The following is a 72,089-nucleotide window of genomic DNA, read 5'->3' as shown; positions in this document are numbered from 1 at the left end:
CTCTTCTGGCACAGAATTACAGTGGCATCAAAATGTAACTCCAGCAATGAAGAACAGTCTAACTTCAGTATTGAGATGCACAGCTGATCACTCCAAGGCAATTAAAATGAATTGGCTAAATTTGTTTATTTGAAGCAAGCAGGAGGGGGAGTTCTCCTTTTTAGGAATTCAGGTAATGCTTGCCTCTGCCTGGGAAAAGTGGGGGGACTGATTTGACAGATAGAATATATTATAGTTTACTGTTTCAAGGGTATTGATATGTTGGAGCAGACTACGTAACCTGGAGCTACACAGATTATTTTTTTCCTGAACTGTCTTCTGAGTAGGACATGAGAAAAGCATCAAGTTATTTGAGTGTCAATAAGCTAGACTACATATTTATGGGTAGTGGGCAAAATATGTCATGAAGTGCTAGCTCCCTGTGGCCTTATGAAGCCCAATGATAAAAACTTTTCCCAGATAACTAAAGCTTAAATTCTGAAAAACAAAAAGTTTTCTTTGCTTCTTAACTGTCGTTTAATTATGGTTGAAAAGAGCAAAGTAATTTGTAAAGGTGCAGAGCACTTTTTTTTTGGAGGAACTGGCAAATTTAAGACTCTACTGTACAGCAGCACAGGAAAAAGAGCAATGCAATCTCCTCTATTTAGAATGGCCACGATTTAATTGGCTCCTACTGATCCCTTATTAATTAAAAAATATTGTAGACTCTTTGAAGCCTGCATTGCTTCCTGTCTGAAAACATGCATGTCAATCTTGCCCCCTTTCTGCATTATCATACAGTGAGTTTACAGATTTTAAGAAGTCTTTGTGTTTCTTCCCTCCTGTGCTTATCCTAGGATTGAAAGGGCAGCTAGGAATTAGAAGAAGCAGTACTTCCCAGGTCGCACATGATTTTTCCAACAGCACCATAGGACTACAGGCTTCCCTAGTGTCTGTTCTTGAGTATAAAATCCCAGTTTTGTGTATGCAGCTTCAATTGGGATGATTTCACTTACCAGAACTTAACAGACAAAAAAAAAAAAAGAAAAAAAAAGAAAAAAAGAAAAAAAAAAAAAGAGCCCTCTGCTGTTCCTAATGAGACCCAATTAAAAACAAAATTCAAATGCACAGCTCTATTTCCTTGTGTGACCTTCGTGTCAGGCTACTGCAAATGGTCATGGTCCCTGGGAAAAATGACAGACTGAGGAAAGTGACTGAACAAAAGAGACACATCTGTCTACTGTTGGTAGGAAGAAGGCACACAGCCCATCCCCTGCTGATGGTCCTAATGGTGCACCACAGCTTCTCTCAGAGGAAGACAGAAGCAGCATAAACAAGCCTGACTTTCCCTGAACTGCTTCCTAAGTCAGAATGCCCTCTCCTCTGGGAGGAGCTCTGATATGGCTGTGTGCCAACTAAACCATTTGGCTCATACAGTGATGTTGGTACCTCAGTACCTGCATTATGATGGCAGGGTTGGTTTGGTTTGGGTTTTTTTACGCTCTTAATATTCTTTTGAGTTTACACAAAATCTCTGCTATGAGCGTCCCTTTTCTGGAAAATATGGATAAGTGAGATATATATCTGTACAGACAGTTTTTATTTTAATTCCCCTGCTACTGGTAAATTTGATTAGGCGAAAAAAAGATGCTGAACAAATATTTTAAAAATCTGCCAGCTGATTAAATCAAACTTTCTCCCTATCTTCTTGGCAGATGAGGTTGACTTGGGCATCATTTTAAACCTTCTAGTTTAGATTAAGATCTTTCAAATGGCATTAGGCTTGCTTTGATGTTCTGTGTGAGTACAGGACAAAAGCCCAGGAATTAAATGATTGCTCACATTGCAGCATCATAATAAAATAGCTTCAGACTCCAACCAAAAGGCAACAAATGGGTCTTTCCCAGAAATGCTCACATTTCTTCATTGAATCATGTCACTCACTCTCCCAGAAAAAAAAAGTGAAAGTGCTCAATGCCTCAAATTAATTTTTTTTTTTAACAGGGCTGGGAGTGGTGTCTGGGGTCTGGTTTTCTTATCAGTTTCTGGCACTGTTTTAAATTACTATTTTGAGATACATGTGAAGGCTTTGCTTTAAGAAGTTGAAATTTTACCCTTTTTTCTATAGTTGTATCATTCTGGAGTCCTGTAGGAACAAACTTCAGGTATGTAAACCATTAATGGTCCAACATTCCTCACTAAAAATTTTTCCATCACACAGGTTTCCTTGGTCTGGTGGAAGATAGCTGCTGTGTGAAGTCATGATATTTGTCGGGCCAGATATATTTGTGAACAAAATGAAATTAAGAGGGTTTACTAAGCTATTGCCCATCTGCTGAGCTACAGTAATTTTCCATTCTTGGCCCATTCCAGTTGTGAGATAATATGGTTTAGCATTAACCCTTTTCCATTAACTTTAAATTGAAAGTTTAATTAAGTCTCTTCACTTTACACTTGGGATGGGCTAACTGTACACTCACAGCGATCCACCAGTGATTATAGCTCAGCCTATAAACAACGGGCTGACAAACTCCTCAAACATGGGCCTGCACTCAGTACCCTAGGTCGCTTTCATAAATGACCCTGAATACTCTGTTTCTTTAATGAAGGAGTCACAGTGTCCCGTTTGGAGCCAGGGATAAGGACGAGGTATAAAGGTGGCACGTTGTCGCTGCTGCTGAGCTTCCAGGGAGCACCTTTCTGACCCAGCTGTGGGATTACTGTGGTCTGGAGCACCTAGTCCCTGACTGTTTCTATAGCAGCTCTAGAGATCTCAGAGCCTGGCTAAATTAATCTGAGAGGAGAGATGCAAAATCTGATCAACTTGATGAGCAAATCTAAGCTTTTCACAGCCCCTTATGCAGAACCCCAGAGAATCCATATTGTTTGTGACTGTCCTAATCAGGCTGCTTTAGAGGCTGTAAAAGTGTTACAGTTCCATTCTCTGATTTTCTCCACATTAAGATAAACTTATGTGTAAACTTTCATGCCCGTGGTTCATTGATTGCAAGCTGATAAAACCGAATTAATATAATCTGTAAATGACAGTAAATATCTCAGTAAGACATTTTATCTTTAGCAAGATATTTTTTCCCCCTTAAATACATTTCTGTGTCATTCTGAAAGGCTCTAGTTATTGATTCATACTTTGACTGGAAGAAATTGCTGTAGATAAGGTGAAGAATAGAATAAAACTGAAGAAGGAATATAAGAAAATTAGAGGAGGAAAGTAAGGGAGGCAATTTAGGGAATCAGGATACTTACAGGAAGAATTTAAGAAAAAAGTAAATAACATATTTTTACTAGCTGCCAAATATGAATTTAATCCAGAAAAAAAAATCTTGTTAGAAACAAAAAAATATGTATTTTAGTTTGGTTTTTTTTCCCTTGTTAACCACCGCAATATGCTTTGAATATGACTGCAGTCCTGGCTTATGTGAAGTATACAGTGATAAATTCTCTTGGAAGTGATTCAAACCCATGAGAATACAATTGATAATGTTGGAGTTCAGCACCTTAAAGTAACAGAAATCCTAAGAACCTGAACCTTGCGAAAGCAGGTTATAGATCTTATAAGCTTGTCCAGAGAAAGAGATTTCATTTCGAGTCACACATTAAAGCTGTTTTAAGATATGTTGTAGGTAAACATAAGCTTGTGTTTCAGCTGGTGTTATGTGTTTCAGCTTATGAACTGGTGGTGGTGGTGATGGTCTCTGCAGCACCTGGAGACGGGGAGCCCACGGAAATGCCTTAACAAGCGCCATCCAGGGGAGGGCAGCGAGGCACAGAAACGCTGGTGTGCACATTGCTGTGTGCTGTGCTGCAGTTTGCTGGCTGCTTGCTTGATAACTGGCAGGGAATTCAGTCCAAAATTGACAAGATTCATGTCTTCTGCAATGCTTGGACAGCAGGGTCCTGTCCGTTCCTTTCCTCTGCCAAGCAGCCTGGCACAGGGAGCAGAGTGCAGATGGAGCAGCACAGCTCACCTGGGTGCTCCAGACACTTATATCTGCAGTCTTACTGAACTCTATTTGTCTTTTTGCTGGTATTTTCCCAAACTAAAAGCTGGAATTTAAAGCACTTCAGCCTTTACTTCAGTCTCCTTGACAGCATAAAACAAAAGAGGATAAGTATCACTTTGCAAGAGACAATTGAATTTTATAAGAACAGGATATAAGTGTCACATAGTAATAGCTTTAATTTATCACAACATTGTCTTAAGAAAAAGAACACAATTTATGCACCAAAACCAGTCTAACATTTTGAAACATTATACCTATATAGATATTCTTTATATTGTGTGGATCTACTTTTTCACTGTTTCTTACTTCTTCTGTATTTGGCCCTGTATGTGGTCAAATTAAAAAAAATAATAATAATTAAGGACTAGTACCAAAGAGAGTAACAAAGTTAAAGACAGAAAGAAGTTGGCACGGGATAACTTAGTGAATTGGCAATGGGACTTGGAGTCTTTCAGTCTGTCTGAACCTTGTTGAAGGGAACTGCACAAATGGCTAATAGGGATAAATGGTTTGTGCTCCTCATGAAGAAGTGGAAAAACTGCAGAGTGCTGGAATATGTGGTGTTTTCTGAGGAAGAGCTGGAAGCAGGAAAAAAAGGACAGGTTTGTGGAAATAAAGTAAAGAGAGAGGTGGTTAAAATGAGATCATCAATGATGATACAAAGAACCATTGTTGTTTCTGCTCTCTTCTTCACTGAACAAAAGATTATTTCAAATAAAAATATTGATTTAAATGTCAATTTTCTTTTGATCAGTGCAATAATTCTCAGCACAGGGTGGGTTAATGGTTAAATATGAATAGATTCCATGGACAATTAGAAGGTGAGAGTGTTTAGAGCTACTTGTCAAAATATTTTGTGACCAATAAAATCCTATGGAATAATTTTGTTTAAATAGGCAATACAGACTGCTACATTTTCCACACTTCAAGGTAACTTCAATTTGTATTTGCTGTAAGCTCTGATTCAGGCCTATCTTTTGTGATCACATTTCATTTGTCCTTCTTCTGAATGTTTTACTTGTTGATAATTTGAATTTTAGGCTTCATGACATTCATATTGTAGACATGACAGGTAAATAATTTAGAACCTGTAATTATCAATATTGTGACTTATTTTAGTGTTTTGGAGACATGCACTTTTCAGAGGCTAAAGCAGAAAAAAAAAGATATTGCTTTGCAACGTATATTGATCATAAGTATGTAATAACACCTCTGACTCTGAGGATATCGCTGCTTGTAGTCAAAACCACAGTTTGCTTTTAGCCTTATCCAAGCAGCCTATTATGCTGGCAGGTGAACTGGTCACTGCCCTTCTTTTTCTTCCTCAGCCTCTCAGTGCAGTATATTAACCTCATGAACATGTTAAAACAATGTTGATTTCAATTTAAACCAGTAAAAGCAGCAGGGAAAAAATTCCAGCTTGGTATCTTCTTACCTAAGCTGACCAGAAGATTCCACTAAGTTTGGGGAGACTGGAAAAGAAAATTACCTGTCCTAAGGGAAAAAATAGTCATAATTCCTGGTGCAGACACTGCTCCTAGAGCCTAAAGTCAGCTCTATTTCCCCTGTGCCGGTTTCTAAGGGAAATAAAAATCATGCAGTAGAGCACAAATGTGCCCTGAAATTTTAAGGACACTATGCATTGACCTTTAAGCAACAGGCACACTGTGGAAGAACCTATGTACCAACAGGCAATTATAAACCGCCTGCGATCCGTGGGGAATTGGGCTGTGGTTTCCTGCCTGCCCCTTTCCTCTCTTGGAAGCAGCCATATTTTGCAGCATGACCCTGACAGGGAACGCTGTAGGGAGGTGCAGAGGGGCTGAGCTGAATTGCTGCTGTGGTGCCACAAACAAGAAATCTGCAGCTCAGTTGCTGCCTTTGCCTGGTGCTTTGTCACTGCACATAGTAAAGAGAATTTTCTTTTGCTCTCAGTGAATTGCTCACTGAAGCTCTGACTCTTCCTGGATTTTGTTGACACTGATGTGTCTAATCCTTCTGAAGCTGGTTATACCACAGTCTAGGAGAATACACGTTTCCAGCATGCCCACTCCAGCAGGTCGTGTGTGGAAGAGAAGGGCAGCAGAGCAGCACTGCAACCTCTTGGGAGCAAATGGAGTGATGGCAGGGGTGAGGGCTTCCTGAGAAGGTGGCTTGGGCAGGCTATCCTGTGAGGACTTTTCTGCACTTATCTGGGGGCTGCTTAGTGATGCATCTTGCCAGCCAGTCCCTGTCCTTGTCCCAGTTCTCGGCACCCTGCTGGCAATGTCTGAGTGCAAGGGTCATGTCTGCCTTCCTGCACTCAGAGAGGTGAGATCTGAGCACACATCACATCCAGGTGACTTGATTTAACCTTTATGTGTTCCACAACACTTTGTTGGCGGGGGGACACCTGGCAACACCTTTCTTGCATTTTATCCTGGGACAAATGCAACCTTGCAATGTGTGCTTCATGTTGCCTTTTTTTTCTACAGATTACAAATAAGTTCATCAGTTATACACACAGTCAAAAAATTTCAGAATAATTTTGGTGTCTTCCTCTGTAAGGTTGTATCCTGTAATTATTTTTAGAATTCTCTTTCTTGTGCATTACAAATCCGAGATTATATGCAGTGTTTGCATTAATTTACTTTTATTCCTCTTATTTTTTCCCTGTAAAACTGAATTTTAAATTATATTCCCTTTAATGTCATTGTTATTGCATTTCTTTAGCAGTCACACCCATACTGTATCCATTCAAATCTTTTACCTGCGCCACTCTGGGCAAAAAAGAAGGCAAGAGATTTAACAAGGACAGCTGTAATTTTCCTAACAGGGTAGAAATCAGCCAATTGGAAGCCCTTTCTCAGCAGACACTAACAAGACACCAGAATACTCTCTCCTCAGGTGAACGCAGCAATCACATCCCTCGCTAGCGCTACGGCGTGTCAGTGCAGTGGAAGATGGCGAGCCGGAGGCTGCCAGCCTCCTCTATTTATAGCATCAAGAGCTTTGGGGTGTGAGGCAAGCTGTTTTTAACACAGTGGCATTTTCTTCTGTTTAATCATGGAGTGGTATAATTTTTAGAAAGTCATTGGTTCTTGGTAAAATAATTAAGCTTCTTTGCCTAGTTAAATAAATAGGTGTTTGTGGATTAAAAAAAAAATAAAATCACTTCTTCAAGACTTTAGATGTTTTAAAGGCCATTATGTTGTCTGGCAAATGTAGAAAGGAAAATCAATATATAGCATCGAAGACAAAGAGGAAAAATGTAATGAGACATATCAGTTCAGCTCCTGCTCTCTTTCCCTTTTTTGGTCACATCCCTGTGCTTCTAAGCAGAGTAGAAGAGATCCCATTCCTAGAGAAATGCAAAGAAACTTCCTTAGACTGAAGCAACACTTGCAAGACCTGAGTCTTGCAAGCAAAGTTGTAGCCTGATTTGTTATAGCAGGTTGGCTTACAATTCACAAGAAGTTCTTCCTCTTCTACCTTTCCCCTCATACTTTCTCATGTAATTCTTACAGAGATAGCCAAGCACTCAGACAGAAGTATAGCAGGCCTTTGTCTATTCAAAATAGAATTTAAATAATTCCCACTGAGCCACACAGTTATACAGAGATGCCTGTTACATAGACCATACATGTAATTCATCAATCATTAGGGAAGAAGGGCAGTGAGGACTTCTCATGTTTTGACAATGTCACCTTTTCTGGTAGATGCCATGACCTTCTAGAACTAGTTTATCTTTGTGTCACACAGAAAGGTAATTGGAAGACATTGAAAATGCATCAACCCAAAATTAACTTGAAAGGAGGCATTATTTGTGCATATTTTAGTATTCTGAGCATCCACAGCTTATTTTAATTCTTGCTGCTTAATAGAATTCATACAAGTAAAATAAAAAATTGTTAAAATGAAAGAAGCTTCTGCACTGTTTAAGCAATAATTTGTACATTTCGAATTGTTCATACATTTTTTTCCCTTCTTGCCCACAGAAAGCAATAAAAAAGCAACAGACATAGAGAAAACAAGTGAAAGAACATGGTTTGACCTTAAGGGTAGAACATGAGTGACATGAAAGGAGGAAGGAATGACTCACATGGGCGTGAAGATGGATGAGTTTGCTACTGGTTTAATATTACCTGTACAGCCCTAGCGCAGGTATAGGACAGACCTCCAATGTATCAGATCAACTTCACAGACAGCTGGAAAAAATATGCTGACTTTCAGAAAGGTACTGGACTCAGTGAGAATATGACTAGACCATGTGGGACTGGCAGAAAGAGCCAGAGGCCATGTGGGCTGCCAAAAAGTTGGAAGAACCAGACTTAGTTTTCTGTTTTCAGGAGCTGCATCTGCTAAAGCCTTCCCTTGTGACCTTGAACTTAGACTATGTCTGAGCTTTGAGACCCAGGAAGACTGCAAGATTTTTAGCTTGTATGTTGGATATGGTCATGCCTCATCTCCATATCTGGGTTAGTCCTTGATGTGCACCAACCTCCTTCCATTTAAGCTCTGGGGAAAAACATGTTCTCCTACCAGGTCCCATTTCCAAAAACTGGAGGACGGGTCTAGCCATATTGTGGATTCACAGATCACTTTGGTGGCAGCCTAAATCAGCTTTTTTTTGCTTTCGTTCTTAATATACAAAATAGAAATGACAATTTTCAACTTTGGATAGGCCAGTCCCTTTCCTTAATAATTAAGCAGTAAACACAACCGCTTCATAATCCCAAAGTGCTAATCTTAATAATTTTATGTAAATACATAAATAGGTAAGGGAGTCATGAAATCCCACTATGTTGAAGCCAAGATATGGACAGCATATCTTACCTCAGCAAAACCCAGACATATATTAGAGTCTACCTTCCTCCAAAATCTTTTTCTCCCTCCAGCCTGCCCCAAGAAGAGGTCTGTGAAGTCAATAGCACCTTTAAGTACTTGGATCTGTGTGACTACGAGCAGCAGTTTTGTCATGAACTGGGCTGTGAAATATGGACTGTAAGATACAAATTATTGGCCAAATCATAAGGACTTATCAATGTTTGTTTTCAACATAGGCTGTCTGAACTGAGAAAAATATCTCTGAAGTCCCTAGCAGTCCTCCTCTGTAAAGACTTCCTTGTTTTAGCTCCTTGCATTTCTTTGCAGAAACATCTTCCATTCCTGATAGAACTTCTCATCCATTAATGAAAAAAGTAATGCATCTTTAGGTTGCTGCTGTGACTTGGCCTTAGGCCCCTTAATTATAATGTACCCAAGGCCTTAATTAATTTGTAGGACTGTACAGAAGATGATGTTCCAAAAACCTTCAGAGAGTCAAGTCAAAATCCTGTACTTATCAAAGCAGAAATATTGAATCAGGGCCAGGTGTAATATATTTGCATCCTTCCCAGAAAATGAAATGTTTTTGAGGAGAACAAAGTGTTCTTAGGTGTGCTACAGGTTTATGTGGTGATGTTGTGCTTAAATTTCAAAATTATCACTTGCATAAGTCAGTTGGAATAAGAAGAAAAATGAAATTTAATACTTGAGGGATAACACAGACCTTTTCTCTCAGGGCCTTTTGCTAATGCTAAGTCTAAAAACATCTGCCATTGACTTCAGCTGGAACACGATGGCATGTGCTCCCCATTGCAAAGGAACTTCGGTAGCTATTTGGGGTTTCACCAACAGAGGGCTCTATTGGTTTGAATTAAGCCACAAAGAAGGGGGAGCTAGACTTTTTTTGGAGAGGGTGGTGAGGTTGCTATAGTAAATCCTATAACCTATATAAAAGTGGAGTCAGCTGAAGTGCATTGAAAGAAATGCCTAAAGGGACATCGTTTAGGTGTTACTCTATCTGTTTTGTTGTTGGTTTGTTTTGGTGTTTCGAAATACTGATGCTGGCGGACTTGCTTATCTGCTTTCGGAAAGGCACGCTCCAGAGCACTGTGAGGTATTTTAGGAATAGGACTATATTAGCAGTGTGATAATTTTAAGTGACCTGCAATGTTTAAAACCTACCAAAAATAAAATTTTATGGCTGTAACTCCTTTACCAAATATTTTTTAGTCGTATTTGCTCTTACAACATATATTTTAAGCATAACATACAAAGATAGATGTGCATGCTAATGAAAAAATGAAAATCTGTGTTAAACATGAAAGTGACTTAAAGGAAAATATTTGCTTTTCTAGCTAGTTAGGGTTTTTATTGTATCCCACTTAAGACTGAGCATATTACTGGCTCAGCTGTAGGAGGCCATACAATAAAGCAAAAAATAACCTAGAGTCTTTTGGGGTGTTTAACTGCTATCCAGTAGTGCCTGACCTCTCTCACTAAACAAGGTCTTGATGCTCTGACTCACCTCTTCACTGCCACAATAGGCCTTCCCATTCCATTTTTTAGGTATTGTTCCCCATTTCCCAGTGACTGAAATGATGCTGGTCTCCCAGCCTATCTTGCTTTCACAGGACAGCTAGACTGCAGTGTATATGTTCTACAAAGCACGGCAGATGAAATTCACCGTTATTTTAATGTGGACGGTGCTGGAATGAAAAAATGAAAACAGTGCTAACAAACATACTTGTAGATGCATGATGGCAAGCACACACATCTGCATATAAATATTATATATGCATATCTTTTTAATGGGAGACAGTGATTGTTAGGCGCGCTTGCTGAAACACGAACTCTACAGCTAACCAAGCAAAAAGCCCTCTCCACCCAAACGTGTGTTTACATACATACATGCATAAGAAAAATATATATCTGGTGTTTAATTTCAATGTGTATGAAAACAGTGCACTGAAGTTCATTTTATTGTCAAGCATAGCTTAAATTCCATTTTTATGCAATGGTGCAGTGACAAGCTTCCTATAAAACAAATATGGGCCTCAAATGAAAATAGTTTACCTTGCTGGTCTTACTTTTTTTTTGTAGTAATGAATACAGACTTCAACTTGCGAAAATATAAAATGATCCTGCTTTCAGTATAAATGTCCCTCAAAAAATCAATTCCAATTTCATCTTTGTTTTAGTAAAAAAAATGAAAGAACAAAAAGATCAGGACTATAAATAATGACTACCTGTGGTTTTCATAAATAAATATCTCTAAAGGAGTGGAAAGCTGTAGAAATGCATGGATATTTTATTTTCTCTTCCCTCATGAATTCGTTGTGTTGCAGGAATGTATATAAATAGATGCTCAGATATGGTGCAGATTCAGATTCAGCCATTTTCTTCAAATAAAAACCTATGTTTCCCTCTTGATGTTGTTTTTTGTCCTTTGGAATCCATTAACACATTAATAATGGAAAGTCTGCAGTAATGTATGGTCTACCTATGATGTTTTTAAAAAAATCTCATAAATATGAATCTATAGGTATGAGAAAGCTGTATACGCTCATGCCCATGTCATAAATCATCCATCCTTTGTTTAAAAAAATAAAAGAGAGGTGGGGGAGGAGCAGGGAGTGATGATTTTCTCACTGGAACCATTTCATCTTATCTAGGGAGGGTTAAGAAATACTGCTGTTGACACTTACCTAGATATTTTTGCAATGCCATGTCCCATTCACTGTTCCTCAGTAGGAAGGATGTTTTCCTTCTCTATAATTTTCAGGAAGGGAAAATCTTGTTCTGCTTTCTAGCATTGTAAGAGAGAAATGACTGCCTTTCCCCACCTCCAGATTACAGCTTTAACTCCTAATCCCCCCATCCCAAGGAAATAAGTAGATAACATGATAGGTGCAATATGAACTGATTTGGGACACTTTTAGTTTAGTGTCTCCACTCAGGAGAAATGGATACAGCCCAATTGTTACCATAACTGCATATGTGTTTTTCTTCTGGGCTCCATGCTATGTTTGCTTAGAGAAAGACAAATGTACTAACCAACCTTGCATATGAACCAATGAACAGAGTGGAAACTACATTATTGCATTAACTGCATCTCATAGAGGTAACATTATCTAAAAGTAATGTAAAAGAAAAACAGCTTAGAAACCAATAGCTTAAGCTGATGGTGCCTATCTTGAGTATCTGGCTTTTAATAGTACCACACTGGAAATACTGGTGTGCTACAGCATTTTATTCTTCTCTTTCTTCAGGGCATGTTGGTACAGCCAGCACTTTATTCCTGAGAAAATATTAATATTAAATGGATTGCTAGATTTAAATGTACTACCCAGTACTGATGACTAATATACTGTTATTCTGTCCCTCCCTCACCCCTCTATAATCAACAAAGCATGCACAACAGTGGAGTGTTTCACAGTAATTTTTGGTGATGTTTTGCCTTGTTTGATTGGAAAGTATTTCTGAGGGGGATAAATAAGCTTGCCACCAAACTCTCCCCTCTATTTGCCTGGCTGATGTTACAGAGAGTAGTTCATTTCAAGATGTGAAACAAGGAATGCAGTAGATTGGGATGCTTCAATGGGAAAAAATTTGCTGCTCACTGGTTTCATCTCCCATCTGTATTATTAGCACCATATAGATTTAATAATTAGGTGATTGAAGACATTTTGATGATGGAGCGGTTTCTATGATCTGCAGAAGAAAGCATCTGTTTTCCTCATGTACCAATTAATTATTTATACAGCAGAAAATACAGTAGTCTACCTTGAGGACGAGCAGGTTGGATGTTTGTGTAAAAACAGCAAGGCCTGGCCTGGAAATTATGTCATTCTGACCTTCAAAGTCTCTAAAATGATTATTTTTCAGACATGCAGTAAACAAACAGCACTCTCTTCTGTCTTCACTCCCACCTTACTGTTTGCCCTCCTGTCCTCACAGAGTGCCTGTCAGCTTAAACATCACCTTTCCTTTTATTTTCCATTCTCCTGTCTATGTGTTTTATTAGCACCTTTTTCTGTTTTACAATCCACACTGATTCGACATCAGCTTCATCCCTCATAAGCTCTACTGTTGAGACTAGGCAGAGTTATGCATTGTGGGAAATATGCAAAAGCACCCAAACCTTTTTTTTTCATGATTGTCAGGCGTGGATTCATTTTGGGAAATACATATTTCCAGAGGCTAGGACTTACTAAAGTTTGCAAATCAAAGAAAAGCAGATCCTTGGATCTCACAAAATGTGTTCCTTTGTATTATGACAATGGTGTTCACATGCCTGACATCCTCATAATAATATTAAGCCCTTTTTTTTCTAGCATTATGTACTTTATACATTTGTATAAATGTCACAGCTTGTAATCACTTCCTTTGTCATCGACGATTAATCTAAAAAAATCGAATAATTCACTGCCCCTTGCCATTTACATATCGCCTGCTACCATCTGTTCTTCTCAGCAGCAGTAAATGATGGGTAATTAACTCAGTGCCTTTGTCTTTCCCTTGCTGAATGTCTGACACATATAGATTTTCCTCTGTGTGTGTGTGTGTGTCTGTGCGCGTGTCTGCGTGCGTGTGCGCGCGCGTGCATGTGTGTAGGAAAAAGAGAGGGGGATAGGAACAACAGAGAGAAAAAAAAAAAAGCAAAAGATGCTGTAAGCCTGACCTGAGGGAAAAAAAAGTAGTACAAAAACATTTGCAAAGGAGAAACAGGACAGAAATGTTGGGGCTGTGAAGGGACTCTGTCACGTGGCCTTTTACTCGTTTAATGTCAAAAGAAAGTGGGACCCGGCTGCAGACAATAACAGCCCTGCACATGCAAGTACCCTTTTCTAAAGCTGTAAGGTCAAGGTCAAGATGCAGCAGCGAGACAAAGCTTCATATGCTCCTCTTGTCAGCCTGGGTGCAAAGGGGGAAGATGAAAATGAGGCCAAATGGAGGGAATACACAATGCCATTTGGCTCCTGGACTGGAAGCCAGAAGGTTCACAATGTGTCATACTGAAACTATGATATAGTGGCTCTGCATATTGCATCCTTAGACAAGTGAGCATGAGGCAATATGCAGTGTAAAATTAAAAAAAAAAAAAAGAAAAGCAATATTCAATGAGCTTTTTGCCCTTCCTGCTAAACCCTGCAAGCCACCCTGCCCCCAGCTGTGGAAAGGCCAGAAAAGAAAGCATTCCCTTGGCATAATTGGAAATATGACATGAGAGCCTAAGCAGCCTCTTCTGGCATGTCTCTTTGATATTGTTTATAAGGAAAGAGAGAAAAAAAAACCCTGAAAATGGTTCAAAATACTTTTTAGTGAAGGTTTTTAAGATGGAGAAAGCATAACAATGTGTCTCGACTACCGTTAAATGATGGTTTATTTACATGTATTTGTTATAATTTATTTGTCCTTAGGTCATATCTGGAAGCCTCCTTCAGAGTTGAGGGGCACATTGTGCTAGGCACTGTAAACCATGTAATATGACATAGTATTGTCACTCACAACATCCTCTGGGGCTGGCCAATGCTGAGTGTGATGTGCAGTGTCTTCCATTAAAAAACAACAGCAACAACAACAACAAAAATGCAAATTAAAAAAGAAGTTATTTTTTAATGGGATCCTGTTAATCCTAAGGGAGTTACATTGCCTAGATGGAGCTTCATGCCAACTCAGTCATTCTACTTATGTTATCTCTATGCCACATGTTACTGTGTGTGAAGCTTTGGATTTTTGAACATGAGAGAAACAACAACTGGAGATAATTTTCCTATGATTCAAGACTTGATCTTCCCAGTACTCTGCCCCAAAACTGTCTCCCAGGGCTTTTTTTCAAGCCTTTTTTAAGCAAGTCATGACATGGGTAACATCTCTTGCTGATTTCACACAAACTTTTTTGACTAGTTTTACATCTCTTCAGTTTCATTACATTCCAAATAACTATATAACTTTACTTAAATCTGATTCCCATGTTATTGCATACTCCTCAAATGAAATTCCCTGTTTATATGATGATATTGAAAGTGACTCACTCTTGTTCAGATATCTTAGTTCGTATAAGTTTAATTATATTTAACCTGAATGAAAGATAATTATTTGATCCATCAGCTTCAAAGTTGAGTAGTGGCAACTGATGTAATGGAATGTGAATAGTAGTACTTGTGAAAAGTCCAAGCAACACCTACACTGCTAGTCCAGCTAGAGTTTCTTTCACGAAAGTTTCCCTGACCTAATAGAAAATATTACTTACATCTGACACTGGTCACTTCCAGATTCTCTGGGAGAAGTAGTGGTGCTGCTATTAATGCCTCTCATTAGATTTCCTTTCAGGCTGGGTGGAAAAAGTGTTGCTACAAACTACTGATAATATCTAATATTTTATCTTCTGAGTTTCCTCTAGTTAAACCAGGGGGATGTTCAGGTTAGACAACTGAATGTAGTTAATGTGGAACCAAAAGGAACTGGCAAATCACCACAAAAGGTCTACAGGAATGCATATAAGGACAACAAAAGTAAAAGAAGATAACTAACAAGGTTCTACCTCATTAGATTAGGTATGAAGATTATAATTTAAGATGATTAGAAATATCCTATTACCATCAGTGGGATGAGACTTTTTGTCTTGCTTATAGTGCATGGTAAGCATGACTTGTACTCATAAGTTTCCAAATATATGAGGTCAATGAATATTAATAATTTGTATTTCTATTTTGTATTGAAATGGTGTCCAGCAGCCCTGATCACTGCCCAGGAAATCAGTGAGGAAAACACCAAAAAATTTTACCTTTTCTCCAAAATCCTTAATGGCTAAGAGGCAACAGGGGCCATAGGTTGTCAAAAAGTGGTGTGACAGAGAGGAACATGGGGATAGAGGATAATAAAGACAGTAGTGGCACAAAAGGCAATTATATCAATCAGCACAGCCCTTTTCCCTGCTACCTTTTATGTGTGGCAATAAAATAGTGCTTAAAAGAGGGAAATTATGAGGATTTTCTGTTTGTGTGAAGCACATTCCAAGTGAGCTAAAAAGAGGGAGAATACAGGAAGACAGAAAGCATGAAAAAATTAAAAAAAATATTAATGTGGTGCTGAAGACCATCACCATGTGTTGATTGGAAGAAAGTGTATCCACTTTCATTGAATGAAAAATGACAGGATGGCCAGGGCACAGACTGTAAAAGACTTGAAAGGGAATAGAAGAAAGGCATGAATGATGACACAGATAAAGGGAAACTGGTGGAGGGATAAGGAAAAAAGCTAGAAAGAAAGAAAAGAAAGAAGGATACAGCATCTCTGTTACTGAAGATGAGATCGAGTAGCACTAAAGAATAAAGTGAGAGTTGAGGATGACTTAAAGCATAGGAAGCTTTTGGATGTAAAGTTAAAAGCTGAGTGATGTCCATTAGGAAGTGTTATAATCTGTAGCACACGGTGGAAGGATATTTTGGTAGACTTAGACGAACAAGAAAAAACATGATGCAGGCAATAATCTTGTATCATCTGGAAGATGCACTGGATGGCTGAGATCTTTTCCGTCTCTTAATATCTCTGCTACTTGTACAATCTCTCTACCTTAAGGCAGTGTATTTATACTGTGAAAGTGCAGAAGTACGCATTGACTTGTCAAGAGACTAGGTAATATAGAGAAATACTTTTAAAATCTTTGCATATGAGAGGAATTTCCAAAACCTTTGTGTGTGTGTATGTACATATATATTTCTTTATACAGTCATATATGCATCACTGAATTCCTCTGTTGTGTAAGAAGCAGATGTTTCCAGTGTATTCAAATCAGGCTTCATTTGCAATATTAGTGTGAAACAAGATAAACTTAAAATCCAACAGTTTTATATATACTATGTCATTAAAAGGCAATGATTGTAAAAAAACTTAATGGAAAACCATCTTTGCTAATATATGTATTTACCATTGTGTACTTAGCAGATTTAAATCTTAGTTCCAAAGCTTCTATCAAGTGAAAGTATAGAGTATGTTTATGTTTTAAAATAAATGATATGTAGAACTAATGAAGACAGCGTTTCTCCTTCCATTTTTAGTACAGATTCTTTATCTGCAGTGCAGATTTCTAATGCATAGTTTGTATTCCACTAGCAACAGAGATCTGCTTTTTAGCTCAAAGATGACAGTTCTGACTCGAGTCTTGTGATATGTTCAAATTTTTGGAGGGCTTACTTCCTGAGGGTGTACAATTATTGTTGATGTAAGTACACTGTGTACATATGGAAAAATGAATGGATGGCTGAGCACAGGGACTTGGACATATGCACATTCTTGATATTGCCTGAATTAGGCAGAGTATGACTTCATTGAGCTGATGTCTGGCTTTTGTTGAGTACTAAAACAGAAGCTTTTTTACTTGTATCACTCACATTGTACTGTGTCATCACATTGGGAACTCCCTCTGTGATGGCTTTCTAAAGCTGATATATTCATAGTGATGTAACATTCAGTGAATTGCTATTCAAGTATATTTGTGAACATCACATTTTTGCTGAAAAATGGGGACGCTATATTGTATTATAGGATATAATTGTTAAAGATTCTGAAGTTGGGAAATAAATTAGAGGAAGAAAAAATCCTTCCCTTGAAGGGAACAATACTTTACACTACACAGTAGGTCACTGTGTAGGGAAGAAAGATTTTTGATGACCTAAAACTTTTAATTGAAAGAAAGAGTTGATGAACAAGACCAATGGGCTTCAGCCCAAGACTTACAAGTCCAGGTGTCCCCTAGGTTCTTTGTATACCGGCAGATAACTTGGTCTTATTGTGCACAGGTTGGGTCATTACACAAAAGTTAGAGGTAATTTTTCTCAAGCATTATACTGCCCCAGCCAAAAAAATTTCTTGGTTAACAGAATTGTGAGGGGATCTTCACAAGCCTATTTTCTGTGTACTATGGATAGATGTTTTCAAGAATGTTTCTGAAAATCTCTCATTAAAAAAAAATTGCAAGGTACACCCAGTAAAAAAAAAAAAAATTAAAATCAAGTATAAATAGTAAAAGAATGAGAAAAGCACTGATGTCTTGCCACCATTTGATTTAAAAAAAAACATTTTAATTGATATGTTCACTGTATCATTCACTCTTGTGGCGCTCTTTGACATTTCAAACATAGCTATTTGAACCTCTAGCATTTAATGGACCTGGCCTACTGTTTTGTATTGATCCACCACACTGCAAATCACTGGTGATGCTCTTTACTCCCTCCCTGTAAAATGAAAAGAAATCAAATAAAAGTGTCCTAAACTTGTTGATTCAAAGCTGTTTCATCTATCAGTATAGAAAAATTCTATCAGTATAGAAAAATAGGTTAATAGTCTTTTTCACAGTCTTTCTTCTGCAATCTGAATTGAAATGGCCTGGCTTAAAGTAACCTGGATCTCAGTCATAAAGCAATATGCTGCCAGAGTGGCAAATCCAGAATTTATCACTCATGTATATTTCATCTGCACTTGCCTTTATTATCCTTTACTGCTCAGGGATAAGAACCCATGGCAGTGCTAGGATATCTGAGAACTGTTTGGCCAGTAAATTTGTGTCAAGTCAACTTCAGGATTTAGGAGCCAAATTTTTGATACCCTATAATTAGAAAAAAAAAAAAAAAGTGGCCTCTGAAGAAAAGAAATGTTATCCATTTTTTTTCCTGTATTCCCTTTTGCTGAATAGTTTGAGCTTTAATTTTAGGTTTTCCCCTTTGATTCCTCAAAAAAATGGAGATGTATTGTCTTAGTCTAAAGAGAATCTTCTAAAGATCTGAAGTAATTTAGGTCCTTCTGCATGTATGAAGAGATATTGTGATATCATGATGCAGTCTGTCCAGGATCTGAAGCCCCATGAGAGATTGTTTACCTGATCTTTTCTGCTTGGCTAGGACAGTGAGTTCATAAATAGTCTCAGTCCTTATCTAATTCAGGATTGTCATTTATATCCTCATTTGACTTTACAATCCTATAGTCTATGTGAGATATTACTTTAATCTCAGGAGGGGAAAAAAGGAACTGCAGCATTCCACTACCAATTATTTTTGAAAGACCTGTAGGTTGCCACAATCTTGAGGTTGAACATCTTGAAACATTTACAGAGAAATCTTACCTAAAAATAATTTAAGTACAAAACTGAATCTAGCTGGACGCAATGAGAAGTCTAACAAAAACACTAATTCTTGTAAGATAAAGGAAGGTAAGACATAAGAATTAAGCTTCACCTAAGATTGCTTATTCCTAGCTATTTTTTCCTGTTACAGTAATGTTTAAAAATATGTTTTAATTGTCTAAATAGTGTATTTAATATGTAATGAGGAGTGCTAGCAAATGACAAAGCACTTCTGAAAGTCAAAATAATCTGAAAGAACAGAGAGAAAAATCAGAGCACACTGCAGGAAAAGTTGGACCCCAGTCAGTGTCAGACTGCCAACTGTTAATAAATTTTGTCTTTGGTCTGTCATATTTGAGATGTTGAACTAAAATGTCAGTAAGAGTGTTCATATGCTGCTATTTGATGCTGAAGACTCATTATTAAAGACAGGTTGTCTATTCAAAATTTTCTTCTCTTCTTGTCTTACTTCATGCTTAACCAAATGGATGCATGTCTTTCAACACAGTTGTCCTAGGCCACTCACATGAATTAGTCAGGATCTCTATAAACTTGTTGTGTGTCTGTGGATATCACATTTATAAGAAACATGGCTAAGAAGTGTGGGAAGTAACTAGAAGAACTGATGAAATTTATTTCAACACTTATTGAAAGAATAGCTTGGATTTTATAACCCACATGTGACTATGTGACTGCATTATTAAGTTCTTTGACAGTCTCATGAGAATTCAAAGATGCATCTACTGATTTAATCAGAGTAGTAAATATGTAGAGGAAAATCACAAAATAATTTTTTTGCTTGTTGATGTGGAGAAAATCTTTGCTTCTATAATCTTAACTGAACACATTGTTAAGAAATTTTTGGCAGGCAGACAGTGTGGCAATAGAAAAGGTAAAGATTATTGTCATTATATTTTTCAGCATCATAAAGCAATAGGAAAATAGTCAAGAATGAAATCAGTGTCTTTCCATAGAGTTGGCGAGAGGACTACAAGAAAATGTTAGTCAGAAAACACTGAGCCATAAAATCAACCTGAAAGTTGAATAGAAGTTGAGCTAGAAGTTATAAAAATTTCCAGATGTTGTCATGGTTAGAGTCATAGAACATGGTGGTATTCCTAATGTTTTGGTTTCAAGTAACAATTTGCAAGGTCTCAGTTTCCTGCTTCTCCATATCCAATCAAAGATGCCCCAGGGAACTTAAGGATATTAATGAGTGTAAGTTTCAGGTTATTCCCTGCAAAGAGTCTTGTATTAAATCTCCTGAAAGCTTGAGCTGGCATCTGTTGAGTACTTATAACTCTTCTCTTACACAACAGAATTTTTTCTTTCCCTCTATGCCTTTCAGTGCAGTTTGGACCATCAGCACTCAGTTTTAGGCATTACTCTCTTCCTGTTGGATCTCACATCAGAACACCTGAAGTGACCAGTCTATCTGCAAGGGAGGAAGTTAGATACTGAAGAAAAAAAAAATTACTAGCAAAAGTATTTTAATATAGTTTTATAAAGCAATAAGACAAGAATCAAAATATCAAAAAATTGTTGTATCCACTGGCTTGCAGGAGCTGGCACTCTTGCAGTGTAATCTGTGGTATTATTTGCTTTGTCCAGCACTGAATATAAGGCACTGACTACCTTCTGTGTTTCTGTATCATGATCCATTTTATTTGAATAAGTTGATCAGCCCTTATTTCTCAGTTTGAAAGATCTTGACAATAGAGATTTTTTAAATCAGTGAATAATATTTTTTCCTAAAGTGGCTTATGGTAAAATTGCTTTTAAGACTGCGAGGAGGGATTGTTACTGGTGGAACCCAGACCTCGATTCTGTGGCTGCCATGGAGATAGAAAGTGGGTAGCTGGACCTTGCTTTCATGTTTGGAGCCAATATTCTTTGAAAGAAATATTGACTTTCAAATGAGTTTTATCCCTTGTGGTTTTTGACACTTTTATTTGAGAAATTTGCAACTACCTCATATGTTAGGTTTGTACCTGAAATACCAATTAAACCATGCACACATGTCAAGCAATAGCTTTTTGCTTGTCCTTAAATATGGGAAGATGTTTAGCTTTGGATAAGGCACTAAAAAACTTCCCTGGAACAGAATTAAAAGGAATCCCTGTTTTAGGGCAAGTACAGTCCAATTAATAAACTCTGTCAATACTCAGTATGCCTTTAAGACTTGCTTCAATTGAATTAGGTTATCTGTTTTCTTGCAATTTGTAGTCGATATTATCCATAAGTCTACAGTGTTACGTTGCAAGGTACACCTTGGGTCTCCTACAATTCTGACACTTTTTAGTTGTCCAACAATACTTAAATCTTAAAAGTGAAGAAAAAAGACGACAACCTTGTGTGACAGCGTCTGATGTAAAATACAGCACATTTTGTGCTGCAGCCATGTCCTTAAAAATTTATCATATACTGTCCCACCAGGAGATGCCTGATTACTGGGGCAATAGCTTCATTTGTAAGCATCTCCTTTGGCAGCCCAGGAAAGGACAGCCAACTAACTGACAGCAGCATAGCATTTAAGTCATGGCTCTGGTGCAGAATTGAATATAGAAGAGAAGGAATGACTAGCTATTGAACTGCAGTTGAGAAATGATTTGTGCTGCCTGCTGTTATATAAAGCCTTCTATGCACAATAAGAGTTGTTTCGTTCCCCTAGATTTTAGGTTTACAGCTCACCACAGTGTTGGTAGATCATAACATACTGGAAAGCTTTTTCTTTCTTATGGCTTGGGCAATTATTTGGCATTGATTTTCTTAAAGTTTTGTCTTGCATGTCAGCTTTTTGTTGGCAAACTTTGCAGAAGAGTTTGAGCGAGTCAGTAAGATTTGAGAATACAGATGAGATCAGTACTTGGCTCATGCTTTCCTTTTATGAGATGGAAATAATAAAAATGGAGCTTTGAACCCTCCCCTCCAGACACACATCCACAGAGGGAACGATGGACATGTACTTGATTTATTTGAATTGATTTTTTTCCCTGATGAAAATCTCACACTTCTTAACCTTTCCATCTACTCTGCTTATTACAACCAAAATACTCTGAATTGGCTCCACATGATGGGACTTTCTCATTTGCATTTTTTAAGCAGTGACTCTGCTCTTACAGAAAATCAGATGACCAGTTATGCTGAAGTGATATAATAGCATTATGTTGTGCTGAATTCAACAACGAAGCCTAATTATCTGTGATTTAGCTGAGTACTTCATGAGGTATTTTCAACCACACAGAAAAAGTGTGAAGTACCACTGCACAGATTTGGTAGCAGTCTCCAGGTTTTTTTTTGTCTAGGTGAGAGTGACATAATACACAAAACTGTGAGGAATCCTAAACTATGGCCTGCACACTTTTTTATTGTGTGATGATTGTAATTGGAGCCATTTTCTGGTTATCCTGTTCTCTATTTTGAACAGTTCAGGAAGTGCTATTCATGATATTATGCAAATCAAGAAGACACTTTACTAAATTGGCGTTAGTAGAAAATAAAGATCACCCCCTTAAATTCTGATAATGTTATTCTTACCAGATAGTCTTATTCATATGCAAGTAGGAAGAATATTTCCATGGCATTTTATAATGATTTAAAAAGTATTTCTAAGGAGTCAAAAGTACTCTAAGTGAGCATTTTTGTCTTCTCTTGGATATGTACTGCCCTCTTTCATCATTGCCCTAAGTTCATCTTTAAAACTAGGGTGTCTAAATTTAGACACATGACACATAAATCTATGTTTAATGTAGTATTTAAAGTTGGCAGAGACACAGACACCTGAGTTTCAAGCAGTGCATTTGAAAATTGTTCCTTCTATCTATAGATGCAATCACTGCTGAGGGTGTTAACAGAGCTGTACCTGGGCCTATCAAGAGAACCACACTGCCCTTCTTTATTGTGGTCCATTCTTGGCTTCTCAGGTGAATTCAGAAAGCTGTAGGTTCAACTTGCTTTTTGTAATGAGCTTAGTGGGCAAAGTAGTGTAGTTTGAGCTCACAGGGAGCATTCCTGACAGAGTTCAAATCTCTTACAGTGACCCTTCTTTAAAGTCAATTGGAAAACTGAACAGACCACATGAAAGGTGGCCTTTATAGTTCAAGTATACAATGCTACACCAAACAGAGGCCCCGTGAGAAGAAGAGAGAAGCTGAAGTGATGCACCCACTCGCCTGAGGAGAGAGTTTCAAACACTTGCTCATGAAAATAGTCCATTCCTGTAATGACACTTACCTTAGTGCTTAACAATCACTCACGTGAATATGACTGCAGGAATGACACAGATTTCTATTTTAAGGCAATTTTCATAGGATATTTGGGTCTGTGTCATAATAAAAGTCCTTTGAGCTGGGTCAGCCTCTGAGTTGACATGTGGTATAGGTGAATGGACTGTTTAAAGACCCATTTGCAAGTCAGCTCTTTGGAAATTCCCAGTAGGACGGCCAAGCAAGGTGGCACTAGTAGCTCACAAACCAGATTTGCAGTAAGGGGTCCCAGTTTGGCCATAAGCTCTGTGTGGATCACCTTGCACAGATATGTCAGCCTCCTTCTGTGCTTTTGGCATGATCTTAGAAACTTTGGTATTGTGTCGTGCTGTGGTCATATACAATAATCCACTGAGAACCTGGAGACAAAAAGAATGATCAGGACGAAACATCCTGATCCATTAGGAGTTGAACTCAGGACCAGTTTTAAGCACAGACCAGCTCAACAGACACCCAGATGACTTCCTTCAACTTAATGAGTTAAGGCCAAACCTCGGAGCTCAGATGGCTTGACCTCCCTCTGTGGCTTTTGCCAAAGTCAGACACAAGAGTCTTGTGACCTATTTACATGATATAGAAAGAGTAGAAAGTATAGAAGTTCTTTCAGAATTCAAAAACAAAACCAGGAGATGCTGACAGGTAATTGTGCCTCTTTCCCAAAGCATTTTCCCTTGTGAAAATTTTTGTGGATTTTTCCTTACCTTTCCCCTTCTCTGTGTATATGAGATTCCTCGGAGAGGTAGTGGGGAGAAGGTATATCCTTAGAGGGATGCAGAACATTTTCAGAGTTTTCAGAGCATAAAAATGTACTCAAATCCCACAGCTTTTCTCTGTGGAAAACAGTTGTGCAATTCTCTTGGTATATTTGGAAAGCATGTCTGTCTTCTTTTAGCAATAGACTCATAGCTTTCCAGTGTAGATGTTCTCTTTAACAAGCCTAATTTATAGTCTTATCTCAGTGTTTCCAAAAAAACCAATTTCTGGTTGAAAAGCATGATTCAAAGATCAGACTGAACACTCATTTATCAATAATAAATTTAGATTTGGAAGGAAAAAATATTCTAGTGGACTTCCAAATAGTATACCCCAGGCAACAAAAGCAAATTGTTTTAAGATAGATTTTAAAAAGTTTATGAAACTGCATGACCATGCGGTCATGCAGACAAAGGCAAAACAAGAACAAATATAAACAAAATCCCAAGGGCATAATTTACCTGGATTCCAGATGACACTTCACTGGCATTGGTGAATGACTAGAAAATTATCAAGAGCAAGATGGACTTCCATTCATTTTCATACTATCCATATGTTTTGTATACTATTTTGTGTTAAGAATCTATATGATTTGTTCTTATTCCCCTTTGTCTGCTAAAAAATATGTCTAAAAGTCAATCCAAATGCAAGTATGGAACTAAGAGGTTTTTTAAGAGGTTTTTGTGCTTTTTTTTCTTTCCCAGTGATTTTCTTCATTCTGACCTTTTACTTGATAGCAATTTGGTCCATTGCTTCTTCAGGGCATTGTTGATCTTCCAGACATCATAGATCTGCCGTTCTTTTTTTTCTGACACCATTCAAATTCTTTGCTCACCTCTCTGCACACAATCCCACTGAACTAAGCCATATTTGTCCAATTATCTTGTCTTCTCCCAGGTCATTATAGGGTAAATCCATGTTTATGAGGAGCCCACTGCTCTCTTCACACTGGCAAGACCTTGCTGTTTATAGCTGATCAAGTTTTGGTGCAGACACTTCATATCAAAACCGAGGCAGCTGCAGCTACTTATGAAATCTAGCAAATGTTAATTGGATGGATACTATTGTTAACAAAGATACAGGATAATTTTCAAACTTTTGGTTTTGAATTATTAAAGAGGGTATGTCAGAAAAAATCCCAGTGATAATAATTTCAACTATAGGCCTCAAGCCTATTCATTTATCCAATATGGAGTGACTGCAGTGAGCAGCTGGGGCAGAAATGGCAACTCACTTGCTCTGAAGGTTTATCTGGCACTCTGCTGTTTCACTGAAGCACAATAGTTTTAGAAAGTAGATAAAGTTCAGCTGTGCAATTTAAAGATCACACGTACTAATAGCTTCCCTTTGAGACAACTAAAACAAACAAGAACATAAAAATTTCAGTGACTTATCTGCTGTTTAAATAATAACTGTCTTCTATACAAGACATAAATAAATGTACATTTGTGCACATTGTGTCTGAATACACTTTTGTACCAGTTGCTGAATGCTTTGGTTCTTTCCAGCTGGTGGGTAATGGGCAATATCTCACATGTCTGTTAAACTAATCCTGGACTTCTGTTGAAAAATCAGCAGAGAAAACACAACAGAAAAGAGATTAATTGTATTTTGTCCAACTCATGGTTTTTCTACAAGGTAGTAAACTGTTGCCTCTGACAACCACTTTTTTCCTGTCTAAATACATTGCATAGTATGAGCACAGGGACTTATTTAAAAAGAGACTATAAGCAGGCAGTGAGCACTGGTATTCTGATACTCTGTCTTGCTGCAGGTGTTCTTGTAATGTGTGATTGCACAAGCACAACACATTCACTGGGATTTACACTGCTCTGCTGTCTCAGTCGTGCAGAACTGGTGCATGTTTGGTCCCAGACCTGGCTTGGGCGGCTCAGGTGCTGCTGAGTGAAGGAAGGAGTCTGGTGGCTGCCTGCCCTTGCTGCCTGGGTTCAGGGTCTGCTCTGTCTCTCCCATGCACAGTTTGATGGCAGAAGTGAGCCATCAGAGTACAGCACTGTACTGGAAGAGAGCCTGGGAAAGGGGGGCAGACCACCAAAAGGACTTGTCTGTGTTGTCTGTCTTCAAAATGGAAAGAGAGGATAGTTAGTCTCTGTCTGAGCTGACAGAAAGTCCCATATCCAACCCAGTGAAAAGTACATTTCATGTTGTAGGCGCTTGCAGGCCTTGCTGCCAACAGCATTGGCAGTGTTGGGGTTTCCATTACATGCACATCCTGGCTCCTGGCTGTGTCTTCAGCTGACATTTCATAGAATCATAGACCATTTTGGGTTGGAAGTGACCTTAAAATTTATCTAGTTCTAAACCCCCACCATGGGCAAGGACACTTTCCACTAGACCAGGTTTGTCAAGGCCCCATCCAACCTGGCCTTAAACGCTAAAGGGGGTGGGACACCATCAGCCTCTCTGGGAAACTTTTTCCAATATTTCACCACCCTCACAGGGAAAAATTTCTTCCTAATACATAACCCAAATCTATCGTCCTTCAGTTCAAAGTCATTGCCCTTTCACCTATCACTGCATGCCTTGTAAACAGTCCCTCTCCAGGTCTCTTGTAGCCTCTTTTGGTACTGGAGAGATGCTATATGGTCTCCCCAGCGCCTTCTCCTTTCCATACTGAGACCCCAACTCTCTGAGCCCTCCCTCGAAGGTGAGGTGCTCCAGACATCTGATCATCATTGGGGCCTTCCTCTGGACTCATTCCAATGGGTCCACATCCCTCTTATGTTTGAGATCCCTCCAGAGCTGGATGCAGCTCTCCAGGTGGGGTGTCACCAAAGCAGAGTAGATGGGGAGAATCACCTCCCTTGAAACCCTCACTGTGAATCACACCCCTCAAATTTACTACAAAGCAAGTGTTCTGGGGCACTCTGGGCACTGTGGTCTTCCTGGGGAGCACTCTGGGGGTCTCTGGGGTGGCATGGCAGGCCCTGGCAGCCCATCCCATATCATTCCAGTCAGGAGCAGGAAAACTGGAAGGCACCAGGGAAGCCCAGCCCTGGGCATCTCCCTGGGGATGGGCTGAGGCCGGGACAGGGTGGTTGGTCTGTGGGTTGGGGTATGGATCAGGCCCAGTGAGGATAACCAGGGATGCCATAATGCCCATGACATGCCCATGATGTGCAGGCAGGGCCCTGGGGAAGAGGAAGGTGCTCACAAGCTGAGGTTCCCATGGATGTGCCCCTGTTACATGTCAGGGATATGTGTGTGTGTGGGAAATTAGGCTCAACAAAATTGCCTTGGGGTGCAGGGCAGAGATTTTTTGGGGTTTTGACAGCTGCAGTTTTGATGCTGAACTCTTGTTGCAGGGGGCTGACTGGCTGCCAAGGGCCCTGACAACAATTCTACCCTGCTTCAGGAAGTAAATGTGGCACTCCAAGCTCAGAGACATCCAGATATCCTGTGCCCTCATTGTGGGTGGGAAAAAAATGTATGTGGAGAATAAAAATCCACCTATCGTAAATACCATGTCTTTTGATAGGATCATCTGCCATTCCTTTAATTCCTCTATTTCTATGTAGACTGTTCTTGGAAATGAGGATAAATATATAAAATAATTTTCTTTTGTTTGCAATGAAATACTTGTAATATGTGTCATTGCAATGTTAGGAAGGATAGTGTAACAGCTCTAGTAATATCAGATAAAGTGATACAAGAGTAAACATACATCTTTTTTTAAAAAAAGAGCATTCTAGATTTAAAAAAAAATTCAAGTTATTTCTCATTTCCTTCAAACCACTGTGACCCCTTTATTACTCTCACTGAATTTCAGCCCATTATAGATTTATTCTGATCATCCTTTGTGGCTATGCTGCATTTATCCAAGCTATCAATTTTATTCTTTGTCAGGCAAGATAGAAACAGAGCTTTCATGTCCTTCTGGCATTCTTAAACTCAACCATATTTAAGATGTATAATTCTGTTGTTTTAGGAACTTGGTGTTCTTCACATTCTGAACTACCTTGGTCAAAGTTTCTATGCATGAAGTGATAGGAAATCTTTAAAAAGTCAGTAAGGTTCTAAAACAAGAACAAAAGTGAGAAATGTGGAATTTCACAGCAAAATCAAAACCAGAAGGAGATTCAAGTGCATTTTCCTGAACCTTACTCCTTACATACAATCATTTTGTCATCATTTTATCTTTGTAACAATGAAATTGTGGCAGTGCCAGGAAGAAAATAAAAATGAATAATCTTTTGATACGGCACAGCATATAAGGTTTTAGTTTTGTTTGAGTCAGAAAAGTTATTTATATCTTATACTTATTTATATGCGTTTTTCTTTGACTTTTTTTTTCCTTTTAACAAACAAAAATCTCTATCTCTGCTCTCACCTGGGATAATAATCTGAAATTAATAATTTATTCCAAAAATTAGATAGCAAATTTTTATAACCACACTGTTATTTTCTTAAACTAATTTTGGCATATATTTATTAAACTGAAGCAATTATGGATTTTTTGTTCTCTGATGTCATGGTGAGTGCTTAATGTCTGTCATTCACTGCTCAACTATTGATGTTCAGCTCCATCCCAAAATACTCTTTCTTTGCCTTGGGTGAGCATAGAAAACCATTCCAAACCAAATACTTGCCTGGGAAAATTTAAAAATTAAGTGAACATACAGACTCCTCTATGCAGAGCTGAAGTTAGGTTTCTGTGATCAGCTGTACCAGGACTGGCCTTAAGTGCTTTATCAAGGCTTGTCAGTGCAGCCCACTGTACAAGAAGTAAATGTGCAGATGTGAAGGATGGATAGAGTAAACCAAGCCAGTCCACCTATAAATATTCCTATATAATGTCTGCATGTTTCATTGGGCTCTGCTTTATCACACGTGCTTAGTGGAGAAGCTGGGATTAAATGTCATCACTTCTGCAAGCCAGGTTTTGCCTGAGAAAGGAAAACAACGAAGATACAGAGTGAGCCTTCCTCACTTTTTTGTTTAAAACATTCTTTGATCAAATGCATTTTGGAGGAAAAAAATATCCTTACATCCCTGAATTGAATGCCTGAGCATTATTAGGAATGTTCTTGCAAATGCCAAATTCTTTATAAGTGCCCACTATCTCAAACAGTCAAAGAGGAAATCTTGGCAGTGCAGGTGGTTTGCTGGGCTCAGTGGCTGTGATTCCTCCAGAGTTTGCTTAGTCAGAGCCCTAAATATTCTGTTTGGCAATGACTTCTGTATTTGTACTTAAAGTCAGATTGTAGTCATAGCTCCTTTAAAAATTTCAGCCCCAGATCCTTTCTTGTGAAAAATAATTTGCTGAAGGCAGAGGGGACAGGATGTCCTGAGATGGGAGCACAGTTTCCCGACAGGCTGTTCTGGCTCCAGGGAATTTAGGGAGAAGGAAGAATCCTCTTGACTTTGATGCTTTGGATGTAGTTGGTCATGTTTACATCTATTGAACCAAATAATTTCTTGTGGTACAGCTAATCAAGTTATTGGTGATCAGCAATCAGGCTGCATGAGGTGAATTAAGGACATACTTTTTTCTGACCTATTTAAAGGAGTGCCAAAATTGCAGTACAGGATTGATTTATTAAAGCAGAGGAAAAAAATATAGCCTCTTTAAAATTAAAACTGGCATGTCTGTTTCTAAATTATTAGCAATAGTACAGCAAGCTGCAAAGAGATGGCGGGGCTGTTGCTGCAGGATATGTAAGCCTCAATAAAAATAACACATCCGTAATTTCACAAAGTATCTGAGATCATTCAACCTATAAACTGTATTTTGAGAGGCAATTTAAACTGCCTGTAAATAAAAGAGTAAGGCAATCACTATTATCTCCCTAGAAAAAAAGATATGTTTAAGCAAATAGTGAAGATGCACTTCAATCTGTTTTTCTTTTTTTGCACTATCCTTAATAATGAAATATTTGTCCTTTTCTATAAAAGTGGTAGAATGCATTATTTTTCACACACATCCCTGCCTGTTCTTGTTTTTACTTTTTTTTTTTTTGCTAATGAAAACTCTTTAATATAAAGATGTTAAAGGTTGGCATAGAAGCTTTCTTGATGACACAGATGTTAATACCAAAAATTCAGCAGCTTGCTTTACCTATTTTAAGTCATGTATAGAAACTGAGCAACATACTTGTCTGTCTGCCTCTAAATTATCCATACCAAAAAAATAACAATTTTATACCTTTTAAAATGTTTTTTTTTTATTCCTACATGCTTCCTGTGATTATTTTCTCTCCATATCAGCATTCCATTATTTATTTCCTCCCTGGAGGGATGGTAATATTAATTCATAAAATGAATTATAAAAAAATGCTGTGATATGCTAAATTGCCAAGTAAAAGAGCTGCAGTATGCAACAACCAAGAAGAAATTTTGAGAAACATGCTAGACCTCTCTTAGAAACAATACAGTGCTTGGTTTTATATTCAGGAACTGGTATAACAGTCTACTTTGCATTAGTGGTTTTTTTAAAATATTGTCTGAGCAGCCTAAAGACCAGCTTGCTGAAAGAGAAATATCTAGACCAAAAATATTTCATACCCATCACTAGCAATAACTATAAATAAACTTCCACATATACACATCCTTATGCCAGATTTTCCTGCGCTTAGTTTAAAAAAATACTCCCTATTTAGGGAGCTGAGTTTTGAAATGCCTTTCAAACTAAATTTGGGAATTTGAATTGTACAAATTTATCTCACTCTTTACATTTCAGAAAATATTTTTTTTCAGCCCTGAGTGCTCTTTGTTATATTTAGCCACACTTTGACAGACAGTGTTGCAGGGAGAATGCTGTGGGGTCTCTTTTTGGGAACACAGAGTTCTCTACATTTCACTTCTAGCAGAAATATTTTCAGTCTGTTTTACGTGAGGCTCACTGTAGAATTTTGCATTAACACTCCCCCCCCAGGATCTGAACAGTGACTTCATAGCTCTCTGCATGTCTTGTTCATTTGGTGGGGTTTGTCACCAGTTCTGTTGAAGTGAAAAGAAAGGACAGTTATATTCTGAATCTTCTTGGCTGTTTTCTTGTTCTTAGTCTTCTCTTCTTCACACAAGAAGAAGAAAACATTGTCCTTGTCAAATGATAATTGAGGCACAATTGGTGACTTGTATGTTTGTCAACATAAGCAAGATCAAATGATTGCTCAGCAGGAAGAAGCCACAGGAAATCCAATGATTTTTGGCTAATTAGGAAAATAATAATAATGTCTGCCTAATGATTACCTTGTACTGGGTTGTGGCCTTTTATCAGGCAGCTGCAGACTACTGCTTTGAAGGGAACCAATGGTTTTCTTTGAAACTGGTGTCACGGGCTTGGAGGATTTGTGACAAATCTTCTGAGACTTATTGCTTCTTTGTGTAGTTGCTATAATTGGGAAGAAAAATGAGCCTGTTTCTAAATGTATTAGAAGGAAAGTACTTTCTCTCCAGATTTTATTTGGAATGATTTTTAAACTAGTTGAGGTGTGTGTGCACATAAGTGCATGTAATAATTTCCACAAAGATGAATGAATCTTTAGGTCAGTTAAAACATACAAAAATGATCTATCTATGTTGTTTTCACATTGTAACAGCAATAATAAGAAGACAGAGACTTATCTGCAACACAGTTTTATCAGAAAAATAAAAATCAAGAAAACATCGGGAGTGAAGTGAGAAAGAAGGTTAACAGTTTGGAATGTGTGTTTTGTATTCTAGTTTCCCCTCACATGGATTTCCAGAGCTCTGCTGGAGAAACTGGCTGCTCATGGCTTGGAAGGATGAAAATTTCACTGGGTAAAGAGTGGCTGGATGGCTGGGCCCAGAGAATGATTACATGAAGTTACTTGCAGTTGGCAGACAGGTGTTCCCCAGTCTTGGGCTCAGTCTTGGGCCCAGTTCTGTTTAGTATCTTTATCAATGATCAGGACAATGAGATTGAGTGCACCCTCAATCAATTTGCAGATGACACAAAGTTGGATGGGAGTGTTGATCTGCTGGAGGGCAGGAAGGCTCTGCAGAGGGATCTGGACAGGCTGGATTGATGGACCAAGGCTGTATGAGACCCAGCAAGGCAACAAGTGCCAGGCCCTGAACTTGGGTCTCAACAACCCCAGGTAGAACTACAAGTTTGAACAAGAGTCACTGGAAAGCTTCCCAATGGAAAAGGCCCTGGGGGTGCTGGCTGACTAGTGAGTCAGCATGTGCCTAGGGGACCAAGAAGACCCATGGCATCCTGACTTGGACCAGGAATAGTGTGGCCAGTAGGACCAGGCAGTGATTGTCGCCCTGTACTTGGCAGTGCTGAGGCTGCACCTCAAATCCTGTGTTCACTTCTGGGCCTCTCACTAGAGAGAAAGACATTGGGGTGCTGAAGCATGTCCAGAGAAGGATGATGGATCTAGAGAGGGGCTGGAGCACAAATCTCATGAGGAGCAGCTGAGGGAGCTGCAATTGTTTAGTCTGGAGAAAAGAAGGCTCAGGGAGAACTTATCTTCACTACAGCTACCTGAACAGAGGTTGTGGCCAGGTGGGGGTAGGCCTCTTCTCCCAAGTAGGAAGAAATGACAAGAGGAAATGGTTGCACCAGGGGAGGGATAGTTCAGATATGAGGAAAATTTCTTCACTGAAAGGGTTGCCACAAATTGAAACAGGCTTCCCAGGGAAGTGTCAAAGCCATCATCCCTGGAGATATTTAAGAGATCTGTAGATGTGATACTTAGGGACATGGCTTAGTGGTGGACTTGGCAGCACTAAGTTAACAGTTGCACTCAGTGATCTTGAACATCTTTTCCAACCTAAGTGATTTTATCCTTCTGTTTTGTGTATATTTGCCTGCAGGATTAATCATGACTAAATTGCTAAACTCGACAATTCTTCCAGAGCTGCAAATACCAGACTGATTATGCTTTGGGAAATGTGGGCCACAGATTTCCTCTCAAAAGCTGATTCATTGACAAAGCAATGAAGACACATTCAACACGCTGTAATTCCATACCATTCATGCTCTGCTTAACCCTGCCACTCTCAGCATGGCACATTGCATTCAGCAAATGGCAGGCACTGTCTTGGTGCACCACGGATTGAATCTGGTTCCCTTTGTAAAACATGTTTACCACACAACTGGTGTAAATTAGCTTTAATCTGGCAATGTTAAGTCAAGAAATCCCAAAGACTGAGTCAACTGTGGCATGGTACAGGTCAGACCTAAGTATGTTTAGCAGAAGCCTATGGAGCCAAGAGCAAAATGCCTGCCTAAACCCAGATACTGACTTCTTTCTCTAGGATTCTAAATAAAATTGCCTGATTTGAGAAGTGTTGAATAGCTGCAGCTCCTACTGAAGTAATTTGGCCTCAATAAATAAACTAAAGTTCAGAAATCTGTAAGCTGGTGCTAACTGACCCATACACTGGAGCCAGAATTCATGGACAGTTGCTACACCAAGACTGACTATAGCCATGGGTATCTGTCTGTCAGTGTCAGGAGCACTAAAACTCTCTCCATTAGTTAAATACAGCCCTAAGGGTGAATAATGGAAAGATTTTGTCACAGATATTGAGTGGAAGTAGACAGGCCAGTACATTTCAGCAGTAATGCCAGCTACTAGGTGAGTTCAGCGAAGGATGCCACTGTAAGGTCTAAGCTAAAGGGTCCTCATGTTCCTTTTATTTCTTCCATTTTATTTATAATTAATTGGCCAAATTCAAATTCACTAAAACGGGGGCAAAGCTTGTCTTTGAAGATTTGAAAGTAGTTTCCCACCTGTGAGAAGATACAACCCTGTGGTGTTGTCTTGTGTGGCATTGCTCTTTGGATGACATTCACATTTTTTTTGTGCCAGAGGAGGGTTGTGATGCCTTTTTCAACCCAGAAATGAAACAACACACACACTTTCCAGATAATATTAATACAGGAGGTAATATAAAAGTGGATCTTTATTAGAGCTTCAGGGGCAGTTATGAAAGAATGTCCGCAAAAACCCACTCCCACAGGGGTGAATACAGTTTTATAAGTTTGGCAAATTATCATAAAGCACCAGTTTGACAAAAAGCGCCAGTTAGGAGGACAAGTGGTGATGCAATTGCCCCCCACCAGGTCACACCCTTTCTCTTGACCCCCCTCTTGGTACTATCTGTACTTTGTTTATGAAAATGTGCCTCGAAGAGTTGTTATCAACCTTGTTAGCCAGAGAGAACCAAGACAGGATAGGGGCCCTACCGATATATTAGTCTTTCTGCCTAGGGAAAGGGCATGGAAAATTACTGGGAAAACTAGCCATAATACAATAAGCTACAAATACATGTGTAAAGAATACAGAGAATGTATAAGAAAAAAAGGCAAAAACCAAAATGGCATCAGCTGGGTATTCAGAGGGACAAGTTGTACATATATGTGTCAATATTTAGCTCATATCATTAGTGTTGCAATTTTGGGAAGAGATTTTCTTCAGCTGAATTGTTTGGATTATTCTGGGTCAGGAGAAAGTCACAATGATGTTTACTACCTAATTATCTGCTCTCTCTTTGCAGAGCAAAGGTTTGTCACTGACTTTATTCAGTGCCATGGCACAAGGAGTCACATTCATTTCTATCCTGCAAGGGCATTCTCTCTTCAGGTTGAGAGGACGGCATGATCATTCGAGTGTCATCAGTGGAGTCAATGGTCATCGCAGTGTCCTTTTACCATGTGGTGCTAGACATGGTCATCTCAGATGGCTACTAGGTAATAGATGATGGATGCAAACAACCTCAGAGCATAAAATCCAGTCAACAGTTCCACACAGAGCTCTCAAAATGTCACAGAAGTAGTTGAAATGCGAAGCAGCTCTCCTCCAAGCCTTATCCCATCTCAATATTCAGGCAATAGGAAAATTGCATATTGTGATGTCCTTGCATACTGTGGGCTCTCCTTCCCTCCCTGACAACTTCTTTTCCTAGCTCTGTTTGCTGGGTAGGAATCATTCAAGTTCTGCTGTTACGAGAGCCTTTGTGGGGTCCCCTGGCTAGCTCTGGACCCTGGCTTCGCCGGCAAGAACAAAGGTAAAAGACGTGAGGCGCTCTTCTTCTCGGGACGAATGTCCCACAGCTTTATTGTGGAACACCTCCAGGGAGTAAAGGGGTGTTCCAGAGGAAAAAAGAGGGGGATTTTAAACCCAAGGGTGGGGGGCAGAGGAGAGGGGCCTTAACCAATAGGATACAACTGATGGGAGGGGTGAGGGGAGCAAGTAACTTGGGGTAAGACCACCACCACTGGACCTTGGAGGAGGAGAAGTGTGCAGAACAAACTATGTGATACAAACAAACCACTTAATGCAGTATAAAAACTACTCATTGCAAAATCCCAGTCACCCAGTGCAAAATAATAACTAAATAAACTACGCAGTGCAATGCAACAAATTCAAGTGGCAAGGCAGTGTCAAATCCCACTGCTATGCCAGCCGGAGCAGCTTCAGAATGATCCAGGTGTCTGTAGAGGTTTTTTCTATGAAAGCAAGATTTGGTTCATGACCCATTGCCCATAACTTAGTGATAACTTTAGCAACAAATATATTTTCTCCGACGGTCACAAAAAGAAGTTTACAGGTAGCTGAGGGGCAGATAGGGTGATACCTCCAATGTGCTGCTTCTTCCACTGCAGCCAGTAAAATTTGTCACCTATCTAGAGCAGGGAGGGCCTGCAGGTCTGTGCAGAGCATGAAGAGAAAAGTCAGAGAGTGCATGGTGAACAGGCTCTTCATACCAGTTTCTTGTTGGTATCAGATGAGTTGAATCTTGCCAAACTATGAAGCACATCTCTGCAGAGAGGGCACTTTACTAAAAGTGATATGCTGGACAGTTTCTACTTGTTTATTGTTAAATTAAAAAGGGCCCTGAAAAATATATCTTACTGAATTGTATTGCACCTGTGGATGGATACTCGGTCATTTCTGGGTTAGGCTGAGAAAATATGATGTGTTCACAAAAGAAATGAATAGAACAAATATAAGATGTTGAATTCTGCTGGGCCTCAAGTTATTTTTTCTTCCTTGTACTTATTTAATCCACAAGTTACAAATGTATGATTGATGTCCTGCAAATGAGCTATGACTTGGCATTACTTATTTATTTTACTTAAAATTTTTATTAAGTTGAATAACCGTACTGAGGTCACAGTCTTGTTTAAGAGTTGACCTGGATGAAAGAGAAGTGAAAATTTCACTGAAATTTCCATAAATTCTGATACATGCAAACACCAGCATTAAATTTTAACAGTTGTGTTTCCACGGGCTTTTAAAATGCTCCTAGCATTTCCTTTAAAATAATTAGGTCATGTTGCATGAATTACAGTTCTGCATCACTGTTACATATTTTTCTTCTGTCATAGTTAATTTCAATCCTCCCTGGTATGTGATTTCTTTTTGAAACTTGCACTTGCTTCTCTCTTATCCAGATGTGCAACCAGGTATTCAGGTACAACATGTAAAATCACAGACTGTGCAGCAATAGGCTTGTGTTGATTTCTTAAGATTCTTCATCTCATGTGTTTGATGGGTTTAGGATTTTATAAAACACTTGATTATGCACCTACGGTGGCTGCAATGTCTTTCTGTTAGAGTCCTGCTCTTTTCTTAACTCTTACCTTTATTGCTTAAGTACTCACCTTGTTATTACCCATAGAATTGGGCCTTTATCTGTCAAAGATGGAGATAGGCATTTCTTTTACAAGTGCAACTCAAGTCTATAAAATTAAGCATATGAATAAGAACTGAAGCTGTAAATAATCAGCTTTTCAAGACAGAGAGTTGTTAATGCATTGTATATTGTATATGCAGAGTAAATAGTCTATCTATTCTTTGTTGTTGAATATAATGCAATAATGTGAACACATAGAATCAGAATTACAGCCTGAATTACTAACTTACACTCTGGTTAAAGAAGAGAGGGTTCACATTTTCAGATTTGAATGATGAACATGAAGGTTCTAAATCAATATTTAACATAATCTGATTTTTTATACCTTTGTCTTAAAAACCCTGAAAATTCCACTTTTTTTTTCCAAGTAACAGCACAAAAATATTTCATCAGTATATTTCACTGGGCTTTTCAGTCTAGTAGATTATACTGTTGTTCTGCAGCTTTGGCAGATCATGGAAACTTATTTCAAAATGTTCTTAGAAAGACTTGCTTTGTTTTTGAAAATGTCTTTCATTTTTTCCCAGGTGCTCTTGGCAGGCAGCATGGGGTTACAGCAAGCCTGAAAGCTGCACACTCTTCAGTAAAAAACTGAGTGAGCTTTCTGCTCTACATTTCACTGCCTGTATTTGGAGGTGCTGCATTGGTTTTGACAGCATTGACACTGGTCTGTCTCAGACAACTCTGGTTCATTGCCTTGCATATTCACAGACAAAAACCTCACAGATTGTTATATTCAATAAAATATTGATAGGGTTTTTTTCTGCCTTCAAAAGGCAATAACAAAATGGTGGCACAAAAGAATTCTTCAGTCAAACAAATTCTGTGCTTAAAATGCATTATTAAAAACTTCAGAAACCAAATGACCACATGATGTTTTAGCTCAAGAGGGATGTTCACAAGTGTTTAATAAAAAAGGCAAGATTACAGAATTTGGCTCAAAGTCATGAGGAAAAAATTAAAATCAATACTACATGATCTAATGCAAACCAAAATCATTAAGGGCAATAGGCTCCTTTAAAATGCGAAAAATAATTTCTGGAAGACCAGACAAGGCAAAAAAAGCCACTACACATTATTAATATCAGCTTTTTGGATTACAGATTTTATCTGTTGCCTGGAAAGCTAATCATTTAATAGAAGCATTGGTTTCGTTTTTACAATGGAAAATTTGTTGAAGAAATTAAGTTTTTGTTTTTTGATTAGCACAAGCAAAACCATATAGTCTTGCAGTGTGTGTCTCTCTTCAGGCTGGTTGGCCAAGCACAGGCACCAGTTTAGTTCTACCTTTCCATCTCTCCAAAGTTGTAGTCTGATCTGAATGGAACTACTTGGGATAGAAATCCCTTTATTTTGGGATTGGGATTATCATGGCATTTATTTTTCTGGTTTGCAAGATAAAAAGATCTTATACATTTTCTGTCCCCTCCTTGATGGCCCCAGTACTTTGAATACTGTACGCTCCCTCAGACAGTTTCCTGTGCACTGCCTTTGGAAAAGTTCCTCCGAGTAAGATTCAGCCAGGGCCATCCTGCCCCTATGCCCTCCTCTGCTCCTCCAAAAGGAATCCTTGGTTTGCTGATGTCATCATTCTTCTAGAACTGGATATCATCTGTGACTTGCAACCTACATGACTGACATTTGTGCCAGTGTTTAAAAGTAAAGCCATAGGCTTCGCATCATTGTATGGATGCAAGCAGTGTAAGGAAGAAATTTTAAATCCATGGAAAAGCACATGATACCTCTATAAATCAATGAGAGTCTGTGACACACTCCCCAAACTGTTACTTCTTGCTACCTTCTCTGTAATAATATGTTTCCTTTAATATTGGAAATATAGATACAGGATACTTGTAGCTGATTCAAAATACCAAATGTATGCAGTGGACAAATTCCAGCAGCAATAAGATTCATGTGGTGCTTTAGAACACTATTAATTAAATCGCACACCATCTCAAGAAGTAGGTGGCAGTTTCTTCATTTAGCACACGGGAAACAGTCAGAAAAAGGTGGTTGGGTCTCCACTGCACAAGTCAACAAACAGCACTAGTATTAGAGCTTTTCTATTAGTGTCAACTTGCTCGACTTGCCACTGTCTTAAAAGGACAGCCTTTGCTCACCTACCTCTTCATTTGCTTTTACACATTGCTTCTGTACAGACTCCAAAACCTCTGATGAGAGGCTACATAACACCAGCTGTGTCCCCACATTGAGCCAAATTCAGTTTTGCAGATGTAAAGCTGGAGTAACTTTCCTGATGTTAACACATTTGTGGCAACTCACGGAGGTGTAAATACGAGCTGTGTGCAAGACATTTCATTAACATAAAATGTCAGAAGTGGATACTGGTCACTGAGATACATTTTTTTCAACACATTATTTTGCTTTGTAGTTTGCAAAGGACATGAACACCAGTTCACACTGACACAGTTTTTTACCCAAAGCAAAGGCAGTCTTTCCAAGGACAATGGCTTCAGTTCTCTCCTCAGAGTAAAAGGCATAATCAGGCATTTCCTATTACAAGTAAAAGGAATTATGCAGAGTGAATATCCTATGCACCAACATTAAAATTTCTAACCAATGAGAAGAACGATGGGCGTGCTTCTATTTGTAACACAAAATGATCAGAACAAAAGTCAAAGCTGTAATGCATTCACTTACTTAAAAATGTGTATTGTTATACCAGGCAATTAAAGAGTTTCAGACTATTCTCTATGTGATCTGCCTTTCAGATGACACCTCAAATTGAAGCATTTGATTATGAAAGCTCAAGTGGCAGTTATCATTAGAGGTGTTAACCCTAATATGCTCTCCAAATTCTAAATGAGTTGATCATACTCTCTTTTCCTAGGTAAGATATTCTTCTTTCCCCTTCCTAAAACCTGTTCTAAAAGTATTACTCACACCATATGGCTACCTTGCATATCCATTTTGGTAGCAAGTGAAGTGGGTAACCTTTTTATACAGCCTGTAAATTATTTTAAGAAAATAGACCACTTGATATGCATGACATGTGCTTCTCATCTACCTTGACAGAGAAGTCATTAAATAAGAAATCACTTTTATCTATGTATTGATAGGGATAAAGCCTAAGCTTTTGCTTGGGAGAAGATTCCAACACCATTATTATTATTATTATTATTATTATTATTATTATTATTGATAATTATAATAAAAATTTAATATGAAAGTAGTTATGAGAACTAAGTCAGATAAAATATTTCAGTTGCTAGGCTCTGAAGATAGACACCTAAAATCTTAATCAAAACATCTAAAATATTTTTTCTAGGCAGTCTCTTATTGAGGGAAGGATCCCCTTCACTCATATCATCCTCGCCACACTCCCTTCAGGTTTCAAAATAATAAGCTGCATTGATTCTCAAAAATTAGACAAATTATGTAGTTCTGAGGGATAGACAAGGGTCCTTGCTACTCTTGGCAATTTAAAAGTTTTGTGATTGTGTAGTAATTTTGTACCAATATTCTTTTCCAGCTTTCTAGTAAGTAGTATTTGTACTCACTGAAATGGCACAGCATCTGTGGTGGGACCTGTTTCTGCCTATTTGTACTGTATTTAGAATACTAAGCAAAATCAACATTTGTGAGATAGGTAAAAAGGTTAAAGCAATAGTAGGAGCAATACCTTTTTAGCCTCATTAGCTAAAATTAACTTCAAAGGTTTCAAGAAGTAACAAATAAACACATCTGCAAAACATAGGTTTTAATTTGCTTCTGATTTAAAAATGAACATTGCTTGAGTTACTGTATATTCTGTGATGCATGCAAACATAGTAATTGATTCAATTCTCATTAGTGGCAGAAAGAGAAATGACTGAACTGTTAAATGTACAGAATTTAGTGATGACTACTGGCATTTATAAAATTGCTGTTTTGCCAAATTCTATATTCATTTTCCCCTTTGAAATCTCAACAGTATTTTTATACATAAAGTACACTTGGAATATTTTCACTACTGAATATCTGACTGTGGGAAAAAGCACACAACAAAAAAAAAAAAGAAGAGAGAAGTAAAATTTTAATAAACATTTATTCCCAGGAACATGTGTATGTACTGTAAATACACCACAGTGGTATCAAAGCTGCTGTTCTTTTGAACTGAAGAATGCAAATTCAGTTTACCTTAGTTCAATATAATTTTATGGTTTTAATACTAACAATCTATTGTTTTCAAAGTTAATTTAGATGTGCTCTGCCCTTGTTTCTACCTGAAAAATGGGTCTTGCTAATGATTCCAAACTTCCTAGCTGTCAACATTTTTACAAGGTCTGAAATATATTTTCAAGTTTATTAATAGGTTAGCCTGGGAAAATAATCTTCTGTGAATAGGGGTAACTTTTGATAATTTGTGACTGATGATATTTTTCAACAGCTTGGTGCCATGTTCTGCCATTCAATAATAAATACAAGTAGCTTTGTTTTTCTAGTCTAGGGGAGATATATTTGGGTACCTTAGTGCTGAACTTGGCTAGTAGTTCAACATGCCTTCTCAGTAAGCAACAAAGTATTTAAAAACTCATTTAGGGTCCACATCTGATCTTTCTGGTGTCAGTCATATTATTTTAATTATTGCTGGCTGGAGCCGGGTCAAGCCCATGTTACATACAGAATTGAGTTCCTCCCCATGAGTCAGCTTGTCTGCCTAGATTATATTTATTGTCCCCTTGGTACTTTCCCTTACAGTGCTTAACTATTCCTCGTTTCCTTGTATCTATCGATCCTTTCTTTCATAGATCCATTGATTTTCAGTTTCATCATTTTGCAGTACAAGGGATAATGATCACTTGTGGGTCATTCAAATTACTTTTACCTTGGGTGTTTTTTTGGCTTTTTTTTTAATTAGTTTTTCATCTCTATTATAGGTTATATAAGATGTTTATACAGTGGAAAAAAATGAGGTCAGCGTTGGTAATTTTTAAACTTTCCACATTAGGAAAAAAATTTAGGATTATTTATGCCTTGCTCTGTGAATATGTGCAAAATATGGTCTATCAAGAAGGATTTCTTGAAAGGTAAAATTATGAGTATTTTCAGAGAGGAAGAGCTGTGGCACATGACTGCAAGATGAGAAGGTCATGGAACAGTTAAAGAGTAGTTAGTAAAAGATCCTTAAATATGAGGTTTCAGGGAAAATTACCCTGAGCATTCATGAGTATCTCCTAAAATGTAAGATAACTCTTAGCTCCCATCTCCAGGATGAAGAGAATAACTTCTTTTCAGGGTAGTTTTAAGTTCTCATTTCTTGGCTTTACTGATGGAGTAAGTCCCCTGGGGTTTTGCATTTTGGCAGGAAATATGCCTTTTGTAAGCCCCAACTCGAAACGCACTGCTACACAACACCTCTTATGCACCCCTCCATAATTTGAGTGTAGTTCTGTTCACACACCTTTGAAGAAGTGTCAGTAAGAATAATGAAATACCTAGTCAAGCTCTTGACTAATATTTTCCTTCACTCCCTTTATTGCACTGCATAATTTAAAAAAAGCTAATCTGGGGTTTAACTCACCCTGCTTTGCCATCCTAAAAGTTAACCTAGCTAATAGATATTTCCTGATCATAGTCCATCAGTTGTCTCTGACTGCTACTTTGGGGCAGGGTGGTTCATCCTTCTGAAATGTTTCCTTACTGTACACTGTCTGTAGAGGAAAAAGGTGATTAATAATTCTTTGATGGCCAAGATGGCCAATGGCAGAAGAGATAAAAGCATTGTGGTTTTTTCCATGACCCACGGTCTAGAAGAAATATCCTTTAAATTAAGCTTAGCATCAACTTTTTATTTCAGGTAAATTCCTGAAACATTTATCTGGCAGGTAAACAGGCAGTAGGAATCAAGAGCTTTGGATTTTTTTATAGAAGTTGTAAATGGATAAAACTTTTCAGGCATTGCTTTAGAAAGATTACCTCTCAGACAATCTCTCATACTACTGTCAACAGAGAAAACAAGTTAAAAGCTTGAGTTAAATGGTTTGTACATAACACATGTCCTTTTGAATAACTGAGCTTGAATCCATTTGAATCAACAATACTATCTGTCATAAGGAACTACAGTTTTCAATATCAAAGCATTTTGAATAAAAGCCATTACTCTTTTTAAAATAAAAAGTGATTTCATTTCTGCTCTTAGCAGCAGAGCTCCTACTGTTAACTTTACATTTCCTTACCATGCTTTTTTTGTGCATACTTCTTTGCAACACTTTGCAGCAGCTGTGGCTAAGCAGCATCCCTTACTAGATGATTCAGTAAGACTAGAGGGGAGAGAGCCCGGGGCATTGCATACATTTCCAGTTTTGCCCCATGTGCAAACTTCCATTAGGTGTCAGTTCAAGACATGCCACCACATTGTGGTTCTGTTGTTTGAATGTTTTGCTTCCATTTGGCTTATTTTACATGTATGAATTCAACACGGAAAAGTCTGAGAAGGAAAAAAAAAGAGTTACTGTCAATTCCACTAAATGCAAATGAAAAATTGCTGTTAAATCAGAAGTAACTGCTGTTACTGTGTGACTGTGACTATTTGCCTTTGTCTCCCTGTGTGTTTTGGTCTGCAGCCATTAATAGCTTGGACTCCATGAAGCAATAGAAAAGAGGAGTGTGTCAGAGCAGCAGGCCAAAATTAAATTACAGCAACCTCGCGCTTTGCATTAAAATCTCCACTAAGCAATGGAGGCTTGTAATCATCCGGATTTTCCTTAAAGACAATGGCCCTCCATGCAACTGGCTACACTCAGTTAATTCATGCTGTCAGCTTCCTTTATTGGCTGTGGGGAATGCAGTATTGATTCTTGAACTCAAAAGCAGCACAAAGAGCCACTAGTGCATGGTCAAAATGCAGCAATAAAGAGCTGGCAGCTTGAGAAAAGCAGCCATTCCGTTGCACAAACAAGGTCAATTAGAGGACAGTGCAGCATAATATAAATAGCATTAGCAGCCCTCTTCAACCATGATGAGACCATGCTGGGAAGATGACAATAAATAAAATAGGGTTTAATGCAGAGTAAACAAAAAAGCATTTAATGTAATTTAATTTCAAATGTTACATCCCTTTAAAAGTACCATCAATTAAAAAATACTTATCTTCAAAGACTATTCTTTTCAGGTAAATCCCTGTATAAATTAATTATGTACATATGTAGCATTGAAAGGGAATGTATTGTTTAATAAATGGTTAATTCTTAAATAACAGCTCTGTGATATTATGTCTGAGTAATCTCTTACTTTTTATTAATAAAAATCTTTCAGTGTCATTTGAGGGTAAAAATGGGACAAAAGTGTAACTGTATTTTTAGTTCAGAAGTTAAAAATCTTGCGAAAGAGCCTTATGTCCTTCTTTAAGATATTACAATTATTCTCTTTTTCATGAGAGACTTCTTCTTACTATTTTTCCAGGTCAGAATTAATTCCAAATGTAATATGCATCATTCTGCTAACACATAGAATACTCTAAGTGAATTAGGCTCTTAAAATAGCTTATAGGCCTCAGACAAGCAGCTGAGAAGCCTAGATTGTATAAGGAAGCTGAAAAAGTTTCAAAACTATTTAATTGTTTAAACAGGAATAGAAGCTTTTGTTTCAAAGCCCTGTTAAATAATGAATGTGCCAAAAGCCAGCAAAAGAGTTAGGTTTACAGCTCTGGTTTATTTCTGCAGTCTTACAAATTTTTATGGCAGTACAAGGACATTTTTTCACTTTCTTGATTTTTTTAAGCATTCCCATTGACTTTGAGTGTACTTACATAACTGGAAGTAATTTGGCTAAGACCTGTGATGAAGGTTGAGCATGAAGTTTGTGTCAAATTGTGCCTAACATGTAGAACTGGGTCGTGTACCTGCACAGAGCAATAACTATATAATTCTACATGAAGTATGCTTAAAAACTTTTAGGAGGCATAGAATTTGCAAAGTTTTCACACAATAATCACAGAATAAACTAGGCTGGAAGAGACCTTTGAGATCATCGAGTTGTTTTTCCTTGCAAAACAAATGGGTATTCCAAATTGTTCTACAAGAAATTCCTTCCTACGTTATCAGTGGAATCAGTAGGAGCTCCTTGCCTCAGAGAGCAAAATAAATGCCTTCTGGACTGACAGCCCATATGGGAACTTTTTTTTCAGCTATTAGGTAGAACAATCATTAGAATGCTGCTTTTAATTCTAAGAGCTTGAAATATCAATGAAACTTGAAGATAATGAGGAAAGGAGTAAAAATTAGCTTCCTACAATTCCTGCTGTCTAGGAAGCACAAGGGGAAGGATTCTTATTATAATATGTCCTGGGCTGGTACTTCACTTTCTTGGGAAGTGCAGCTGTCCCTAGGTTTTTTTTTTTGAAGTTGCTGACTTTTTCCAGACAAGGTAAGCCAGAAGATAAAGAGAATGGAAACAAAACAAACACCAATAAAATGAAAGATGTATGAATCTTTTGTCACAAGTAAGGATTTTTGTCACAAAGAAATCCTTATTATCTGGGTTTTTTTTTTTTTGTCCTTTATTCTAGAGCCAAAACTGATTATAAAGACCATTATCAGGCAAATAAACGGATCCAGCAATTTGTGACCAATTAGATGTTAGCTTTCTTCTCCTTGGTTAAGGACAAGAATATGTTTACTTCTCCTTAGCCTCTTTTCCCTTCAAGTAAGTAAGTAAGCAAGTGGACTTGTTTGAAATTTGAACTTTTTCTGGAAGACAAGGCTGACTAACAGTACAACTGAAATTACAGCTTTAAATAAGAGTTTTTGAAGCGTGACTGGCTGGAAAGATTTTGCATCTTTTGGAAGACATCTTTAAGAGAAATCAATGCATTCTGAAGGAAAATCAGATAACTGATCTGTATATTTCCTAAGCCAAAGCAAAATAATAGTTGTAGCAAGATTTGTAGGAAGTGGTAACATTTTTAGCTTGGTTTTGCATTATGTATCATTATATATACTTTTTATTGGTTTCTTGTCATGCTGCTCATGACTTACAGAGACCAAAAAAATTTTCCTTTGCGCACTTCAGTAATTTTATAAAGATATTTCTTTGTTTCTGACTTTGAAAATGCAAAATATTTTATCACAAGTGCAGAGGAAAGCAGAGTGTTTCTATGAGCTCCTTGGTATTTAGAAAAATATTGTGGGACAATGTGTCTTGCTTCCTCATACACAGTAATTATGTCATAGTGATAGCAAAATATTTCTTTCATCCTTAATTTCCTTTTTGCTCATGATTTTTATCCCAATGTCCCATAAAAATCTATAAATATATCATGGGCTGTAACTATCTCTGAAACATGCACTTGGAGACTTCTAACTTCTGGTGTGAAACTTCTAGAGGTTTACTTTTAACTCATTGTAAGGGACATAGCCAGATTCATAAGTCATTAGTGTTCAGAAACCTCAATTCAAAAAAAAATTAAAATAATAATGCCATTAATGTTTTTTAATAGTTTCTTTTCTCCCCAACACCACTAAGCATCAATTTCCTTTGGGAATGAACTTCTTTCCTTCTTCTTCTTTTGGTGATGTGATAAATACCCTCTGAAAAGCATCAGGTGTTCCACTGCTGGTTTTGTATTAATATTTTGTTAGCTCTTTCTGGAGAAATATAAGTATATTTTTAATATATTTTTTTACTTTACTTTTATTTTCAAAACAGGCCTCAGTCATAGATTTTCAAATTCTAAAAAGTTTGCTTTCTCTAAATAGGGTGCATAATAGTTGAGAGAGGAACACAAAGAGATTGAAAGTGGGGACTTCGGACTACAGATTTTGCACCTCACAAGCAGATGAATTTAATGGAGAGAAGGATGCTGAATAGTCCAAGAACCAGGAGACAGCTTGGAGAAAGGCATGTGTTAAGGTAATGTGTTCCTCAGAAATTCAGAAAGACGTAGGTTTTGACTGCAGCTCGAACTAGGAAAGTCTTTTTCCAGGTCCTAAAATGGAAGCAAATTATTTTGCTTCATACTCCAGGAAGAGGAAAATAGGCTCAATATAAAAATTGCAAATCTGTTCTCATTCTTCATTTGTGAAAACTTCTAGGCTGTAGAAAAGGAGTGTGGTTCTAGGTTCAGGTCTTTCTACAGCCTCACTCTGGGGAGATCAAGACGCAAGAATATAAACAATTCTCATTCTTCTGGGCTGTACAACAGAAGTATAAGGCCACATGGTCCTCTTCATCCAAATATGTAACGGAAATAAAAATTGGAAGCAGAATTTGCAAAACAGAGGTTCTATATCTTACCAAAAGAGACTAGCCTTTGAAATATCTACAAGAGAACACGCACAAAAACTGAGAATAGAGTAGATTATATTTTTTAATGAAAAACAAGTAATAGTTGAGACTGTGAAGGTTTTAGATGTTGGGAATTGAGAAGATAGAAAGCCCAACACTCATAACTATATATTTAGTAATGCAGAGGATATCCCAACTCTAAAGAAAGCCATCATAACTTAAAAGTGTTTATAGGAACATTTAAAACTGGGGAAATTTTTCAGAAAATATTTTATCATGAGCCAACAATCTGTGCAAGATGCATAAATAGAGAGCTTTATGCTTGCCTTCAAAGTCCTTGTTTGAGGATTTTACGTTCAAGGAGAGGGAAATACTTGACACTTTATAAACTAAAGTCCTTTCTGCTTTAGTAGCCAATTCACCCTTAAGGGGCAGAATAATGGAGTAATCTGAAATTAGTAGTACACAATCTGCTTGTTATATTACGGGAACAACAGACAGAGAACACTTAAAATGAGTTTGAAGAGTCCAGGTTCTTCACTGTTTAAAAACATTTTGCATCTATTTATTTTTGCTCAAGTATCCTTGTTAGATTCCAAATGATACTTTTGAAAAATATATATAAATGGTTCTTTTCTTCCTGTGGGTTCTTCATAAAATCTTTCCATCTCAAAAGCCCTTTTATTTTCTTTTTTTTTTTTTTTTGCTTGTTTGTTTGGGTTTTTTTAGCTGCTTGTACATAAACAACTAGACATAAAAAGAGTCTGCAGTATGTAAAAGCATTTCAATAATGATAGCAATAAATCTAGTGAGAAATATGCCAATAACACGATGAACAAAGAAATTTCTTTGTAATTTGAATACTGTTTCTTTTGGAAATTTATAACACAGTTAGCTCAATAAGACACAAATAAAAATATTGTATAATGTGTTGACTTTTCTTCAAAAATAGATGAAAAGGGGGAAATAGTTACCTGTGGCGTTTTTTACATGTTTGTTCTGAACTGATGGTACAAACAGAATGACAGCTCATTCCAAGTGACCGATATTGGTACTCTCTTGTGTTTAAATCTTGTGTTCTGAAAATACATCCGAGAAGCTTTAGTATCTCTCAGTACCACTTCAGAGTCCTGTAAATAACTTCTGTTTTCCTCCTTTCTCTGTCAAGAGCAATGGCTTCATTTCTATCCCTGTTTGAAAATATTAAAATAAAAAAAATGGTTTAGGAAAGAAAAAGAAAATGAAACTACTACAATATTCTATCTTACCCAAACACCTCCTATAACAGTCAGTATTTTACAAACCAGACTAGCATTTTCTCTCACTAGAGAGATTTTTTGGATCCATAACACCTTCCCACCTCTTCAGTAAAAATTTTGAAGACAAATTTCCCTGACACCTTTTCAGATGCTGAAATTCCCAGGATTCTTTTCAAATCACATTGTTGCTGTTTAGAAGAAAATCTAAATATTTAAAATCACAGCATCTGGGAATCAGGATGTTATCAAGTCAATAATTTCCATGGTTTATATTTCCTGGCAGATACTGCACTCCTCTCTGAGACAGCATAGACTTCATGAGATTATCCTTGAACATATAAGCAATCAGGTAATGCATGCAGTTGATCTAAAGCTGGTCAAACAACAGGGTATTAAAGAGGAATATATGTTATAGTTTAATATAATGGCACGCCTCAATAGCTGTTGGTCGGGAAGTGAAAGAAGCAGTGCTGTTAAAGCCCAAAGCATCCCGTTACTGGACAATAATATGTAAGTGGAATGCATTATTATGATTATAAATAGGTCATTTCCAAAGGAAACACACTCGATGCAGACAGGAATAACAAATCATGTGTAAAAAGAAATGACCTTTAACGGAACAAAGAATAGTAAATAAAAGAGACTGCATGAGACTTCTCTCTGCTGAGAGAAGGAACAGCCCTTGTTTGTCAGAGTGGTGCTGGGGAAGTTACATGTCTCCTGCCTGTTGGTTTGACTGCATCCACTTGGCTGCAATTTGCAGTGCATGCAGACTGTCCATGGAATGTGAAGGTTAGGAAGGGTGTATGAAAGGACTGAATATCCAATTATTGCCTCTAGCTGTTTATCACTGCTGAGTCTAAAAAGAGAATGGAGGGGATTTAAAGCAATATAAGAGAATCCAAGGCACCCTCAAACCCATTAAGCTGAGATAATAAAGATGATTCATAAATGGAGCTGTGCACATCATCCTTCAGACAGGTTTAAGCAGTTGTTTTGGGGATATTCAGCCTCAGGAAGTAAAAGAAAATAGCTGGAATTAAAACTGGTAATGTATGTTAGGATTTAAACTGAAAGTTAATTATTTTAGTTTTCCCTGACATTCTCAATCCAAAGTCGTATTCTCACTTAGTGATACATGGAGGGGATGGCTACCACTATCATAAAGAATGAAGACCTAAAGAACTTCTCCATTCAACAGAAAATTGCAACAATCTGTATAGAAATGTTTTTAAACAAACAGAAAGCTATAAAACCCCAGGAAGGATTTGGTAGGAAATGTAGGATGAGAATGCAGAATGAGAGTGAATTTATGAAGATTTATCATTTGCTTTCAAATTAGCCTTTCATTTAACATTCAGTGAGTCAGTGTATGAATGCTGCCTGAAACACTGAATTTAAACAAGAATTTGGTCTTAATGCAGAAATTAGTACCGTAACAAGCCACAAAATGAATGTTGACTGATCACTCCATCACTGCATACATCTCCCAAAAGGGCTTATCTGCATACGTTTTATCTCAAAAGTTGCACAAAAGACATCCTTCTCAAAATAGGGCCAGTCTGAAATCAGCACATCAAAAATTCACTGACATGTAACCACTCTGAATTCTGGGTTTGGAACTGCAATCACAGAGCCAGTAAAAAGACCAGAAAGCTTTTGGCAAAAGCTTTCCAGTTTTGGTTCATATGCAAAACCTGTAAAACATTCTTTGAGCTGAAATGTTTAGAGAAAATATCATATTTTTCTACAGTGGAATTTTTTATATTCCTTTTGTATGAAATCACATGTATAGTAATGCATTTATTCACCTATATATATTCTCATCTGAAGTGATCCAAAGTGCTCAGATTTCATTTTTTTTCCTAATACTCCTGCCCACAGAAAGTAGCCTATTGTAGCTACGGTATTAATTCAATACAATCCATTTTTATTTTCAATTTCAAATCATTATTTTAAAAAATCATTTAAAAATATTGAACTAATGAAAGCCTGGGTTTATTGCCCTGGAACTGATATTCTCTAGAAAGAAAGCAGCCTTTGAGTCAGTAATAGCAGACTAAGGATTCACCACAGCTGTGAACATCCTTTAGCCACCGTGTGAACATTTCTGGTTTATATCCACCTTAATCTGTCAGGTTGCGACCAAGAAAAAGGATGCCAATATTATTAATTGTTTCTGAACTGACAACATTATTGCAGTTGAAGAGGCCTGTTTATATGAGCCACTAAGTAGTGCATGAAACAGGGTATGAGTTATCTTCAGCCTTGGAACTTCCATATCAGTTTTGATTATCTGCATAAATGCAGTCCACAGTTTAATGCTCTGGTAGCTTTATTTTTCTTTCTGCTTCTGTTATATAGCTTTTCTGTATTCTTATTTCTTGGACTGAAAGCAACACCAATGGGAAGTTGCCTTGCATAAGAAACTCTTGACTCTATCTGTGGAAATTAATTACAAAGGGTTCTTAAAATTATAAAAACAGAATGAAGGGAAATATGTACGAGGAGTATACTTGTAAATATTCAAGATCTCATACCCATTCATAACAACTAATGCCACAGAAAACGATGTTGCAGTTTCAGACCTAGAATTTCCTGTGGCTTTGATGTAGTAAAGATGTTGACAGATGGATTTGTAAGCCCGCAACACATGAAAGCAGTGAATAAAATATCAAACATAAAGGAGGTACAATGTGAATTCATTGCCTCTATTCTAATACACAAGAGAACATCCAATAAGGTTAAAATTAAAGTTATGATATTTTTTCACCATATGAACACTGTGAAACCCATTGCCACTAGATGTTACAAAGATCAAGAATTCACCAAAATTAAGAAAGGAATCAAACTTTGTAAGTAGAGCAGTCCAGTCTGGTGTCAGCCTAATTAGCTATAGGCATGTGATATAATGAGTGTTAAACTTTACACTTTGAGATAAAAGCAGTCTTGGTTCTGTTATTAATTAGGAAGAGACAGGGTATGAGGCAGATAACTTTTATGAGCCTGCTGCAGGATTTTTAAAACTCCCTCTGGAGTACTAAGTATTTCCAAATTATATACAACAACAGGTGGAACTTATTCTGACCCAGGATGACATGTCACTTGTTTTTTACCTACATAAGTAAACTGTTCAAAAAAAGAAGCCCATGATATTACCATATTTGGCCTTTAAGTTTAAATGAAATGAAGTAATTTCTAGTAAGAATGGCCAGCTGCAGAAAATAGAATCATCTGATTTTTAGGAAGTTCCAATTTTATAATTTGAAAGTAAAGTAAATATTTATCTGCAAATAAATTCATTAGTTTCTCAATGTTTTCAAGCAAAAATCCAATTTATTAATGAAAAAAATGAAACCAACCCCAAACACACAATTGCTGACTTTTTTATTATTCCTTTGATTTCAACCCTATGAATCTTGTAAGCAAGTCGTTAAGATAATGGCACTAATCATACTCATCTGAATATGTGTTGTCCTCTTTGATGTGCTTAGCAATATGCTGTTCTGCATGAAATTAAATAGTAGCACTGATACCCACAATAAGAAGAAAAATGTGATTGTATGAGAATTATTTCCTTAATAGCTGTAACTGTTTGTGAAGGCTAAAATTTCCCCAGTAAGTTATAAAAAGGTCACAGCTCCCCTCATTTATTTAATACCATGAATACAGCCTTTTATTTAGGAGTTTGCCTGCAGTCAAAGTTAATTATTACCACCATATTACATAATTTTTCCTACATGGTATGTAGATGACTAAATGCATTGTAAACAACCATCAAGCTCCAGGATGCTCATAGCATGAGTGAGGAAATGAGCAGCTACCTTTCAAATCTCGCTTCCAGAAGATGCTGTAAATTAAGATCAGGAGAAATAATGCTTCTGAATCTTTGAACTCAGTTATTAGACTTTTATTGCCTTTACTAATTTCAAAAGTAAACCTGACTCATCGTTCCTATTACAGATGTATCATTACATGATTGAAGGTTAATGATTTCACAGGCATATTTCAGGGTCTCAAGACTCATACAAGGCCTTCCTAATGACAGAATTCAGGATCTCTGTCCATAGGCCCACCAGACAGCACTTCCAAAGGAGAGCAGAGCCCTCTGACAACCAAGAGACAAGTATCCATTTATTTTGATCTGTAGTCATTATTTTTATAACTTCAAGACAGTGCTTTAGAAAGACTTTTTCAGAACCATGCTTTATTTAGCAATTCACATTAATAGTTGCTTACCTTCAAGCACTTAAATAGTTATTTCTTATTGATTTCTGTAGTACTTCTCACAAGCTTCAGTTTAAGCTCCAGCTTAAGTGCTTTTACAGATAAGAAAAAAATTGCTCAGTGTCTTGCATGACTGAAGAGCAAATTTTTGGCAAGGAAAGAGCATGGTAATCTTCTTTTCTCTCTAAACTTTAAAATATGTTTTTAGGGAGCCACTCTGGTTTCTATTTCTTTTATCATATTCTTTCACTAATATTTTATTAGAAATTACTTTGTGTGTTGCTGAAATGTTTCTATCATGTGGTTCCTCTGCATAGCCTTATAGTATAAAAAGACACTTTCAGTTTTTGCTTTCAGCTAGAATTCAAGAAATGTAAGAGAGTTTCATTGCGCTGAATTTCATCCCTCATCCTTAATAAAGAGTATAGTGTGACTTCAAAAGTAAACCTGATAATTATTTTACCGTGTAAAATCATATTTTGCAAGTTTTTACATTTGTGCCAGCCTTTCCTTTTTTTCCTAAGTGACAGTAAAATAATGCAAAATCTTGAGTTTTCATATAAATTGAAATGACTATATTTCCATTGCTTTGTTTTAGGAACACAGTTTGGAATTAAGAGAATGAATGATTGTTCTATCAAGCTATCACGCTCATGTAGGCTACTGGCATCCTTAGGTAACTTCTAAGTGGATAATTCAGGACAGTTTTTCTACAGAATTGGAGTACAGCGACTTTATTAGTTGCCACCACTGTGGTTTGAAGAAATCTGAAAAAACATCTCTAGAGTTCTTCCTGGTAGTTAAATTGGCCGTTTAGACTTATGATTAGAGAACTGTTCTCAACTTTTAGTGTGAACCCCAGGATTATCCAAAGTATCCAAAAAAGTAGAGGATCTCCAAAGTGGTATTGTACGGAGAAAATAACAGATGGTCCAAATTATTGAACTATTCTGTTCTCCCAGAATTGTCTCTGAAATACACCAGCTGAAATCATATTGCCCTATCCCTGGAAACATTCAAGCTCAGGTTGGATGGGTTTCTGAGCAACCTAATTTAATTAAAAATGTCGCTGCTCATTGTGTGGGGGTTGGCCTGAATGGTTTTTAAAGATTCCTTCTGAACCAAACCAGTCTATGAATCTGTGATATAGACTAATTACATAGTGAGAGACAGATTGGACAATGCATTTTATCCCTTTATTCTGCCTGATGCTTTTGTTGTCTCAGTGTGGTAGCAAGTGCCTTCTGGCTGTGCTGCATTTCTTTATTGTAGGCCTGTGAATGTCCAAAATCACCCTAGGAAAATTTTAGGAAACTTATACATGATGGTTACTTGTTTTTCCCTTTCATCCTTTATAGCTTCTGCAAAGATGGAAATTATGGGGAGGAAAATTTAAACAAATATGGAACATATTCTTGCTTGGAAGGATGTGAAATATTAACATTACCTTCAGTCCTTTGAAATGTTTTCTAAAAGTAATAGATATTTCTATCAAAGATATTTTATTTAAGAACCATAAAATCATGAGTCCTTTATACAAATCTCTTTACTGCTGCTCTTTATTAGAGTGCTGTTAAAAGCGTGTTTCTGTGAGTGTGTAAGGAATCCCATTGGCTTTCCTAGATTTTCCTCTAAAAGAGTAGTTTTCTGTATCTACATTTTAATATTAGTTCCATGCTTGCACACTGGTATTAATTTTTCCAATTGACTATACGGCAATAATATCCATAGTTCTTACTTTTTAGCCAGATTGAGTGATAGATCAGAAACATTTCAGTGAAGATCTTCTGTGGAAGCTAAATGATTAATTATATATTTGTCTTTCTAAAGTTTAGTTTTGATAATTAATTAATGTACATATTTTAATGTACACCAAAATTGTGTGCTTTTTTGTGAAACCCTTCCTCCTAATTTCACAGGATTTTGTATCTCCTATCAGTGGATCTTCTGTTAATGCTAGTTTAACTGTAATCTGTAATTAATGCATTATTGCTAGTGCAGATTATTGGAAATATAGGGGGGTTGCATTTTCATGTGAGTCTTTGTTGTTATATTAAATATGTAAAAAGTTTTGAACAAATGGAGTATCCAAAAAATATTATATTAATATGTAAGCAAGGCTGAGTATTTTGAGAATTTTTTTGAGATTGATTGAAACTGAGAAAAAAAAATCAATTGAGATTGCAGTATATAAGAATAAAAACCCCAGTATTTTAAAGAGAAAAATACTTATTATCTTTAAATCTGGCATTCTACATTTAATAAATTGAATGACATGCTTCTTCTTAGAAGAAAATCAGATTTTGTGATGATAGGAACAAATAATGTAAAATACTAGAGAGGACTTCCAGTAGCTCCTGCTGGAACCACTGGTACAGATTTTATTCCATCCAGTCTGATGGTGGAATGTCTGTTCCACATTTCCCCTTTCCATTTCCTTCTATCTCTGCACACTCACTACTACAGATGTGGAGATAATGTTCTAAATGTTGCCATTATATGGGGCAATCTCTCTACTCTGCCTTGTGGCAGGGTTGTGAGACTAAATGGTTACAGAAATATATTTCACAAAGACAAAATGTTTGTAAGTCAGATCATTTAAATCACAATGACCGATACCAAAAGGTGTAAAAATGTTTTTATGCTTGTGACATTTTATTGGGACATAATATCACTAAAACGGAGTAAAAACCAAGAGCATACCTGAAAATAATAGCAATACTGAGGGTATTGACTTAAGCATGGAAATTATAGTGGTAATGTGATTTTGCATGTTGTTTGTCAATCTAGGTACACTTGGTACTTTCTTCACTGACTGTATTTTAAATTGCTACCAAGTTAATAACATTAATTTCCATTTACCAAGAGGTTTATAGCTTAACTGCATGGATGACAACAGGTCAGACTGGCAAGCATGGGTAACTATCCGATGTCCCAAGCATGTTAGAAAATGCCCATTCTGCCAAGTCTTTAAAAGCTTATGTGCTGTGTCCATGCATGTGTTCCTAATACCTCTATGTCTGAAGTTCAAATAGAAAAATACCTACAGAAATAAAACGTTATAGCACTTTGCCCACACTGATGTGAATCTGATAAAGGCTGGTGTTTTTAAAAGCCTATGTACATAAATATACAGTGGATTAATGAAATAATGTTTAGAATTTAAGCCTTAAAAATAATTTCTTTGTGTCCTGTAGATAAAAAAGATAAAAACAACCCCAATGTCTACAATGCAGCTATGAAGGTGGAATCAATGCTTGACTGTTATTTGCCTGTAATTGGCTTTGAGCATCACAATGCATGTGTAATTGGGTCTGTACTTGTATTCTTCAAGGATTCTGTGCTATTTCTACTTGAACCCATTTTTGATATGGTTCAGCTCAGCAGTGCCAGCTACCTCTTGTTATGCGGTTGAAAAACTGTGGCCATTAAAATAGGATACGGTGTGATTTTGTTTTGCAGCACTGCATGGAAAATCAGTTGCTGTTCACAACAGCTCTGTGGTTGGTTGATTTAAAGCAGGAGGGCGACTTCAAATTGACAAGCAGACAGTTCATGAAAAAGGATATTGTATCTTTAAGGCTTTCTGACTGATTGTGTTTAACTGTGCTACTCAGCAGGCAGTAATTAGGCAGTAGCTTTGCTGAGAAACTTAAAGCAGAGGCTGTGTTGCTCTGTGCTCTTAAATTAAAAAAATAAAAATAAAAGAAAGAGAAAAAATATGGATTTGAACAAATGGGATTTTTACTGGTTTTCAGCCAGTATGGGAGCAAACAGAAAGCAGACCCCTTGAGGCTCCTAAAGTTATCTTTCTATGCAGATAGTCTCTAGAGAGCTGTGGTGCTTGAGAAAGGAGGCAATGAGAACCATTATAGAAGCACATGACACTATTGCTGAAGGTCAGAGAGGTACTGGAATAAAAGAGAAGCTGCTGATACAAAATGACATGACTGCTGCATCTTCTGGACAAGTTCACAATTTTGATTGGAATATAGCTCAAACACATCATGAATGTGATTAATAAATAAAAGTACATAATAATGATGATGACTGAACCGGTACTTCCCCTGACTGCTGCAGAGCATAAAAGAATGGGAATCTAAGATAAAAGGCAGCAAACAAAATATGTAGTTGATGCTACTGCCTAAGGAGAGTTTGATTTGAAAATGCTATTGCAGTTTTGTGGAGTAGACACTGCAGTGCACAGTTGCAGACACTGAATTCAGGAATGAATTGTCAACCTTTTCCTCATGAGTGTCACAGTAAAGTAACAAATTGTGAAGGGGAGTAAGAGAAAGTTAAGATATGGTTTTGTCACAAATAACATAGGAATTTCATGGAAGCACTCTTTGCTGTCACACCTCTATTTTCTATTGCTGCTATTTTGATGGTTGTGCATGTCATCCTTTAAGAGCAACTAGGCTTTGAGAAGACTCAGGGTTCTATTGTCATTGATATATACTACAACCTCTTCAACTGTATTTTTAAAAATGTAGTTAATTTGTCTATGTGATGGCATTATGCTGCTGTAAAATGGAGTTATCCATTAACAAGATAAATTAAGCCTATATTTTGATTTGGCATCAGGTAGGAGATATTGTAAAAGGGTTACATTTTAAGTGTGACGAGCTCTATTTTTGCTGCATAGCTTCCGTTTCTGAGGTCCAGAAAATGTCTTTTGATGACTATGGCTCTGATTCTGACTAAAACTGCTCTCCATAGTTCTGACATTGGTTCTGATAAATTTGAGGGATTAAAGTCAGTCTCCTTCAACAGACTCTCTGGTTTGACAAATCTTTTTTATTTTATCTTCTTCGTTCACATGTTAATGAAAAAGTAAATTAGCATGTAAGTTGGCAAGAACGCTGCACTGAACAACATGCATTTTCACAAGACAATTGTCCTGAGGTTTGCAGTTTTTTAAAAAGGTTTGATCTGAGTAAATTAAGAAAGCTTATCAGAATTCTCTGACTGAATGTTTATAAGAGCCAGAACTGCCTTCCAATTACTGCTGGGCTTGCAACAGCAAGAGGGATTCAATGCCACTGCCTAAAATTCACCCATCTTTATTTCCTGTTTTCAAGGTCAATACATTTTGTGTACTTCATAGATACTCTTTGAAACTGGGATACCAAGAACATCAGGGATTAAATTTCCAAAGTATTTTTTTTCTCAGTGACAATGAGCTTAATTCACTGTCAGTTAATGCCAGGTGTTTTTCCCCCCATTATGAAATTCTTCAAACCTGTAGCTGTATAGGACACTTCCCAGGGGCTTAACATAGGGAGGAAAATGATTACTTTAAGTCAAATAAAATGTATAATAAATTACATCGCATTTTGTAATTCTAGTTTTAAGCTTAAAAAAAATGGTTTGTTTTTCAGCAAAAGGTTTTTGTAGAATTCCAGATAGCATATAACACAAAACAATAACTGCATACCTAATGTGAAAAACCTACAGGCAAAAAGGGTCCTGCTTGGTGCTTCTAGCTTTTTCTAGCGGGTTCCTATATCCACATTTTAAGGCAATGCCTATGAATGTCCATCTTCCCTTGGAATCTTCTGGGGCCTATGAAGTGTCTTCTTTTAATCTGATTGTAAAATATTGGCCCAGCTCTTTACCACAAATTTGAAAATCAATTTTTATATCTTACTAAAACTACGGACCTCTCATTTATTTCTATGGTTGTTATACCAAGAACAAACACCTCAAAGTGAAGAGCCTTTCTGTGTTTTTCTGTTACAACTCTCCTCTCTCTCCCACCTACTTGTGCACATGTGCCTGGACACAGATGCATACAGCATACATATATATGTATATACATGTTGCATGTACATACATCTCTACTTATGCAATATTTATGTAGGCAAGAATACAGCAGCTGAAACTCATTGAAATGATTATGTGCCATGCACACTTTTCTAAAGTCATCAGAAACTCATAGAATGGTTACCTGCCTTTTCTGACCTGGATGGTTTTTCACTATCTCGAAGTTTGTTGAGTGGTGTGTGTAATCTACTATTATTTGTTGTTTAAAGTTGCCACCTGGTAAACCCTCTGTTTTTTTAGATGGGAATCAACACTGATGGAAATTTGGTTTTCCACAAGTTGTTTCACAGTCTCCAAATCAATTCATTTTAACAATGAACTTACGAGGGCTGATTATTATGCTATATTCCAGGCTGAAATGATTGTGTACCTGGCCATCTGCTTCTGCCTTTTCCAGCACCTTTCCGAGGACATCTCCAGGGTACTCAGTGGGGGCTGGAGCAGAATCCTACCGAGGTGTCCACACATTCCTTTTAAAGGAATGTGGGAAAGGACAGACTTTGTCCATGAATTTCAAAGCTGTTTAATTAAGCATTCATCCTTTCTAAGAATAATAGCCTACATTTCCAAAAGCAGCTAACATATTAACTCTGTAAGGTAACAAAAATATCTACTAGTCATAATGTAAATCCTGCAATGGCATTCTAACCAGTTTTTAAATTTAAATTAGCAAACCACTGATTAATCGTAATGATCAGTCAACTCCAAACTAGATCAAGAAACTTGAATACTCTGAGAATAATATATGGGTACCAATTTAAAAGTATGGTACAAATATAGCCATTTTGGATTAATATATGTTTCACAAAATGTAGCAGGATAAATTTAATTCATTTTATGGTGTTCATGGCTTTTAAAAATTATTTTAGTGAATTACTATAGAAACTGTATCTTATCCTTCTAATTAATTTTTTATTTAAAGAAATGTTTTCATCCAAGATACTAAAGTAGAACATTATAAACATGCTCAGGCAAAAGGTAATAGATTTGGAGTTTAATTGTAATGTTCTGTTAAGCATTTTAATGGAAAAACTGATGACCCAATTATACAGCAAAAGTGGAAAATCAGAACATAGTATCTGGATTTGAATTTAAAAATGCTGAGATGCATAATACATAGGAGTTTGATATCTATTCTACTTCTTGTCAAGGAGGTAAAAAATTATCAATAATTAACAGACAGCTGAAATCAGACCCTGGAAAAGAGCTAAGCATTCTGGAGAGGAATATAAATTATAGTTTCACTTGGAATAGTACCCTGCATTTTCATGCAACCCAGAATCTTTAATTTTCCTGCACTGACATCCCATTCTGTACTACCACTATTCATTGTGGCATCAGCAAGATCTTCCCAGGGTTAATCCTCCCCACTATTGAAAGACAGCCATAGAATTAGCTAGTTTAAGAAGAGATTTTTCATGATACCTGTAGCTCAGTTTCTCTTACCTTGAAAAACTTCCCTTTCCATTTAAGATGTGGTTCCCAAACTGAGGTCCTAATGGGCTATTGGTGAGGCTGGGAAGAATAAAAGAGTGGCTTACAGAACCATAGTATTTTAATAGTTTCTTCAATTCTAAAAAGTAAATCTAATAACGTACCAGTCTTCACTTGAGCCTATAACAATCCCAAAAGTCTACACTACTAGGACAAAAAGTTTGAGAATGACTGCAGTGTTCAGCTATTTTGTCTTCTAGAAGAGCAGATACAAATAAAATTTTCTATATTCAGTGTGTCACAGAAAACAGAAAAATGGTGCTTCATTCAGTAAGTGGTACTTTGGGTCCCTAATGTTGAAAGAAAAAGTAATGAAAATGGGACTGTGCAGATGTAATTATTCATAAAAAATGAAGTTGTTATGCAAAGTCCTTAAGAAAAGTACCTCAAGTACTTAAAAACTGAGGTAAATATGGAGACATGTGAAACCATGAAATTATCAACTGTACTTAATGCCCCAAATAAGATGACTTTGAGGGTATCTGACCTGCTATCAAACTGTAATAAACTGAAGGCTAGGGCACAGATCCTTATTAGCGTGCTGGTGTTTATTTTTTAGCTATCCAGGCCTGATTTTACTGCCTTTACACACAGAAATGTTAGCCACTAAGTAAAAGTGAATGCCAGGCATAGCAAAACTACAGCTAGCCTCTGGAGTGCAGATGGGTTGTTTTGTTTTACTTGAATAGTGTACAAAAATCTGTATCGTATTTACTATGTCATCAGCACAAACCCCATTAATTTATATCTAACCTCATGCAATCTTCATTTCTTGCAAATTTCATGGAGCTGTGATACAACATGGACATGCTAGTATTGATTTCATCTTCATTATGGTCTGCATCATCAAGTGCAGATGCTTAAAAAATCATTAGCTCAACAATCCAGGTTGTGGCAAGATTCTTGAGGGACCAGTGCCATGGTAGCAGCTGACTGTTTGACTTTCCTTAGGAGAAGCTGACAGAGTTAATTTGTGGCCTTCAGATGTATAACCATTCTTAAAAAGACAAGCAGTCCTTCTGGTGGTTCAGAACTTCCTCAGTGTCTTTTACATATCTTTTTCTATGCAAGTTATGGGGGAAAAAAGGCACCTGGAGGATTGGTTGCTCTAGATTTGGTTCTGATCATTCAAAGAGGACTAGCTGCAAATGTGGAGACTGATGGCAAAGTGGCACTGGCAAGGCAATGAAGAAGTTCAAGATCTTTAAGGAAAGGAGACATGTGATCCTCTAATATAAAAGTAGTGCATTTCAAACAGGGAACCCTTAATAGTTGCAGAGAAATATGAGGCGTACAGATAAACAAAGAAAATAAATTCTGTAAGGAAATAAATTCCTGTAAAAAATTAGTATTAATTACTCCAGTACAGGGGAAGAGTGCGAACTACACTAAGAGACCAATCTTGTAAAATCATCAGCTCTTTAGTAAAACTCTAAAATAAAGAAATCAGAAAGTATGAAGTAGTTAAAACGATTGCAGATAAATATGAAAAAATAGCAGAAGGTATTGAGACAAATTCAGAAGTGCCAAGGGACAAACCAAGAAACTTTCTACAAGATACATGAAAGTGAAAGGAAAGCAGTTTTAGTAGGAGCAAGACAAAGGAAATTAAGACCATTACTTCACAGAGGTTGAAAACTGAAACTAGTTTACATAGTTAATTTCTGCTTATGTCTACATTATAAATTCTGTGAGCAGACAGGAAGTTAGTACTACTAACACCAAGGAAAGTTGTGAAATCTCAGGTTAAGACAGCCATTTAGAAAAGTACAAAGATAACACAGACATTTTCAAATGCCTGAGTGTAATGAAATTCCTAGTATACATGTAGCTAAAGCAACACTGAAGTGTTTTCAGAGGTGGTATTTCAGAAGAATTAAGAAGGCCCTATGTAAAGACTATGATAACAAGGTAAAAAGAGACTCAGGAAATTTTACAATAGCTGGCTTCACCTCTCTGTGAGAGATGGTCTCAGATAACGAAAAAAATATTTATGGCCACCTCAAAGTTATATAAAAAGGTGTGCAGTCAGCATGGTTCAAAGACAAACCATGTCACACCCGTTCAGCTGTGATACAGTCCTGGGCAGTGTATTGGATATAAGAGAAACAGTAGACATCACTGTTCTTGACTTAAATAAACGCTGTCTCAGGCATCTCATAAGGAAGCTAGATGAAACTCTTTGACTACAGATATGTGCAAAACTGATAAAAAAATCTTTTTGAGTACTTACCAGGTTGGTAATACTCCACATTTTCATTATTAATCTGGAAGTTGCATAATATAACAGTTTGCTTATTAAATTTACTGGGAACACTACTGTGGGAGTGGCTGCAAGCATGCCAGAGATAGAATTAGAACTTAAATTGATCTGAAAAAATCAGCTGGGAAAAAATGAACACAATTCCGTAAGCAGGAATACATAAATCTGCTTTTAGACATGATGAACTGAATAGGAAATAGGAAGCCATAGACTAGGTTTCAGATGTGTAGAAAAAAGCTGGGAGACATAATAGGTCACAAACTGAGTATGAGTCACCAGTGTCATGATACAGTGAAAAAAGCAAATACTGTACAAGTGTATATAGTGTCAAAATAAAGAGAGTAAAGTGGAAAACATAGTCAATAATTAATTAGCTGAACAAGAGTATTCGTTTTTAATAAATATTTAGAAGGATGCATAGAAGTATCATGCTGCATTACTGTACATCCAAGAATTTGCTAAATATGAAATTCAAAGCACCTTAGGTAATAAACTTCAAATACTACAATGTGTCAAATAAGCACAGTATCATATGCTGGTTTATTTCTAATTCTGCTTGGTGCTGAACAATTTTCCTGAAAGATGTTCAGTCCCCTCAGTTGTTACTGACTTAGCATCTGGCATATTAAAAGTGATTTTTTTTTTCACTTCATACAGAGTAAGGCTGTACAATGCTGTCTCTTGGCCTCTGGCTACCAGCACAAAATGGGGCTCTTTATTGTTCATTATTGCTCTTTTTGGTTCATAAGACCAAAATAAGAAAAATAGAGTCAAGTAGATGGACTATCCTATGCTGAGAAAAAAGTTCAATATATCTGTTTTTAAGTTCTGAAACATGTATTTACTTTTTTACTTTGAGAATGTAAATCTACTAAAATCAGTGTTCCATGCAAAATTTTGAAAAAATGTTTTGGTTTTTTTTAAAGATAGACAATTTTCATTAAACCAAAAGTTTTAGTAGAATAATTAGAACAAAAAGTCCCTTAAGCAGACCAATTTCCATGCTGGAAGACATGTGCTTAAGTGCCATGCTGAACAAGAAGATCATTACTGTGAGAAGAGCAGTAAAATCTTAAACTGAACTTTATGAATGGGCTTCTGGAGAAGAATGCTAAATTTGCAAATGTAAACACAATGTCACATGACTTTAAAGAAAATTGTTGGGTTCTGTGACTGGCTCTGTCACAGATTTACATAACAATGTATAAGTCACTTAATCTCCTTTAGTTTCTCCATCTGTACAATAACATCAGTTCTGGGGCAGTGTTGTGAGACTTAGTTAATTGCATAGAAATTATTTAAAGATCCTTTAGTGAAAAGTTGTATCGATGATTTCAAAAACATGACCCTTTTTAAGCTAATGATTGTCTTTTCTCTCCCCACAGAAATCACACAAGCCAAAGAAGCAATTCTTTTTTGACTGGCACTTGCTACACAACTAAATTTTGAAGCAGCCTTAAGAATTTTCACAAGCCAGATTCTCTGGGTCCTAGGGAGGGAGTAAGAGAAGGAATGGAAGGAAAAAAGAGAGAAAGATCTTTTCCCTTTTGGTCTTCCTGGAACGACAGAATTTGAGAAAGCAGATGTACATTCACACAGAAGGGAAGTCTGTCCAGATGTGAGCTTCCCCCTTTCCCTGACTTCACCTGCTGACTCAGTGGAGCAGACCTAATGCTACTGGTCAAATGTCCAACCTCCAGTAGGGGTAAAGAGTTGCCTTGGTTACAGAGCAAACAGGAAGGAATCAAATGGGGGAGGGCAAGGGGATGGGTACAGAAGAAATGAATCCACGTAAGAAGCAATAATAATCCAAGTAAAGTGGCACTCCTGTAGAGTGTTTTGTCAAAACAACAAAGACTGAATTTTCCAACAAAAATTATTTTAAATATTTTGCTTGAGCACCTTTATTAATTATGCTACTATTCTGCCTGCTGCTATAATAATAGTTTTACAATTCCTTCATTCTAAAATGCTCTCTTAACTCCTGGCTGAGGACAGATGAATGTTGATGACAAGGAGACTAGAAATGAAGAACTGACATTAATGAAGATTCAAAATGCATGCATGAAGGGCAGGGCTTTATCTGTACAACCACAAGAAACTGAGCAGGGTCTAGAAGAGCAAACATCCCAAGCAAAACCTTCTTGCTTGTTTGTACCAAATATTATAATACGCATGTATGCGTTAATATACAAAAACCAGCAAGTGGACACAGTTGTGAGACTACAGTAAGATACCATGGTGACAGGGGACTTTATAAAAACCCAAACAGATAGCAAAGGGCTCCTGAATGTAATGAGCCGCACGGCTGATTAGGCAGAGAGACCACACTGTGCAAGAATGAGGCCTAAAGCAAAGAACAGCCTGAAAGAAAGCCATGAGAGAGAGAGAAGGACAGGGAGAGATGTGGGGGAGAGAGAGGGAGAGGCACTTGGAAGAATAAGTAGACTTAGAGCTAGAGACAAAGGCAAAAGAGATCTGTAGGGCTTGCAGGAGAAGCAGTTTGGTATGTGGCAGACAATAGAGGGCTTAGAAAGGAGCAGTTAGCCCTGGGCCCTCAAAGAGTCCCAAGAGCCCAGGGAAAAACAGATTTAAGCAAGGAAATGTGCGTGTGGTAAAGGCATTGGGGGAGCAAGAAGAGAGGCAGCTGGGCAGCTGCAGGTGATCACTGCAAAAGAGGGCAATGTGTATTGGAGAGGCAGCGTGAATCTAAGAGCACCGTTTAGAGCTACCAAAGGCTTCTGCTAGGCGTATGCAGCTCCTATCTTTGGTCTTCTTGCAAAATAGTGCAATTTCTATCTTCCTCTTAAAAGAAGAACCAAAAAGATTTTTGCTGAGCACTATTCATCTTCCTCTCAAGTGCCTGTCCCTAAGTCTTAGGTTCACAGTAGTTTTCTCTTCTTTAGGGCTGGGTTTTGAATCTCATTTGATTATTTGACACGAAGTTAGTGTGAGAATGATCATAATTCTTACTAACTATACAAGTCACTGTATGTTTTTAGGTTTAAAGGCTCAGAGGTGAAATCCAATCTGAAGTTCAAGGGTTGTATGACAAATATGACTGACCCATTTTATGCCTGGCAACTGTCAATGGGTCAATAACATCCAACAGTTCTAAAACTGAAAATTTCATTCATCACATGAGTTTAATCTCACTTAAGCAGACTGCCTCACCCTCCTACACACATATAGACAGGTGAGACATTTGAGCATCCTGAACCCTCCTTTCCCTTTGGCTGTCCTCAGACCGTGGCTCCTTGCTTGTAGCAGAAGTAGGAGAATTTGTTCAGAGGTACATGTCTTGTTTTAATGTACTGCACAGAAAAAAAAGGATGATTTTAGCCTCATGCAAACATCACCCCACACAGAGGTCTGTACATACACAAACAAATCTGGCACAAAATGAACTACAGCCTTTGCCACTGCAACTTGAGTCAATTGCCAATTACAGCAAGATGCAAGACTCATGGGTAAATCTCCTGTCTTTATTTAGTTACCATAATAAGAGTGAAAACTTGGAATTTAATTTTGTTCCCGTTTCCTTAAGTCTCATTATAAAACTGCAGCAATTCATTGATTTTCACACTTCTATCCAGACACCGATGCCGGTACAAGTGCTGTACTTCACCAGAACTAATGCACTGGGCAATTCTAAGTAAAAAAATAATGTACTTTCCATGAAATTCTTAACATAAACTTATATTAATACTGATAATTTTATAATTAATATATTCAGGAAAATCTCAGTGTTCATGGGTTTAAAAATCCCACTCATTTCTCTTTAATTATGTAGGAAATATTTTGAATTCTAGAAAGTCTCCTGAAAAGGAAGTTGTTACATAGATTCTAGACATTTTCTTTTAATTTGTGATGGCATAAAAATGCTGCTTAAAGCAGCAATGACGTGCATTGTCCCTTTGGTGCCAGAGATGTACTGGCTATTGGGTATTCTTCATTTATGTAAATGTGAGACCAGCTTTTATATTTCTTAGAAGAATCTGATATTTATATGGAAAAGAAATAGCTAGGTACAGGCTTTTTTCACTGGCTTATGAAATCATATTTAGAGATATGTTAAAAAGGTATATATCAGCAAATATAATCCTGTAGCACTAGACTGTGTGTATGATAAATGCTGAATGACATTTTTATGAGCAATGAATTACCTAATAGTTAATAATTAATTAGGTAATTCACCCATTAATTGATTGATTAGTTAATTAATTTGAGTTAATTTTAATGGACTGATTTCCAGTACACGAAATGTCTGAAAGTGAAGGTTGGTGGGACTTGACTGTGTGTCCAGAGCAATAATGTGGTGCCCCATTGTCACAAAGGCAATGTCACTAAGAGCACCATGGGAGGTCCAATTTCACCTGCAAGATGGAAGTGATCTTTAAGTTCTGTATATTTCTTTGAAGGATTGATATTCACCTTAAAGCAGATGTGAAAGGAATGATCAAGTCAGTGAACAAATATGGGACTGCTGGGGGGTGTGAGTGGCTCAAGCTGTCAGCCATGCTCACTGCCCACATCAGCACACCGCTGGACACTGCTGGACACACTCTCATGCTGCTGTCACCTGGAGTGTGTGACAATTATACAGCATAGCCATGAGCAACTGAGTTGAAAAGGTAGATATTATGCGAGGTCTCGTGTAAATTGGCAAAGCTCCATTGAACTTAGCTGAGGATCTGGCCCTGTACATTGTCATATTATTTGGAAATGCTAAATTGCGTAAATATTCATATTCTCTGATGTCTGATTTTCATTTTAATCTAACCAAACATATTATACCTTATAAATTACGTATTAATATACCAATTTGTGGATTTTTTTAAATTATCTGATTAAATTTTCTCTTTAGCTGCTTAGCTTGTTTTGCAGGAAATCTGGTTTCTCCATGGCAGTAGTAAAATAAGAGTTGAACAGAAGGGTCCTTGAAAATATAGTATAAATCTGAGACCTTTATATAGAATGACACTCTGATCACTTTCTTTTATGCTAGATCTTACATATAAATGCAAATGTACATCTCATTCATTGTTGTATGTAATGTGATTTAGCTCAAATTGACTGGAAGTTGTGGAAGTCTGATTTAGAACTGAATATGTAGATTACAGCTAATTACACAATGTGAGTCTTTTAGAATATATTTTAAATTCTCAGCTTTTTCCCCTAACTCAGAATGAAAAGTACATAACTTTGAGCTGAAAAGTTCTATGCTATGACCATTGCACAATGACATGAATACGCAGTGATATTTTTTCACTGCTTTCTTTGTTTTTGTCTTGTTGTTTTTATTTTTTAACTGTACGCCAAAAAGTCAGCTCCAGAGAGGAAAATTGAAGTATTAGATTAAATCTCATATGAACTGTGTTGTGGCCATTTCTCTAAGACAGAAGCTTGCAATGTAAAATTTCAGCTAAAGATGAAAAAGTATGAATGTTTCCCTTTCTCTTTTATTACTGTCTTTATGAATTAATCCTAGTTTACGTGTTTCAATTGGCATCGACATATTTTTGAATACTATTAGCATAGCAATCAGGCCTGTTCTCAGGTTATTGAATGGTGTGTTGATTTCCAAAATAAATAGATATGCAGTGTGAAGGGTGAGCTGTCATTTTGGGACAGCTTTGCTGATCTAAACTAAAAGGCACTTCTAATTGAAAACTGTGATAGAAGGAGGGTTAAGGAAACAGTGAAACCACTCAGTCCCTTTTAGGTTTCATGGGGCTATGATAGAAGATACAGGATGAGGAGGAAAATGGGTATATTATATGCCAAAGCAAGCAATAGCATTAACTTAGACTAAAATAACCATATCAAAATAGAGTGTTTTTATTACTTTCATTATAACTAATTTTCTCCAGGATTATTCTTCCTTTATGGAAGCCACCTGAGGAAATCTTGGCTTCCTGTGATTTCCCACTGAACACAGTTGTAATTCCAGCATTGAAACCAACTCTCCATTCAATCACCCAGTGGCACGTTAGGCCAGTTTTAGACTGAAGGCCAGTGAGAAGAGTACAAATATTCCCATTTAATTTAACAGACTTTTTATAGATTTTTAATGACCAAACATTACACTATTTCCCATAGTCTGTTAATGACACTTATGTCTTTCAAGAGAATCTTATATTCTCACTGAGGGACATTTGCACTACTGCAACATCCCATATCCAGGACTGCATGGCAAAGAGCGAAGTTGTTTTCTCTGTTTTCCTAGCTGGATTTTTTCTTCAAACAAGTGAGAAAGTTCAGTGAAGCCATTAAAAAAAGTTAAGACTTCAGATTAAAATAGTTTATATTTTATCTTATTAAAGCATCTACCCTTTATCCAGTGTTCTGTTTCTTCCTTCTTTCCATTCCAGCCCTGTAAGAGTTAACCATTGAGTCCTGTCTATAGCTCATTTCTATAGTAACAGCAAGACTGAGACTTTTTTATGGGCACCTAATAATTAGAAAGTGCTAGAAGGTATAACAATATAATGAATCAAAACTGATAGACTTGTGGGTTTCCATAGAAACATGTATAATTATGATAATCGGTCCCTGGCGTACCCTCAGAATCGTATACATTCAGTTAAATGCAATAAACATTAGGCACTATTTAGTGAGCTGTGATGCAGATTAACAGTGTGAGATACAGGGAGGCTATGAATAAAATTGCTGTACAGTTTATCTCAAACTAATTTCCCAGATTGCTTTAATAGATGTGCTATGTGGATGTGAAGAATTGAAAGTGTATTTTTGTTAGTGGTAAAGCTAACAAAGATAATATTTCATAAAGTGGCTGGCTGTTAATTTTGATGCAGATCAAAATGGACTGTGGCACGTTATGGCATGGGAGATCACTAAATCCACTGAGAAAATGACATGGTGGGGCTCAACTGAATTATTTTTTTTTTGGATATGATATGGGGGTATTCGGGTTTCCGGTGCTCCCCTTGGCTTGCTGGCTTATTTCCTTCTTTGCTTGACTCACATTTTAGAAATATGTTTGTTGTTGCACTTGGTATCATTCTAACTCTATCCTTCCAAAGCAAACAAAATTTCAAGTGACTTCATATACAGCTGCTCAGCGTTGCAAGAACTGTATTCTTAGCTTCCCATAGAATGCTGTTGATTTTTTTTTTTTGGTTATTTGATTTATGAGTAAAAAGGGAATTACAATTCTGTGTTAGTCATTTCAGGGCCGTTTAGAACTGCTTGTAGCCATGCATTGGTTATAAAAATATTTAGATGCCCGCACTCCAAGTAAAAGCTATTTATAGAGACCTACAGGTACAGTATATTTGAGATAGAGCATTGATGGTCATGTTAGAACATGCCCTGTGGGTTAGGAGACTCATCTGAGCATTCCTGTGTAGGCCACAGAAACTACAGAAGCATTTAACTCTACTTAAATGTTTCCTAATTCTTTTCTTTGAAGGCCCAAGTTTTACTTGAAGGATGAATTTGGCTTGATGTAGTTCCTTTGTAGAAGACAAGTTTTGCCCTAATGAGTACTTTGTTTAAAAACATTCATTTCAGAATGTGAGAAAATCTTTGGTGATACAGCTGCTGAATATTAAGAACCCAGATTCTCAGTTTTCAGACATAACAACTTTAGGCTTGGACTTGGTGCCCACATGAATATGTATTTACCTTAAATGCACTCTGCTCCCTTTGAAATTTCAGGAAAAACTGTTTTTTCTTTAAAAATCCCTCCACTTTCAAAATAAATCAGTTTGGCCTCCTGTGTTTTTGGTTTTTTTTTTCACTGTTAATCTAGCTTGTGACTCAGTTATAACAGTGGTTATATGTTGTCTGTTGATTCAGTCCTGAAGACTTCATTTCCCAGGAATCCCATGCGGTGACAAAGGATTCTGGGGCAACTCACAAACAATTAAGTTCAAAACTCTTATTTTGAGCATGAGGATGCCTCTCTGTTAGTCCCTAGGTACTTTTCTCTGATAAAAAAGAGCCTTTTATCAAAATGGTTTCCACATCTGGTTTCCCCCTTTGCTTTACTGCTTTGCTGGCACTGAAATGCCAGAAGCTGACAGGGGTTCAGAAAGCCATTAGACAAATTCATGGAAGAAAATCTATCAAAAGCTACTAAACATAGAGATAACACCTCTGGGTTGGGATGTCCCTAAGCTGTGGATTTCTGGTGGCTGAAAGCACATACCGAGGGAGCATCACTGCGTGTTTTGCTCTTATATTCTTCCCTAGGCATTTGCTATTGGCCTCTGTTAAACACAAGATACCTGAGTTAGATAAACCCTTCATCTAACCCAGAACAGCCATTGTTACATTCTCATGTAAAAAGACTCAACTGCTAACACTGATGCGATAAAACATTTTCAAAAGCTTTCTAGAAAATATGATACACAACATGCACTGTAAAATCTTTTTTGTTTTTTCTTTTTTTTCCCTTTTTTTTTAAGAAAGGGGAATATGATTTATTCCTGACATTCTGTCATTTTGAAGCTGGAAAATGAGTTTTTTCTTTCCTCTTGCACCCTGTGTGGATGGCCACTGGCTGGTGTAAATGTTCTGGAAACTGAAAAGTTGAAGTAACAGGGATATTTCCAGTTATCCCAGTCTATTTCCTTTGCTTTCTTCATGGCATGATGAGTGCTGCTCTTCTTTTAACATGTTCAGTAAAATAAGAGTTAAATTCAGGCCTTGCACATTTAGTTCAATGTTGTGTGACCAGGTCAACTGGGAGCGTGGCAATAAATAAAATAAGGATGGGTATGACTGGAGTGCTTGAAAATCAAAGATTAGTAAAGGGAAACAAAAGGCATGCTAACAATAAATGTGCAAGAAAAACATAAGCTGCACACTGTAGGGAGCTACTCCAGAAGGCCATGAAATGAGGCAAGCACAAACTTAAATAGAGGGCAGGGAACCAATGAACAAAGAGAAACAGAAATCATCCCTTATATAGAACACAAAACTAACCAGTCAGAAAGCAGGGTTCATAACATAACCTTATATGGAATAACTTGACGCTGTTGAGCCACGGATGGGCGAAATGACCCGTACGATTTCAGAAGGCAAATGAATGTTTATTCAAAAGTACGTCTCTCTTTTATGGAGAACATCATGAACATTAATTCCATTGGTCTAAGAGTAAAAACATTTCACTTGACTCGTACACTGGACTTAGGTCAGTGTGGCAGAACATATCTATAGCAATATAAATGGAAAAGAAGATAATAGATTGTTTACATTCCTCTCGGACTTTTTCCTGGGCTTAGTCTGGTAGAAATCTTTATCTTTTCTCTCTGACTGAACTGAGAATATTCACAATAACTTAATCTGCATAGCTACTCCCATCATTCCTTTCTTCTCACCCTAACCTGTGGGGAATGCTCAGAGCCTATGGTGTACCCTTGCAGGGCACAGCCCTGGTAGGCTCATGGGCCTCCACCGTTCAACCAATTTTTCAGAAAGATGGTGTATATTTTTATAAGTATTTTATAAACTGGACAGCGCCTTACTGCTCACTATCCATGTCCAAGATCCTCCCAAATTCAGAAAGGAGCATGAGTGCCTTGGCACAGCAGGCCAAGTAGGTAGGAACGCTATTTAAGCCCTTTTCTTACTCTGTTGGAAGGACAATGCCAGGACAGAGCCACTTGACTCCATGCCACTGGGGCCTTCAAGGATATAGATTGCAGCCTTCAGCATTCCTCATACATTGCCATTTTAATAAGGAGCACAGGCAAGTTGATGCTGCTGTCTTGGGCAGGGGCTGGATGCCTTTGACTCATCTGGAAGAACAACAGGCTCTGCCAGTGTTCTAAGAGTATCAGGTGTCAAACTCTGATCACAAGTGCCACTGCAGATGTGTGAGGGAAATTGGGCACAAAGGAAGCAAGAAAGTCCTACATGTTTAGCACAGCTGAGAGCAGCTGCTCATATTACTATTCTTTAAGAAAACAATTTTTTAAAGCTGCATCTCTGTTTTCATGTCTGTACTTTTGTATCTCTCCCATGAGCTAGCCCATGCTGATGATGACTATTGACCTCTTATAGGCTGTGTGCTCCTCAGGGCCTGCATAGAGACCCTGTGTGCTTCTAGAGAGCTGGGCAGAAAGGGCTTTTTGTCTGTGTGGAGGGTTACATCTGCTACTGAAGCCTAAAGAATAAATAAGTCATCTTCATCATAATATTATCCTGTGCAGCTTGCTGATCTTGCAGAGCTGC

At 37.3% G+C, this 72,089-nt stretch overlaps 1 long non-coding RNA gene across 2 annotated transcripts; it reads left to right on the top strand.

Moving 5' to 3' along the window:
* Positions 1-26,507: 26,507 nt before the first annotated feature.
* On the top strand, positions 26,508-63,619 carry LOC137477476 (uncharacterized). 2 transcript variants are annotated; one of them, XR_011001029.1, is made up of 4 exons: positions 26,508-26,726; positions 27,272-27,421; positions 48,354-48,419; positions 63,269-63,619. It is a non-coding gene; the product is annotated as an uncharacterized lncRNA (long non-coding RNA). The 2 variants fall into 2 exon arrangements; XR_011001035.1 differs by lacking the exon at positions 26,508-26,726 and adding an exon at positions 26,872-27,155.
* The last annotated feature ends 8,470 nt before the right edge of the window (positions 63,620-72,089 follow it).

The sequence above is a fragment of the Anomalospiza imberbis genome, chromosome 1 (genome assembly GCF_031753505.1).
Source record: "Anomalospiza imberbis isolate Cuckoo-Finch-1a 21T00152 chromosome 1, ASM3175350v1, whole genome shotgun sequence".
Lineage (NCBI taxonomy): Eukaryota > Metazoa > Chordata > Aves > Passeriformes > Viduidae > Anomalospiza > Anomalospiza imberbis.
Note: the sequence above shows the minus strand (reverse complement) of the source record. Positions and strands in the feature narration are given on the sequence as shown.